This window comes from Condylostylus longicornis, unplaced genomic scaffold (assembly GCF_029603195.1).
Source record: "Condylostylus longicornis isolate FDR11 unplaced genomic scaffold, ASM2960319v2 ptg000135l, whole genome shotgun sequence".
Classification (NCBI taxonomy): Eukaryota; Metazoa; Arthropoda; class Insecta; order Diptera; family Dolichopodidae; genus Condylostylus; species Condylostylus longicornis.
In genome coordinates this window covers 3,541,760-3,613,848 of record NW_026578103.1, presented here as the reverse complement: position 1 = coordinate 3,613,848, position 72,089 = coordinate 3,541,760, and the positions used below count along the sequence as shown (strand labels likewise).

Here is a 72,089-nt window from a genome sequence, read left to right as displayed (position 1 = left end):
TTCATACATATATTTGAGAAAATATCAAAGTATTTAGGTACTTCTTCAGGCACTAAAGATATCCACAACTGCTTGCGTTGCAAGCTCACACGATTAGCTTTATAATAAATTCGCAAACCAAAATATTCAGCAATTTATAGAAAAATTTTTCAGAAATGAAATTGCAATTTTCATTTCTTTGGTCTAACTCTTATATTATACACAAGTTTATTTTCCTTTGAATTTTGCATTTATCAAACTTAAATTACAAATTTTTAATGGACTTCCTTAACAAAAATTGCATAATAAGATAAAATAATTTTCGTAAAATTTAAAAGAAAAATCAGTTTTTGTTCTTCATATTTGAATTTAGATTGAGAAAATTTTCGGTCCAGGTGCACTTAAAACTATAAACCCATATAATAAATTATATACATACATACATTTTAACGTAATATATGCATATCTAAGAGTAATATCTTTTAACAACTTTATTAAAAACTTATTTAGTTAAACTTAAGGCGTTTAAAGCAATTTATTACCGGACACTATATACGATTTATCACTAAGAACAAGAATAAGTAAGAACAAAAAAAAACGTAAAACAAGACTAACGCTATTGTTTTAAAGGATAAAAGAAAAATTATTCCTTTTTATGGTCTGCTAAATTTTAACTACTTTTAAAATTTTTAATTTTTGTGCTTTTCTTTACAAAGTTATCTTAAAAATTTGGATATTCATACATACATTCATACATATCTGTAACATATTTTTATATCTTTTTTATAACGTCCATATGTACAAAGATATGTTTAGAAGATGTGTTTTAAAACGAATTTTAAAGTGTTAATAAATTTGATTTTTACTTTTTTATTGTTTAAAAGTTGTACAAAATATTTCACTTCGTCCTTTAACTTGTTCTGTTCCCAGAATAGAAAAGCAAATTGGCGTCAATGAGACAAAAACTTAATGTTTATTAATTTTGTAAATTGTTGTGTGTAAACCCATACATATATGTATGTAGACATACATGTTTTTCCAAGTTTTACGTATTTGTTCGATTATCCTCACGTCGTTTTTGAAAAACTATGAAAAATTTCTAGAAAATTTAAATTTTTAGAGTGGCATTTTTGAATAAACTTTTAAGGTTTAGAAAACGGTGTTATGATTTTTTTAAATTTATTGTAACAACTAAATTAAAAAAAGCTTTCTATAGTCTTATTTCAGATAGTATAACTTTTGACATCAATTTGTTATTATGATGTTATTATGAAAATATGATTTGTAGCAAAACATTTTTTACCATATTGGAATAAACTTTCAAATATATCATCACAATGTATCAAGTTGGTCAAACTGAGAAGAAACTGAATACCATCAAACATATTGACCTACACTTATACCTAAGAATACTAGGATTTCAAAAAAGTAGTTGAGAAAATTAAAAAAAGCTATTGATAGATTGTCTAAAAAACTTAAGCAACGGAATTATTATAAAAAACAATATTAATCTAAATTAGACATAAATAAAATATTTAGTTTGTTCTACAAACGCCGTTCCATGGTTACAATCCTTTATTTTTTTTATCAAAAATCACTTTAAATGATTCAATTTTATTTAGTTAAAAATACTGTAATTGTACTTTAGAAGAATTATTTCTATTGTCTGCAGTTAAAAGTATATGAGTCATAATTTTTGCAATGATCTAATTAGGGTAGTTGAACAAAGAAAATAAATGTTGAAATTGAGTAAACATAAGTCGTGATCGTGATCTATTAACCTATATACATACATGTGTATACGTATAAAAAAAAATATTTGTATGCAGGCAATGAAAAGTAATATTATTGTATTCTTACAATTTTCTGAAAAACTTAAAAAGGACGCATAGAATTTGAGAATTAATGTGTTCCTAAGATTTTTTCCTCTTTTCTATTGAGGATCTTATCTTTTCTGTGAGTATTAATTTTTAAGTCAATTCAATTTGCAAAATTTTGTATTTGTATAATACCAGTTTTCAGTAAACTCACAAGAAACTGTAATTTAATATAAACTGTGTTGGTGTTTGTGTTCATGCAATTTCCTATAATTAATGAAGCAATTTTATTGAAAATTAATTCACTCTAATGCTATTAAAAAATTAAATATAAAAGCACTATAAAAATAGTTATTAAATAAAATTTAATGCAATAGAGATGGAAATTATAAAATTTTAATGATTTCATGGTGACTTTTACAATTTTATGGTTTCAAAAAAAATTTTTCTAATCAATTTTATTTCACAGAAAATTAAAGTAAGAAAAAAAAATTAATGAGAATTATATTTAAGTTGAGCTTGTAAATTGCTATAAATATTTTTTTTTTTTAAATTATAGCTTAATTTTATTTCAAAGTCAAAAGCGAAAGGTAAACCAAATTGAACCACATTTCTTTGGTTGGCATAAGTATTAAAATTAATGGTAATATAAAAATATAAGAAAAATAAAAATCATAATGAAGAAAAAAAATAAAATTAAGGCACGTACATAACCTCCCTAAATCAGAGCAGAAATTTTTTTTGTATCTTTTATAACTATTTTATTGGTATTTTGTGTTTTGTTTAGCTCTTTGTTCCAAGATGTATGGTTACTACAAATTATTATTTCTTGTACTTTTTATTACATTTTTTTTTTAACAAAATGAATATCAAAAAATTAAATGGATATCAAGAGAAAAAACTTTGTGTAATAATAGTAGCAGCAACCAAAAGTGGAGTTGAAACAAGACACAACCATCTAAACTATAATTGCAGAAATTTTCTATTGAATATTTAGTTTCATTGCGGTTAAAATCTATGGTTTGTTGTACTTCAAATTCAATATTCGCAAAATTTTAATAGTTAAAAATAAAAAAAATAAGATATACGTACTTTTATTTATTTGTACTTTTGTAAAAAAATTTATATTAAATCAAATATTAGGAGTGCTACCCATTTATAAATATGTGTATGCAAATGTATAAAGCACATGCCTATAAATGTTTATTTTAATGCTGGCTGTGCAGATAAGTTCATGTAAAAATTATATAGGTGGATAAACTTTTTTATGTACGATTTGTTATGTAAATATGTATTTACATATGTATTTATTTAGTTCGTACAAATTTAGACATACATACGTCATACACACACACATTTTTTTTTATTTTGTGCTTAATGTAAAAACTCTAATGTACAAAAACATGAGAGTAAATTTTAATCGTTTTGATTGCAATAATTTTTATTTAATAATTTGATTTTATAAGGAAGTTAGATTGTGCGTTTATAAGACAGAACAAAAGTCAATAATGCTTTCTAATACCGTCAGAAAATGTGCAGTAAGTGTTTTGATTGAACATATGGCATTTCGTGGAACATGAAATTCTTATTATTTATTTTAGCAATTCCTTCCTATTTTTTCAAAAATTATTGTTTTTTTTTTACTTTTATTCGAGAAAATATAATTTGCCGTTACTCAAAGTGAAATGTTGCCAGAGCAATTTTTCCGAAAGGAATGCTCATATGATTAGCCTGTATATGAAACACAACAAAGTTTTATTTTTAAATACATACTAATTTTATGTTTAATTTAATAAGGTTCGAAATTTGATGATTTCTTCTGGTTTAAAAAAAAATTGTGCATATTTTTAAGATCAATTAAGAAAAGAAAATGTCTCTATAGATATTTTTCAATGTAGACCAATGAATTTATAATTCAAAGTTCTGTGGCTAAGAGTGAAATAAATAGAGAGTTAATATAAAAATATGATAAAAATTATAAAAAACGAGAAAAAATAGAATTAATTGACCGTGTCAAATCATTTGTCAAAATTTGGTGAACTTAGATCAATTAGTTTTTGAGTTATCGTTGGGACGAACGGACAGACAAAGCTAAATCAACTCAGAATTCGACGCTGATCAAAAACATACACTTGAGTCTATATCTCAGACCATTATTCCTTAGCGTTATAAACGGTAAGGCAAATTTAGTATACCCTTCGAACATACGTTCGTACGGGTATAATAATGTAATATTTGCATATTTACGTAATAACGCCATTGTAATTTTTACTTTTATTTCATAGCAAAAAGTTTATAATTTTACCACTTTTTTCATTCTTTTTAATGTAAGATTTACCAATAGCATTTATGGCGCATTTTTATAGTGAACAATTTATGAAGTTTTTCACAATGAATTTTTGCTAGCATTACCATACGTTTATAATATTTTTAATTGTAATGTACATAAATTATTTGCAAAATTGTCTCCTTTCAAAGCAATTAAATGAAACCTTTGAAAACATTTAAAAAGCGTTTCTGTTTTATAATTTAAAAATGAAACAGTGTCATTAACAAAGAATTTAAATATAAAAGCTTATTATTTTATTATTTAAAAAAAAAAAATTTTTTTTATATTTTAATAAAATATTTCGTCAGTTGATCGCCTTTTTTTTTAATAAAAATTTATTGACGTTGAAATATGATAAATATTATATACGAATAAATTAAATATTTTAGTATTACAATTAAATTAATTTATTAATTTATTCATTAAGCTTAAATTCAAATTATTACTAATTTGACAATTATTTTAAAAATGTTAATTAAATTTGTGGTAGTTTTTTTTTGTCGTTTCAATTTTTATGCCTCCCTTTTGATGTTTGCACATATTAATCAAAACTCTTTTATTTTAGAACAACACTATTATATTACTATATATTTATTTAATTGCTTTTAATAAATTATTTATAAATAAATATGTAAAACAATTAATTAAAATGACGATTTATAATTATTATTATTGTAAAATGTTGGTGATAAAATCAAAACAGCTATAATAAATGCATAAAAAAAATTTTTTTGAATAAATTAATTCATTTTTTAATTATGAAAGAGGAATAAAAAGAAACTAAAATGAATTTATAAATAAATAAAAACTCGGTCAAAATTTTTAATAAAATATTTTGAATAATTAAAGTGGTGAGAAAAATATATTTTAGTGACTAAAAAAGAAAATTTATTAATGTGCTTAGTGTCTTTAGTTCATAGTTGTTATTGCTATGTTCGTTATCTGTAGTTTTGTATTGTACAGTAAAAAGATTAAATGTTTGAATTTATTTTCATAGTTTCTACTCAAACAAAAAAACTTTTCTATGCAATCCCCTTTAGCAATAATAATTTTTGTGACACTTATAAAGGGCTAAAAAACAATTCTCGACTCAAAAGCTAAAACAATGTTTTATAAAAATTATTGCTTAATATTCAAGTTTTCTTGCATATACTTCGGAGGATAAAGCAAGTTTCTTAAATAATTTTTTTGGAATCAACAACAATATTAACAATATTAACATTAGCACATGGTATTTTTAATCAATATTCGCTTAAACTGTATTTTTTAATATTTTTTTGTATTATACAAAATTTAAACTAAATATTGAAAACATTGCATTGTACATTTGTAAATCCGGGGGAACAGTGCACCGCGACCACGCATAAATATTCACTGTGCTAACTGCCCCCCCCCCCCCACCCCAGTGCAAGGGTCTGTCGCTAGAGTACTGGTTCGAGATCCACCGCTCTGATGTATTCGAGCAACTTCCGAGGCACGAAGGACCGCAACTCCGCCGTTGTGAGAGCAAAGTCCCCCCGTATTTCCCTTCTCCGGCGAGTGAGAACAAGCACATTCTTTCAGAAGGTGTGCAAGATTCTCCCCTCCTCCCTCACACTGTGTGTTCTTCCACCATCTACAAGTGTCTTCCCTTTCCAAGTCCAGCCTACTTAGGTGACCCGTTGTCTGCAGCAACCCAACAAGAATCTATAGAGGTGTGATTGCCCCTCTCTTCGTCAGCGCATCAACTGCCTTATTATCTGCACGCCCACATGACCTGGCACCCAGCACAAAGTGAACCGGTTGCACAACAATTACTTAAAATATCACTACATAAATTCATAAAATACATAAATGTGCAATGAAAACATAAAATGTTTTATTTAAGTATTTTGTTTGGTTATTTTTACACCAACACATGCCTATATTTTTAAAAATCCTTATGTATATTCCCACTCTCTTTCCATTTTCTGCCACATTTTAAAGAGGCAACAAATAACAAAAAAGAGGAAAAAAATTATCGTGCCCTCAAACTTTTTTTCTTACATAGAATGTATATATATACATAATTTTATTATATTCAAAATAAAAGTATACCTTTACCGGTGTACATCATAAGAGTATACAAAATACCACGGCATTCCTAATAATAATAACGATAGAATTCAGCAGCCTTGATAAATAGACATTTAGACAATAAGTTCATAAAAATAAAGATAAGTAGCTTTATTTTTTTTTACTTCTTATTTCTTTCTCTTTTTTCAGAAGAAAGTATAACTTTATATGCATAGGTATGTGTTACTTAAACTCCTTTATCTTACTTATTTATGAAAGTGTATATATGATTCCTTACAGCTACTTACTTATTTTTCGAAAAAAAAAAGTTTAGGTTTTATAATAGGACACAAAAAAAAACAACAAAAATAAAAACATAACAAGAATTAAAACTAAGAATTTAAAAAAAAAATATCCTGTTGTTTATTCATTGTTATATTATAATATACGCATTTATATACATATTTATACAATTATGTTATGTAGTTACGTTATATTACGTATACAAAAATATTTAAAAAAATAAAATAAACAAAGAATACAAAAAAGAAAAACAACTCCTCGAAAAAAATAATCTGCTTTTACTTAATTTCTAAGAGACGTCGGCTACCTGGTGTGAAAAGGTATTTTATTAAGGTTTGGCTGGTAAAAGAAAGAAGTACAAGAATATGAATGAAAAAAAAATATAATACAAATACTTATAGAAAGATCTTAGATAATTGTTGAACTTTTTAAATGACAACCCACCTCCCACATTTAAATAAAAATTTTTTAAATAAATAGATTTATTTTTTTGTATGTAAGTAATAGAAAATAATAAAGTAATAGAGAAATATTAACCGCATATTAAATAATTTTAATCACTGTTGATTTTAAATTGCAAACCAACGAAATAAATTTTGAGCTACATATAAGCGCCGTAAGTTTACGGCTTATTGTGTTAAATTAAATTGAGTATTTGAGTTGATTTCCTTAAAACATAAATGATGAATTTTCCTAAATTTAGTTTCAAGACTCTCAAAAAAATTATCAAACCGCTTATCACCTTAAACTTATCTTAAAATAAGAGATTAGTTTAATATGAACATTTTTATAATAAAGTAATAATTTTAAATTGTACGTTATTCTTCAATAAATGGGAATAAATTTCTTTCAAAAATTATATATATCAGTCATATCATAAAAACTACATATGCATATATATATATATATAAATATCTTATACTTAGTCATTTCCAAATCTCAATTTGATCAATTCTCATTTACTGGAAATGAAGGAATTAAAACTACACACAACATAAAAAATTATTTTTGTAATAAAAATATTTATATAGAATGATAGTCGATAGTCGATATTTCAACAATTAGATTTACATACAACAACTATCTTTGTTGAAATTTCAAAATGTCAGTATATCTTTCACATTCTGCTTTGTTTACATTATTAGAGTTATACGAGTAATTAAATACCTTAGTGAAACTGAAAAACGGACAAAAGCAAGAATAGAGTGAAGTTAATTAATATTTTTTTTTCAAATATTTTTGGATATGTGAAACACAATAAATTAAATTAAAAATACAATACTCAAACAATTAATTAATTCTAAGTAAAAATAATAACATACTAAATGTTGAATACCTAATACGGAGGAACATATTTTTCCACAAAATCTTTCATAAAAGCTGACTTCAACAGATTATAGAAGAAATTATCTTAAACGACGTAAAACTTCAGTATTCTAATAAAAGGACATTATTCTTAGGACTTTAAGAATAAATTTGGCGTTTAATGGGTTAAAATATTATGCCTTCTATCCTCTGTGTTAAAAACCACTTTTTCGTGTAAAGTCTCTTTCACACTTAAATTTTTTCATCATAATAAAAGAATTTCAATACATCTAAAAAGAACTATACATAAGTTTGATATAAAAATTCCGTATTATCCTGAGTAACTACATTATGTATGCTCTCATATTTTCATGTGTCGCTTAAAAGTATTTAAATAATTTTTTTTTTGGCTTTTTCTCCACTTAGAATATTTTTACCTTATCATGGAAGAGTTTAACATGAAATTAAGAACATAATAGCATTGTTGTTATTTTTACAATCATGTTTTTGTCGCTGATTCTTATTATCAATCTATAAAGATAACTCACGTATGTATGCATGTATATATTGTGTACTAGATGTTAAGAGCTATAAGTATTCATCATAACCTTATGTATAGGAAAATTAAAAATATTTTAATTTATTTACATTTTCATTTAAATTATTATGATAATAACCTCTAAATAGACAATTAAATTTATTTTGTTTTTTGGTTTTTTTGTTGTTCTGAAGATTGTAAACAATATGTACTCGTACTATGTATTATATAATCATATTTTTAATTACACAAGTACATGTCTGTAGGCATACTTCTCATTTTATGTAATATTTAAATATACTTGTATAGTATATGTGGTAAATTTAATAGGCTCTTAAAATATTATGAAAAAATATACATGTGTATATCTATAGATATAGATTAATAAACAAAGAAAAATTTGCACAGAATTTTAAATTCATAATTCACATAATTTCGCCCGGAAAAAATATATCTATTCAAGTTTACTGTTATAATATTAAATTTACTATTATATAATTTGCACAGGTATATATGACTATGTACATAAGTCAAAGTGGTATGACTATAATCTTATCCATAAATAAAGCCTAATATACCTACATAGATACATACAATAATAAGGGTATATTAAGTGAATATTTTATATGTACTATAACATATAAGATCTTTTCAAAATTTCTAAATGTAGTATGTATAAACACATTATATACAACAAGATAAATCCTTAAGATAATTATTATTAAAATTAATTATTAAGATTTCTAGGTTTAATTAAACTTATTAAATCAGCAATTAATGAACATTTATACAACCAAGTATTTAAATGAATTTCATGTTAATGAAATTAATTGTTAATTTGATTATGGTAGGTTATAATGTCAATACAAAAAATAGACACATACATATATAGTATGTATATATAACAATAATTAATTTATTTTATTATGGATTAAGAAGATTATTTGTAATCGGATAAGTAGTTAATGTAAAACACTTCCATTTTTAATAAAGATAATATTTTGCTACTAAAAAGTTTGTCTAGGCAGAGTTCAATGAACTGAAGAAAAATTGTTTTTATAATAAATTTCATAGTGAATATTGCAGTGAATTAAAGTAAAATACATTAAAAACTGCAAATTTAATAAAAAAGTTTAAACTCTGCTAAGGAAATTTCCTATGCTCAATTTTTCTCTTGTGTTTATCAGTCACGTTAACAATATTAATAACATGCTATAGCAACACCAATATCGAACACCATTACTATTTAAATTTAAATTTCTCACATTCATATTTTAATTCAAATAAAATAATATTTAATATTAATATAAATATATAGATTTTAATTGCATTTTTCTATTCAGAAATTTCTATTCAGAACAAATATTTATAAATTTATGCATTTATTTTGGAAAAATTGTTCCATTGAAATATTTTTCAATTAAAATTATTGTGGTTATAACATAAAATATATTATTATTATATATTATTTTAATATTGCTCAGAGAGTCTGCAATAATTTAAATAATTTTAACACAAAATAACTTATTTTTAACTAACTTTATTTATTACCTTAACCAATAAACTCATAAATTACAAAAATTTTATTATTGAAATAATATGAGTGTTATTTTGCTTTTTTTTTTATAAAATATTGGTTATATGTATGTTGAATTTTTGCACGTATCTTGATACTTATCTCTGTACAAATACTCAATTTGTTACAAATATTTTGGAACAATTTCAAAATTATATAAAAGAGTATATATAAATATGTAAGAATATACACGAGTATGAGGTTGAAAGTACAATAGTTTTCTCCTTGTTATGTGTATCTATAGTCATCAATGCGCTAGAATTGTAATAATTATTATAAATACGTGTTCTGAAGGTAACAGAAATGGTACATTATTGTAAGTACGTAAGTTATGTCCAAAATCATATGCAAACTTCTGAACTTTAACACACTAATATTATTAAAGCAATAAGTAATTTGTGCTAGAAACTAGGAATTTTATAAGTAAATTTACCCCAAGTTTGCAAAGTAAAAAAATAAACTAATCGCATATACAAAACGTGGAGATAATTAATGCAATATTATTATTTTCCGTTATGATAATTTCATTAAATAAATCTAGGTATACAATCAAAGTAAGTGTTGAGTATATATTTATATACGTATACACATAGCTATAAGTAAAAAATTTAATTATACCACAGAGATTTTGCAAACCAAGCAGCATAGAATCTATTGTTATTAGTTTTATCTAATTTTCAAGAAAAATAATTTTTTATATTTCAATATTAACTCTGAAAAACCGCAAGATTTACGGCAAGAGAGAAATGATTATTCAATCTATATATACATTTTAAATATTAAAATTTAAAACACAAGAGTGACTTTTATTTTAGTTTGTGTTATATGCTACTGCCTCAAATGGACAATATATAAAAAACAAAGATTAATTCTGATGCGCATGATCTTAATCTCTATGTTAATGGAAATTTGACAGTGAAGAACGCATGATTTAAACTAATAAAGGGAACGTAGAAATTTTTTGAATCAAATTGAATTTTTTACATAGTAAATGAAATATTGATATTAAGATGCTATTAATAATCATATATAAATATTTTTATGTAATTTGGACAACACGAAGCTGAATTTATATTTCTTCCTGTATAAACATAAATATTTTAATCACGTAATATGTATATATATACTCAATTCATCAGATTTAAAAACTTTCACAATGTGTACAAAATGTGCCAACAAATTCCCGTTAATGAAAGGAAATTAGTTTTTTTTTTAACTATTTACTTTTCTTATTTCGTATTTCAGTTATTGTTAAGATTTTCCGTTTTCCTCTTTTATTCCTTAGCTCAGCATTTTTCATTTAGTTTTTCTTCGGTTATGCTATATCTACGTTGCATGAATTTTTTTCTAGTTCTAAATTTCTATTAATTTTTTGGTCTAAAAGGTCTCTAAACTCTTAGTCTGAAAATAATAGTTATAAGTCCCTTTGTTGCTATTAATTTTTCCTTTCTATTTTGTTGAAATAACTACAAATGAATGGTGTTATAATGAAAAATGTTATCTTAAAACCATATACTTAAATGTATTCAAAAAAAAATATCTAATTATACAAAAATGTGTGTATATATATGTATAATGTATGTATAACGTTATTTGGTAAAAATAATGTTGAAAACTATGAGTATCAAAAAATTACCGTAAAGGAAATTACCTTAACATGTAAACCTATTTTTCCAACTTAATTATAGAAGATTCATCATTTTATAGATTCGGAGAAAGTGGATATAGAAAACATATAAAATTGCCTTAAAAATTAGGCACCTAATAATATTTAAATAGTTTTAAAACAAAAAGCTTTCAAAGAGTTCCGCTCCGTTTACTTCTTTTTATTTGAAAAAGATCAAAAAATTATCAAATTTTAAATAATTTAGGTGAAACGTAGTTTTGTGTTACAACAAACAGACAAAGCTGAAAAATATTCACATTTTAGGTAAAGTGAATTCAATAACAGGACTAATTATAACAGGACATTTTTACTTAATAATGCTGTAAATATAGGAGCATTGGTCACAATTAATTGTAAGTATTAATTTTTCCCCGTAGAATTTTAAAAAAATTTAATTGAATTATTTTAATAACTCTTACATATAATAATCCTTAAATAATGTTAAGGATACTTTTAATTTTTCTTTGTATTATGTGTTACATTTATAATACTTTTAGATATACGTATAATAATATATATTTTCATATATACATAGTAAATTTGTTTATTAATTTTAATCCTTTTATATTAAAATATTTTATGAATGAAAAGTATTTATCTTCTTCTTTTCATTTCCTGAAATTCATCAAAAAATATCTACATATTATATAACATGGTTTATATATATAATATATATTTGAAAATTGTTTAGAGAGGGCTATGAAAATATTTTAACACTAAAAAAACTGAACTGTATTATGTTAGTAAAAAATTTTATTGAATATTTTATACTTAGGGATCTCATAAATAAAGGACATTTGAATAGAATCAAAAACTTAAATAAATTATTAAAATTTCATATAATACTACATGCACATTTATAGAAACATTTCATTTATTTATATATACTTAGGGAATAGTTGCTGTACTAAATAAATCCGTAAAGAAAAATGTGCATATTGAGTTAAGCAAAAAATTTTTCAAATACTACAGATACAGAAGAATAAAACTAATAGATAAAATGAGAAAAAAAAAAGTTTTCATATTTAAATTCAAAAAGATTATAATGAAAATGGAATATTATTTTGTTATTTCAATCACAGAAAAAAATGAATTAGATTTTTCAACTAATCGTAATTAGCTGGTTTCAAATTAGGTGTTTTATATAAACAATTAGAAGTATTGACAACTTCTTTAGCTGTTTTAAAATTCACTATTAGCTGGCTCAACTATTTGGAATTAGTTGAATGCAATATTTAAAAGATTAGGTGATTTGTCTACTCTTTTAGATGTATTATCTAAAATAAATAGTTGAAAAAGTTCAACTAATTTAATTAGATATTTCATCTAAACATTTAGTTATTTTAGAAAAGAAAACAAAAAAATAAGTTTACAGTTTTTATGTAAAATCCTAATCAATGACTACATTTTTAAATATTTTGACTACAACTTTAGTTGATTCAGCTATTTCATTTTATTGCCAAAAATTGACTAAAACATTAGTTGAACTACTGAAAACATTGGTTGAGTTATCAAAAGATCAAATGTTTTACTTAGAAATAAATACCGTTACTTTTTTCTTCAATGACTACTTTTCTAGATATTTTAACTATTACCTTAGTTAATTCAGCCACTTTATTTTACTCAAAAAAGAATTAACTAAAACACTAGTTGAAATATCGAAAAAATTAGCTAAATTTAGAAAAAAACACTTGTTTTATCAAGAAAAAATTCAAAATACCGCTACTTTTTTGTATTCTAATTTTTGAAGTTTTTGAACAGAAATTAGTACATGTTGAATATTGGCGTAGTAAATAAGCATAGTTTTATTATTGTAAAATAAATTTTTCGTGATTGAAATTAACTTAAAAATAATTATTATTATTTAAAAAAAAAATTAAAAATAATATTCAAAAAATGTACATATTGGACTAAATAAAAAAAGTGATAATCGTGTTAATAGTAATAAAAACAGCTTCTTACTTTCGAAGATATAGTTCTAGTATGATGTAGAAGTTTTGAAAAGTCAATCTTTACATTTGCAGCCTGAAGGTAATTTTAATTTTATATAAATTTTATAATAATTATTATAACTTTAATATTAATTTCAAGTTTTAATTCCCAGTTTAAGAAAAAGGAGACTGAAACTTAAAGCAATGTAATTTGGCTCAAAAATAATATTAATCCTGAATAAATCGTAATTATATAATTAAAATATAAATTTTAGAAACCACAAAGCATAAAGTCTTACGTGTGACGAAAAAAACAATGGAAACCTTCAAATTTAGATGTTTTGCATTACACCTTACGGTATTACAATACTTTGAATTTTTTTTTACTCTATTTTTTTATTAACGATATTAAAACTTATAAAATATTTTAAGCACACATCGTTCATCAAATTACAACTCAATGTTATAAAGGAGGAATATTAACTTGTCAATAATTTTAAAAATACAAAACCCATCATCATTGTTGTTGAGTATTGCTTAGAAAAACTTTTGTGTTTTTACATTTAACATAATGTGACATTAACTGAAAAAATATTGGATAAAATAAAATTAAACGAAACAAAACTTAATTTTTAATTTATAGTACCTTTTTATTTTCAGGATTAAACCTAAATAAATTTAGAAACGATCCTAATTTATTTAGATACTTTTTCTAATATAATAGGTAAAAACCCTATTATAATTAACTAAAAAATAGTTATATTTTCTATTTTCTAACTAAATAATTAGGTATATTATCTATTGTTGAGAATATTTTTTAACTATTTATTTAGGTGAAATTCCTATTTCTATAGTTAAATTTCAAAAAGGTTTTAAAATAAATCAACTAAATGATTAGGTAAACCGACTATTTGCTTAGTTCTAATCCACCTAAATTTTTAGGTATTTTAGCTAGTATTGTAGATAAATCAGCAAATTTATTTGGTTAATTTTCCTAATTATTAAAAAGTAAATTCAGCTAATTTAAATTAGGCAATGTAGCTAAATAGTTTAGGAGGCTGAAAATCAAGCATTTCATTAGGTGATTTATACTATTGTTTTAGCTAAATGTTCTACTCTTTTTTTTCTGTGATGTTGTAACATTTTTTTTTATTTATATGAAAATTTTTTGAACTAAACTTATTTTTTTAAGAAACTTTGTAAAAAAATTTATTTGCACAAATTGAATTAAAAAATTATAAAGGTACTTTAAATACATAATATATTTCGGTATCCTTTTTTACACATACCAATTAAACACCCCGTATATTTGCAACAAAAAGTTTAGTTAAAGTTTAGTAAATAAATTTCGCTTTTAAAAAATGTGAATTCAATTATTTATACTTTTAAATCCAAGATTTTTTAATCGTTTGTTTTAAATGACAAATTTAAACAGAGTAAACGTATCCTAAATACTTTTAACTTAACAATAAAATATCAGAAATATTGGGATTTAGAACAGGAATTCAATATGTCATCATTCGTATTAGACAACATAAAATTTTACAAATACATTTATAACAAATTTATTAGATATCAATCGTTATTAGCAGAAATTACAATGTGTAAAACGCAGCAATTTAATTTGGCTTTTTACAAAACATACAACACATTCAAATAAAATGAAAATTCATTAAATATTTTATTCTTTATAAAAAATAATGTTAATCTTTGAAGTGAACGACTTTCAATCTTTTCCTGATTTCGATTCCTATTTTTTTAGACATCACGTACATGTAACACATTTAATAATTAAAATCTTTGAACAAAATGGAGCAACTCAAAAACACAGTAATGCGAGGCGGTGAAAAAGTATATTTTTGTAAAAATTAAGAATGCGTGTGTACATGTACGTGCAGTAGTAAAAAAATTGTACCCGTTTTTATTTGTCTTTTCCATACAATGCATGCTTATCTGTAGCATAGTCTAATTTCAAAATATGCTATCTACGATAGACAAATTTCTACCTTTTTTCCATAATTGTACATATTATTGGTCAAATGCATTAACCAAATGAAGTAAATGTATTTAGATTCAAATTTTACTTTTTATACAAATTCTATATAATTTCTTTTACATACTTTCTATTAAAAAAATAGTATTTATATTGGATTAAAAAAGGGAAAATTTATGTGCCGATTTTTAATCATTGTACAATAAATAGTAGCATATGCACTTATTTTGTTTTTGAAGTTTTCATTGAAAAAATAAATATAGTTAGAAATTTATTTAATATTGTAATAGAACTTATATAGACCGTGACTTCAATAATGCTGTAAAAAAGAGATAAGTACGCCGTACGGTATTAATACGGTTCTAGTACCGTCTCACAGCTTTAAATACCTTTACATTGTAAAACTACTAAAGCTTTTCGTACCTTTTGGAATTTTTGAAAAGTTCAATTTAAAATTCTGTGCAAATATGCTAATTTTTAACAAACATTACTAAGTCATTAAAAACATTACATGTTTATGCTGCCTTTTTGGGAAAAAACTTAAAAACTAGCACGTTATTGCTGAAAATAAATGCTAATTTATTTAATTGATTATTTATGGCAACATTTATATGACAAGGTATAAGAAATGCGTGCTCGATTTTTTCGATACCCGATTTACTTTTATTTTACGTCTCCACTACATATAAAACTCATTAAGGAAAAGTTTAAAACTCATTAAGGAAAGTATTACAATGTCAAGAGCTTTTACTAAACTTTTTGGAATTTGATACTTTGTAAAATTTACGTCGAAAGCGTAAAGTTATGATTAAATTTCAATTATAAAGCATGAAATTAGGAAAAAATTTTTTTTTGATAAACAGTGTATTAATATTCTTAACAGTGTATTAATCACTTCTTAAAAGAATTTGCAAAAACATAAAGCAAAAACAGATATTGTATTTTTATTAATTTTTGGATTCCTTTGAAAATATTTCCTTTAATAGTTTTCAATTCCAAGAACTCTATTTGCCAAGTCGCACAATCTTATGTATATAAAACATATTTTAAAGATTCCAAAGCGCATTAACATCTGTTACACAAATACAACAACAAATTTGCTTTCAATTATAAGTATGAACTTAAATTTTACAATATTCTTCGAAAAAAATTTGAAATTGATATTCAATAGTGAAGATAAAAAGAGAAGAATAAAAATGCTTTTCAAAAATTTTATTAAACTTTTTCTACTTCTCACTAGCGCTACTCAGTTTATTAATTTTCTTTTTTTTCCAAATTATATTAAAATAATCATAATTTCGCTTTCTTGTTTTAATTTAACAATAAAAAAAAGTAAAAAATGAAAATTTCTCTTATCATAATGATGAAGGAAAAAAGACATTTTTCCCTTTACCACTGCTTTTTTCAACCTCTACTAACTAAAACTTATACACAGATACTTTCAAAAAAAAAAACTGTAATACTCAAAGTAACTAACGGAATAAAATACTATCACAAACATATTAAAAAGGATCTTAGCAACACAAAAAAAAAAAATTATTTGTGAAAAAAGTTTCGCATTACGCTATGAATTTACAAAATTCTTATAAACTGAGATCAAAACTAAAGCATAATGAAAAAAACGACACATTTTTTAATTCTCTTACGATGTGGAAGCATCAAGAATCAGCAAGAACTACTGCCATTGCTTAATAAACTTTTGTAAATGAATAAAGAAATTTTGTTTTCTTTTTCTTTTTTGAAACATCATAAAATTAAAGCTCATGTAGAAAGAAAAAGGATATAAAAGTATAACTTATGCTTATATAAAATAGTTAGTATGTACGTATATATGTATATGTATTGAAAAAGCTAAAGAAAAAAAAAATAAATAAAAAAGTATTTTTGTTACAAGACATCATCAGCGCCTAAAAATGCGGAGCGCATAATAAATAGTAAAAACGACGTCAAATAAAATCTAATGAAAAACCAAAAAAAAAAAAACATTTTTTTTGCAAGTCCTAAGAAACAATGTCAACATTTTAACTTAATTAGTTGCTGAGCCCCATCATCATCATCATCTTGTTCATCGTAATCAGCAGTCTATTGCAACAGAAATTCTCCTTTAATGTCACTTTTTTTCTTTCCTACGCAATTTTAAAAAGTGGATTTAAAAAAAAAGGGAAAGACATAAGAATCCGAATAAGAAGAATAAAAAAAATAACCTACTTCAGACCCACTCACTTGTTTTCCCATGTGTTAAAATTAAGGAGATGAGATAAAATTTTTGTAAACATTTGGAGAAGGAAAATTGTTTTTTCTTTTCAGTAATAGAACGGAAAGATAGGTAACTGAGTTAAAATTAGTATACCTGCTTTTTATAGTTCATGGCTTTTATTTAAAAGCTTATATTCTATATTCTGTGTTTACCTTACTGTCTCGCTGTTCATTGCCTTCTTCTTTTCAAGCCTCCCTTTCCATACAACAAAATTTTCAATGTTACCGTTTTAATAAAATTGTATCATTTTACAAATTTGGTTTTTTTTATAATATTTCCATTATAAAATCACAAGGGAATATTTTTTAGCTGTTAACGTAGCAAATAATATTGCATTTTGAACGAATGCCGAACATATTTTTAATAATAATAACAATAATAACAAATGGAACGATGATTCTTAAAATATTAAAAACTGAAAAAATGTGGTACTTGATAAATGTGGTAAATTCAGGAATCTATTTTATTAAAACCTACGCCTCAAGAGGATTTAGTACTTGGAATATTTTTGTTATTTTATGAATAATAATAATTAATGTATAGCTAATTAAAATTACAAATACAAATTATGATTCTTACATTTTTTTCTCCGAAAAATACAATTAATGTCTCTCAATTTATTGCATACGTTTAAGGCGCCAGCATTTTTTCATTTTCAGATTTTTGTTTCTTGTAGGGTTTAATTTAATTTTCTTTTGCATTTTTTAAAAAAAATTATTTGTAAATGTGAAGACCTTAAGAAAATTGATTTTACATTCTAGTTAACCACATAATATTTACGTACACATGTGTTTTTGCACTCATTAGGATGGATTTACAGACGGAATAAGAGGTGAAAAAAACAAAAAATCTTGAGTGTTTTTGAAATGTTTTTATGACTGACGCTCGCGAATAGCAATATTTAAATATATAAAAATAATTTAAGTTTTGTTTCAATGGAGCGTTTTAAACTCATTAACCTTGGCAAAAAAAAATATATTTTATATTTTATACATTTCCATTATTTACTTATGTAGATCATAAAGAAACTTATTACAATATTTTATGACTTATTTTCTACACACCTTTTTATGATTTTTCAATATTTGCAGTAGCACTTTCAATAAATCATACAAGTACTTAAATAGTGAGCGCATACATATGAAAACTAAAATTATAATTTTAGGTCAACAAGGTTTTTACACAAATAAGTATACAATGATATCTCAACAATGTTATTAAATATCAAAAGTATTTTTCATGTAAAATATGTAACTTAGGCAAAATTATACTCGTATATATATATATATGTAAATACTAGTTGCGTTTGTTGTTGCCATATACCGGTGATTTCTGAAGTAAATGCATACTTATAAAAACGAATGAATGAAAATATATTTTTAAACTCTGAAGAATTAAGGGTAAAATATATTAAATTAGTTTATATCAAATATTAAGTACATATTATTATGTATATGTGTGAATATAATATCCGGAAGGGTTTAATAAAATCTTTATTAAGAAACAAATTTATTAAGTAAAAATTGCTTATTGATATTATTATATATAGTATTTACACACATTCATTTTTATAGATGAAAAGGGGTTAAAGCTGAACAGATGAACTATCCAATAAGTGATTTTTTGAGTCTTACAGAATTTTAAGAATATTGACATAACGTGGTTCATAAAGCTTAGAAAACTTAAACGTTTGTTATACTTTTTTTTTATAATGAAATTTTTTAATATTTTTTTTAAATTTTTTTTTTATTTTTCATAGCTAACATTGAACTATTTTCTTAATAAGAACAAATGAAATGTTTTTCCATATAGGAAAGTGTATACGTGCGGAAGAAGTAGCACACTGCATAATGAAAATTCAATTTCTTCTTTATTCATGTACACACATTTTTCTTGCTTAAGGTTAGTAAAAGCAGTTTAATATGCATCTTATACACATATAAAATGTAAGTGGTTAACTTTTATTTTAGATGGAAAATGAAAGTTTATTCTTCATCTTAAAAGGCAATCTTACTAAATTTAATTATTAAACATTCATGCACGTCATAGTAAGTATAATGCAATACAGAAAATGTAGATGATTTTGTTATTTTATATGCAATTCACTTTTAACATTTTGAATATTTGTTTAATTCTTAGCTTCTTCTATAAAACGACGAGTTTCATATTATACATAAATGTTATGTTCAATGTCATTCATAAATGTATATGTATATTGCTGTAGCAAAAGACAAATTGTTTTGTACAGAGTTTTCATTGCGATCCTATTTCCTTGTGGTATTACACTATTATCATACAACAAAATTTATTTTTAAACGCAAACTGCATGAGGAGAATTTAAAAACAAATTAAATTAGCGCAATATTGGGGCAATAGTTATTAATAATAGTTAAAAGTCATTATTGTTATCAAAGTTCAAATAAAAATTTTGATTAATGATTAATTTTAATACTATATACGAGTATGTACATATATTTGATCATTTAATTACGAATAATGAACTTTAGTTGGAAATGGTTGAATAAGTTTGGAACTGAAATCTTAAAACAACTATTTGAAGATTCGGCTTTAAATCCTTGAATTTTTAAATTACTCCCGGTCAATTCTTTTGTTCATATATAAAATCACTAAAGCAGTATGAAATTTTTAAAATTTTTGTAAAGTAAAATAGAAAGAAATCAATAAGTTAGATTAACAATAGAAAAGATGCAAATGAGAGTTTTCGTAATAAAAGAAATCTTGTACGTGAATAAACCTTTTATTCGAGCAAACAAATTTCAAAGACATCATATGGAGTTTTTTAATCAAACTTTTCAATTTACAACTCTTATAAAATGAAAAAGAAAATAGAAAAAATTTATATTTTTCTGAACCTAGATTACAAAAAAAACTAATTATTATGTATACGAGTAATAAACAAAGATTTAATATGTTACTCCCTGATTTAAAATATTTTATTAAAATGTTATTGCATCTCAGTGGTATTTCATACAACACATTCGAGCTAAATTTGAATTCAGGCCTTAGTAAGAGTATTATTCTTATAAACTCAAGGGTAAAGAGAACAATAACAATTCGCTGATGTAACACTATTTTCGGACGATAAGGCAGACGTTATTGGACTTTTTGTTCGCGAAAAATATCATGAATTCATGAACGTCGTGTATGCGATAAAATTGCGCTAGAAAGATATTAGATAGAGCATTTTAATAGCGTAAAAATTATAAAAGATAAAAAAGGAGAATATGCATTTTAAAATAACCGCTTTCATAGCGTATCAACGATCCTGGAAGAAAGGATTAAATAAAATATTATTCAAAACAAATGGAACATCTCATTAATATTACTTATATAAGATATAAATATCTGTATATAATAAAAGGACATTGTAATTTCGAAGACGATTTGCATGTATATATATATATATATATATATATTCAGCAAAGAATTGTTCCAAATTATAACAGATTAAAGGCGATAATGAATATTACAATTGCAATAGTTTTTAATTAAGAAAAATCAAATTATTTTAAGAGAGAAACATTTTTCTTTGCATTGTCATTTTCAAATCATGGGCCTAAAAAATTTATATTCTGGTATGATTCTTTGAATAGAATAATTTTTGAAAGTAGTACTGCTGTCGGTTATTGAAATGGGAACAATGCAAGTTATTGTGTGCACATGTTTTTATTTGTCATAGTCCTGAATGACGAATGTCAAGATAGAAAAAAATAATACAAAGCAAATATTTTAGAATTGATGTACACGTGTGTGGATTTATACACACACATACTTACATATAATGTACAAATAAACATCACATTCAATCAATTTTTTAAATATTTTTTTTGAATTGGAAAAAATGTCAATAAACGCAAAATATATTTGTCTATTGAGAAAGTGAAAATTAAAAAACCATTTTACAAAATAAAGAAGTTTTTCTCTTTATTTTTCTTTGTTTATTTTTGTTCTTGTTTTTCTCTTTTTTAATGTTAAATTAAAAACGCTCAGGAAACATAGGAGGTGGTGAAGGTTGAAGTTTCCATGTTTTTTTTTTTATTATTTGTTTATTTTTTTTGCTTTCTCTTCCTTCTTTAAATACAAACAGTCACAATGAAAATACGCATCGTCATCATCAACTTTAATTTTTATGTTAACGTTTAAGCTGAATTTAAAAAATAATATTAAAGGAAAACAATTTCTTTTCGAAATGTTGAAATTCAATCGTTATTTTTGTTCTTCAAAAAAAGAGAAAAAGAATGTCTTTATTTGACGTGTTTTTATTTTCGCAATTTTCGTTTTCTATTGTTTTTGTACCGTATTTCAAGCGCTTTTTATTCTAAAATTTACCTTTATAAACAAAAATCGAAAATAAAGGTGCAGAACAATAAGAAATATACTAGGAGCAATTTTATATCAAGGATTTAGAAGGAATTGTAAAGAGTTTATTAACATTGTTCAATTTTGCTTTATCTTGAAATTGAAAATATTTTCTAATGAAAAAAAAAAATTGTTTTAACGGGCAATAGAACAAAATATATTTTTTTTTCAAAAACTATTTGGGTATGTTGAGCTATTGAAGAAAAGTGAGTCTGAACTGAACTAATTTTTTTCTAAATACTTATTTTAAAATAAGTCTCAGAACTTGTACTTTTTTGAAAAAAAAAAGCTATTCTCAAAACTGAAGTTCCGGTAACTAAATCTTAAATTCTCGCAATTGCATTAACAATTTTCTTAAACACAAAGACACAGTAAATTGCATTTTTCAAATTTTGAGCTGGTTTTCAAACCAGCTCATTCTTACTTTCTTTCATTTTTAATTTTGTCACTTTAAGTGCTTATTATTTCCAAAAATAATGCCTATTGGACTATGGTCACATTATAGCTAAACCGTTAGAATAAGGTGGTTCTGGTAGAAAGAGCAGGATACATAACGTGAAAAACATTTTGTCTATCTGTAATTTCCATTAAGTATATAAGTGATAAATTAATATGCGCTCTTTTCATTCCTAAAAAATCCATTAATTGACACTAACATTTAGTAATCATTAGAAACAAAATGTAAATTAGTGCAAGGTAGTTGAAGCTTCTACTTTTTTAATCTTTGGTAGTAGCAGCTTCTACTATTAAGTTCAATATTAAACAGCCATTTTTTAATTAAATAATTAATATAGTAGTAGAATATTGAATAGATTGTTTTCAAATGAATATTCGGTCAAAATTGTTAGTTTTTAAAGCAAGAATTGGACACTATACCATTTCGTCTCGGTCAATAATAATTTGACTTTTTTAATAGAAAAGAAAAATAGCGAATTTGAAACTTTGGAAGCACATTAACAATAATTTCTGATATATATCAGCAGGTTATTTGATCATTAGTTTTAATTGGTTATAATTTTTATTTCAGGAACATAATTTAACATTAAAAATAAATTTAGATGCGTCTGTTAAAATATAAATGTTACATTAAGAACATAATTATAAATAGTACTGGTAATAATTGATTTAGAATTGAGAACAGCAATAGACTTTTAAGAAATATGAATAACGACGAAACTATTGAAATAATTATTTTTATCAATAAACTTTCTAAAATTATCTCATTGACCCATGAAATTTTCATATAAATATTATCTAACAAATACCAACACAATTTACAATTTCTCTTTTAAAAATTTTCTATAACAATTTATAGATAAGCACATTTATGAGGGTTAATCAATTTTACTAATTTAACGATTTTATATATGAAAAAACTTTGGGTTAAATGTTACAAGTAAAAACATTAAATTAATTTTCTTGTTTTTGAAATTTTCAAGATGAACCTTTCTTAACTTAAAGAAAAAAAAACATTATAAACCATACTGACCTAAAATACTATGTACCCAATAAATTAAATTTAATATTAATGACAATCTATTGTAAAAATAATTATATCATAAATTTTTTATGAAATTTGGTAGAAAATTTATTTTATTAATTCTTTCAAAAAAATACTTCATTTTCAAAAAACAAAGAAAGAGAAAAACAACAAATTCGAATATAGAAAAAAAAAACTTGGCACCATTGAAGAAGTGAATTATGTTCGTAAATTAACACAAAAATTACTTCCATTGAACTGAACTTAAAATCATTCGGTGTTATATAAAAGGGCAAAACAACTATTCTTATTTTAAAGGGCCTATCCTACACACAAGTATTGAAAAGTACTATTAACAAAAAAAAGTGAACACAAAAACAGAAACCAAACAATATCAGAGAAAAAATAAACTACAGTTTACCAATAGCAGATATTTAGGCACGCGACATCAAATAAATTCTGTTGCTTTTACAAAAATAAAAGAAGGATAAAAGTAAAAAAATACAAAAAAAAGTAGAAAATATAAAAAAAAAAAAATTTTTGGTTTTCTCAAGAAAAATCCTCTTTAGCACACAGGACAATTTTTGCTTTATTTTTTTTTTTTGCTAAAATTTATTTGGCGTAAAACATTTTAAAAACGTAAAAGAAAAAAAAAATGCTTTTTGTTTGCGTTAAAAATAAATTTTTTTTTTCTTTTTTTTCTTTCTGTGTTGGTTTTCTCAAACGATAAAATATCGATCGAAATTTAAGTGCTCTGCAAGTTTACATCAGGAGAAAAAGGATATAAAAGCGCCTACCAATCTAAATTTAAGTTTTTGCTTTCTTCTTTGCGTTCTATTTTTTTCTCTTTTTTTTCTTTTTGATATTTTGCAGCAGCATTTTCGTCTTTTCCTTTTGTTGTTTTTTGCAATTTTACTTTTCTATTTATTTTCTTTATTTACATTAGACTAAATATAGTCATAAGGTAAGTACCATAGACCAATACCATACAGGTTAATGTGTTAGTAGTTTGTACATTTCACATAAAATTAATAAAAGGGCATATAAGTAATGTCAAATTTAAAATTTATCTCCTTCTTTTTTACACAACGTATTGCATATAATAGCTCCCTTATTAGGCGTACAATAACATATATTCTTCTTCTTTACACAACGTATTTGGTGTGTGTGTGTGCTTAGTTATCTGAATTTCGACTTCGGGCGGTTTTGATAAAAATTTATATCTGACTTTACTTGGATTGAACTTGGATGCATTGGTCAACGTTTGGAATATTTTTGCAAGTCTGGGGAACTGGACTTTAAATACGGGCCGAATTTAAATTTTTGCGCATATACAAAAAAATTTGCAACCAATTCTCTTGAAATTTAATATTTAAAGTAAAGATTTACAATAATAACTTAGTAATATTTTTTTGGTGATATCAGGACTCGGAAATTAAGCTGTAACTAGAGGTCGATATTCAATAATTTACCATACCATTAGCTAATTGACGAAGTTTCTTGAAATTTAATATTTGATTTCTATTTGTTACTAAAACTAACTGACGACATTATTATGCCGAAATACGATTCGGCATAATAACAACCTTAATGGCTACTAAGAATTCAATTTCCACTTTTATGGGATATGTCAACCCTTCTAGGCATGTTATAAAAGAAGTGTTTCGGGCGACATTTTTACTATATTTACAGCTTTACCGTTCGGTATTTGCAGATCACAAGTTTGTTCTTTTAGGTTTGCGGATCACAAGTTTTATTTTTATTCTTCGGCATTTTCTGTTTATTTTGTAAGTAAGGTAAATTTTGAAATTTTAAAATAAAAGGTATCTGACCATTGGTGCAATGGTTATGGCACCGGTCCTTTAACCGAAGGGTCTCGGGTTCAAACCCCGGTCAGGTCACTATAAAAATTATATTCAATATTATATAACTTAATATGCAATACTAATAAATGTTATACAAGTAATTTTCAAATTATCGTAATATTCGATATTAAAAAAAACTAAGAAAAATAAACAGTAAATATTAATAACCTCAAATAATTTATATAAATAAAACTACGGCAGGCTAGTCACCTACCTAGTTAAAACTCTATGACGCTATGAAACTATTGCATGAGAAATCATGCACTAGCCCTATGCTCCTTCTAGGAGTGAACAAAGGAAAAAAAAAAAATAAAAGGTAATCTAGGAAAATTTGCAGAATACTGAGAATTTATACTTCAATGCACCATTAACGTTACCCGTATTCTATAATAGTATTTTTAATACGTCGATAACGAAGAAAAACAAAGCTCTATTATTAAGAGATTTATGTAAACTAAAGTAATTCTACGAAATTTGAGCTGGATAGATACAACGTTGGCTTTATGTGGCCTTACGAATTTTTTTTTAGATCAACTTTTTTTTTGTTTTAATATTTAAAGTGAAAACTTCTATTTTCGCCAATTTTTTCCTTTTTATTTTGGCAACCATTTCTTTTACTACCTTTTTTAACCTTTCAGCAGTTCTTCATTTGGTTTTTTTTATGTCATTATTTAACTTTAACTACTTATATATGCGCATTGTAAATTTAAAATGGAAATGATGAAAAATGAAATTGAAATTATCATCAAGTATTGTAGAATTCATTTTGAATATAGAAATTTTATGTAATTATTTCCTATTCGAGCCAAATTAAGTTCCTAGTTTTTGTTACTTTTACTGAGTTTAAATATATATACATACATATATCTTTAACTATACATATATTACGGATAAATAAACCATTATTTTGTACTAATGATATTTATAGGATTCTATTTGAAACCTCTTTCTTAAACTAAAAAATATTCATATGAAAAAAAATTAAGAAAAAAACTGAAAGAAAAAATAAAATTATTTAGAAGAGTTGCCAAAACAATAAAGAAAAAAATAGATTTTGTTTTCAAAGGATATGATTAGTCTTGTCTAGATAGGATAATTTATCGAGTAAGACAAAAATCAAATCATTACCCTACTTTTGTGGGAAGAAGAATTTCAGAAAGTGTAAATTTTATAAATTTAAGAAATTTATAAAGTTGTTCTAGATAATTTTAAATATCCCCAAAAAAATAGTTATAAAAATATTTAGTTTTACTTTTACTGATTTTTTTTAACAATTAACGGGCTGTGAAACTGATACGCTTCCTGACGGTAGGCCGCTGATGACAATATAAGTATGAGATATTTTGTAGAGCAGAGAATTTGTGAAACGCAATATGACTTGGACAAACACCTAAATGAAGAAAGATTTATATGTCGGCTTTACAATTTATTTTATCAATTGCATTTCAATTGCATTACGAAAGATTTTTTATTTGATCATGAAACCTGCATAATATGTTAAAAACTTTAATTTCAAAGTTCAATAAAAAGATAGAACAGAGAAATGCAAACCAGATAATTTTAACAGGAAATCAGAAAAAGGAAGCTTATTTATTTATTCAAATATTTGTAGAAGATTTGTATTCGGCATTAGAGCGAGTTTGATTATATCTATACTTTGGGAATTAATTTAATTTCAATAATTATTACGTAGGTATAATAAGTAAAACATAAAAATGTAGAGGTTATACCAAGGTTACAATTATGACGATAACAATATTAGTGATTGACTCAATGATACTGTCAAAAATTTTTAATATAAAATTAATAAGTTTATGAATTGCTGCGGTACTATTCGGTACCTTTTGTTTAATTTCGATTTTTCGGAAGCTATGTATAGTATCATTAAGATAAGATAAAAGAATTTTGATTAATAAGAATTACTTTTTAAGAAATATCGACTTTTTTTTTTTAATTTAGATCGGAACAGGGATAAATAGATAATTTGATAATTTGTATTGTGCTATACAACATTAGGAAAAATTAGGTAAATTTTCATTGAGCGTTTTGTAGTCAAAAATATTTTTCTATGATTACGCATTTAAGTAGTAAAACATATATACATTAATACATTACATTATTCTATACATACATACATAGGTATGTTATTGTATTATGTAATAATAATGTGTTGTTTTTTTTTTTTTTTGGAAAAATGAATTGAATTTACAATACAATTGAATTGAATTAAGTATTTATTTGTACAAGTGTAATACAACTATTGTGTATAATTTTTTTCTAATAAAAATGATATTTTTTTACTTTCTATTGTTCACTTTGAAAGAATCAATTAACTCCTATGTATAAACATACATATAATGTTACACACAAATAATGTATGCTATGCAGAATTTACTGAAATGAATAACTATTCAATTTTACCGACGAAAAGAAACTATAAAAATAGAAAACCGCATAAGTAACAAAATTCACATTTTCTGTAATCACGTTATAGATTTAAAATGAGTTTTTTAAAAAAAAATCATCAAATATATCGACAGATTTGAATTTCTTATTCAACAATTTTCGTTAATACATCTTTTATAATTTGAACGTTTCGTCATTTGTTATATTAAGCCTACTTTTTATTTTTTAAACAAAAAACTTAATAAAAACTTAAACGTCAACAAGTTTATATAAAGGTCATTTGCATTTCCTAAAATTCACATAGGTCACTACCAGAAAAGGAAACTGACTTTAAATTTTTTCATGCTCAATCTATTAGCATGCAGCATTTTGTTATACATGACCTACAAAATAGTAGCTTTTGTATGCTAATTTGAAAATCACTAAAAAACAGCACTAAAATACTATATATATACGTATATTTACTTAATTGTGGCAAATCATTGCGCCAGCTATCTATAGGTCAGCTGTGAAAAAATTATTCTTTTGATTTGAATTGTGAGAAAAAAAAGTCTAGGAGAGAGTTCGCTTTATAATATACACACGTATGTAGGAAATTGAAAACATTTCCATAATTTCTACCAAAAAGCTTTCACTATTAATTTAATACATCTGTTTTATTCGTAACTCATTTTTCTTAATTAGTAAGAATACATAAGTATTTGAAATTTTATTTCAAATACTTATGGTTTGTTAAATCCTCAAGGTCATATTATGTTCCAATTATTTTTTATAATGCCATCAGCTTATCTTAAATTCAATATAGCAAATTATTTACTTGATAAAATCAACGTCATCACTTCAAATTTGATATTGCAATGATAAAAATTTAATATAGTGAATCAAGAAATTTTAGAACTCATATGTGTGTATCATCTATAGATTTAATAAATCAAATAATTTGATTAAAGTTATATTTAATCTATTACATTATGTATTTATTGAATTATGTGGCTTTAACAATGATATCTAAGATATTAAAATTTAATATATTTAGAAAAAAAAAAAAAAGAGTTTCCGTGCGATAATAAAACAAAAGCGAATTAAGCTTTGCAAAGTTTACTAATAACTCGTTTTTCTCTTATCTCAACTTAATCGGTTACCTGTTTATACCTCATATAATAATTTAAAATTATCGTTATGAACAATACAACAAGCAACTTTAACTTTTAAATATATTGTAATTAAAGTTTATGGCTATGCTATGAGATTTTTATGTTCAATTTATCTCAACAATTTATTTAATGGCTGTACAAAGCAATGTTTTTTTTTAAAATGATATTATTCAGTCAGAAAAAAACTTCATTATTACAACATGTTTTTTAATTTAATTAAATATAACTAACAATTTTTTTAAATTAATTTTAGCATTCATCGTGATATTATCAAAAAGAATTTTTTAAGTGTTATAAACCTAAAATAAATTTTTGGATTGTTTTAAGAAAAAATACACAAATTATGGTCGGTTGATTACTATGTTTATCAACCTAAATTTATTTTAGGTTGAAAATAATTTGATGAACTTATTTTAAATTTTATTTTTGAAACGAAATATTGAAAAAAGAAAACAGTTGACAATTTTGCCGCGGACTTTAGTTTGAAATGGTTCGTCCTCACTATTTTAATATTTTCAATTCAATATTTATAAAATAAGATCTAATTGTTACTTCATTGCAATTAAATAAAATTATATTTTAATATTAGGAGGAAAAGCCTATCGGATGGACATTTTGGATAACTACTGTTGGTATATTAACTACAATTGGTTCGGCCGTTCCAGTTGGATATAATATTGGTGTAACAAATAGTTTATCAAGTGTGAGTTCATATAATAATATATGTAAATATAACCGAAAAATAAATTTTAAATTTCAAATGTAAATTAAATTAATTCAGAGTTAAAGAGTGCAATAAAATTTATATTTTGTAAAATAATTTTTGTTCTAAGAAAAGTGCGCGTAAAAAATGTAAGTTATTACGTGTTGTTTTGGAATATTTTGGAAAATTACGAGAAAAAAATTGTTTTTGTGATTTTAGATAAAAAAAAAATATCAATTATTCCACAACTACTTTAAAATTTTCCATGATAACATAAAATTATTATTATTTTGTTTTTTGAATTCTATTTGAGATTTTCATGTTATTTATTTAGTACATAAAAGATTGGTGTCAAGAAACATTTCTTGAAAGATTTGATATCAGTTTAACTGAAGAATCATTGGATATTATTTTTGCTGTGATAGTTTCAATATTTCTTATTGGTGGCGCTATTGGAAGTTTAGGTGGAGCATGGGTCGCAGATCGTTTTGGAAGGTAAAAAATATGTTAACATTTATTATAATTGCTATGAATAATTGGAAAATTTAAATAAGAAGAAATATTATGTATGTTAATATTATAGTGAAGTGCATGTGATATTAAAAATTAAAAAAGTTAAATTCAAGTTATTTGCTCACGTCGAATTTACTAAAATCAAACTTGCATACAAGAGGCTTGGTTGTTACATTAAAGTTATTAATAATTTTTTCAATTCATAAATTTAATTTGATTTTTGCACAAGCCAAGTTTAATTCATGGCTATCGTTATGCTGTGATATTCTTGTCACTTCGTATTTTGTATTAACTTTGTAGCTTTTCGTACGAATAATTTGTATAATTTAATATCGTAATAATATTGTTTAATAAGCTCCCTTTCATATAATGTAATTACAATTCATATATACATTATGTGTGTAATATTAAACTTTTACGTTTAAAATTTTGCAGAAAGGGCTCCTACTTCATAAGTGGGATATTATTAATGATTGGTTCTCTTCTGTTTTATTTTTGTCGACCATTAAAATCTATTGAAATGCTTTTGTTAGGAAGATTAATAGTTGGTTTGGCTGCAGGTCTGTGTACCGCTTCCTTGCCTATGTATTTGACGGAAATTGCTCCATTAGCCTTACGTGGGGCTTTAGGTATATTTACAAAATTTTTAAAATAATACTTAAGTAAAAATTAATAAATTCTTTTTTCTAAATATTTTTTATATAGGAACATTTTGCCCAATTGGTCTCACAGCTGGTATTGTGATTGGACAAATATTTAGCTTAAGATATACTTTTGGCACAGAATTACATTGGCATTGGGCTTTGAGTGCTTACATACATTTAGTAGTTATAGGTTTATTTTTCGTTTATTATTTTCCTGAAAGTCCAAAGTACTTGTATCTTGTAAAAGATCAGCCGGATGAAGCAAAAATGGAATTATGTCGACTTTTTAATAATAATATGAAAATTGTGAACGTTGAATTAGATGAAATGAAAAATTATAAATTAAAGAATACAAAAAAAAGTTCCGCAATCAGTGTTTTAAAAAATCCAGAACTATTTTTACCGTTAGTAATTGTCTGTGTAAGTTTACAAATATAACTTCATATTACAGTTCAAATTTTATATGTTTCAAATATTTAAAGGCTTTTACGGGAGGTTTACAATTATCAGGAATTAATGCTGTAAATATATTTTCTTATATTTAAAGTAGTACGTCGAAACAGAGCTTTTTTTTAGATATTTTATTATTCGGTACCAATCTTTATAAAAGCTGGTTTAAGTCAAACCGATGCGGAATGGACTAATTTTGCAGCTGGCTGTTTAAACTTGATCATGTCTTTTTTTGGACCTTTTCTCATGAAGAATTTTAATCGCAGAACTTTGATGATGTTTTCCACTAGTATTGATGCTGTGATGCTTTTCACTGTGGTAATTACTCTACATTTTATTGTAAGTTACCGAGTTCCTCTTTTTATCACTTAGTACTTAGTTTACAGATATAAAAATTTTAATATTCCATAAGTTAAATTATGTTTCAAATTTTATTTTAGAGTGAAAATTCTTGGATTCCTTATGTGTGTATTGCAGCTATATTTGCTTACATATTATTTTTTCAATTTGGATTGGGACCTATCCCGTACTTTATTGGATCAGGTAATTTATTTCATTTATGATTTTCAAAGAAAAGTTTAACAACATAAAGGTTTCGTACATATTAATTGCTTATTTAAAAAAAAAAATTATAACACATTTTATTCTTTAATTTTAATTAATAATAGGTAATCAATAATTCTAATATTGGTTTGGCACCAGCTTGCTAAATTAAAAAAATAAGAACATCCATTTCAAATAATTTATCATTTCTTTTACAGAGTTGTTTGAAACTGAATCTCGCCCTGTAGCAATGGCAATGGGTAGCCTTTCTTCATGGTAAATTAATATACAATTGCATTCACTTTCAAAAATATGCTACAATTTCAGGTTATGCAATTTTATTGTTGGTATAACATTTCCAACTTTACAATCAATTTGGGGTGCTTTTGTTTTTATGCCTTTCTCATTAACATGTGTCTTACTCTTCTTCCTAACTAGATATTATCTACCAGAAACAAGAGGTCGTGATGTGTCTGATGTAGCTAGATCAGTATCAAAAGGTTTTAGATCGAAACAAATCTAAATTTTTGAGAAAATATTTTTATTATATAAGAATATAATAGTACCTAGTTATAAGATTTTAAAGTATTAAAGATAAGTATTTGTTTTATATGTTGTTTCTCATGACAAAAATTTTATCGATTTTTAATTTAATGACCATCTTCATTAAGTATTAATTTATGATTCGTCCAAAATGTAAAAATAATATTTTTTGCTGTTTGACTAGTGATTTATTTGAAGCTCATGGATTTTTATTTATTGTAAGTATGCACATACATCTATTGTATTTCATAATGCTCCTTTATCTATTTATCAAAAAATTTCTAAAGCATCGAATGAAATTGGATGATTGACATTTATTTTGAAAATTGGCTGTAGTATACATGCATGCATACATAGTTATTGTGTGTTTATTTTGATTTCAATTATTTTTAGCACTTTTAAAAAAAAATTTTTGAAAAAAAGTGCTTATTAGTTTCACTCTGTCCGTCCGTCGGTCTGTTTACAAAACTTCTACACCCTTGAAGATAGAAAGCTGAAATTTTGTACGTACATAGATCTTTCCCAGAAACTTATTTCCGAAGAACAAAATTTTTATCTATCTCCCCCCCTCTAGAAGTTATACCCCCTCAAAACCTTAAAAATGGCCTTTTTTAACTATTTGTTGCAATGAAACCATAAGCATTTTTTAAATTTTGCAAATTCAGAAAGGCAGCGGTTTGCTTTCCCTAGTGCGGTATATTATAGTTAAACTTTAGAAAAACAAAATGGCCGTTCAAATTAACCGTTATCTAAAGTCTTTTTTTTCCAAATTTTTTATTTCGATTTTCTTCTAGACCCCAGTCTGTAGAAGCTTGAAATTTTAGGGGTTTATAGACATTAACAAATAGTTCATTTCGTTAGAAGAAAATTTTTTTCCATCTCAATCCCCTCTCAAGTTATTGCCCCTTGAAATTTGTAAAATTTGAATTTTTGGCGCCTAATATTTCCGAAACCGCAAACGTTTTAAAATTTCTATAAACATAAAAAGCTAGCGGTAAATTCCATGACATTAAAAAATGTAATTATTTTTTAACTCACACAATTAACCCTTAAAATCGAGCATTAGGTTAACCCCTCTTTATATTAATTTTTGCTTTATTTCAAAGACTGCATAAATCGTTCATCCTAAATATATGCAATCCTAGAAATAGTTAAATATGAATGAAAATAATTTTAATAGTGTGATATGTATACATAGACTGTATTTAAAAGCAGAATTTTCACTTTTGAAGGGAAAAGTGCTACAATACAAAGTGCTACCATTGGTTTGACCCAACTTTATTTATTATAAAAGGTAATTTATTTGAATTTTCTTCTTTTTGCGTATAAGTGAATTGACAGTACTGTTCAAGAAATTGTATAAAGAACACCGTTCAGAGTAATATTTGTACCAAACCTTGCAATCAGACATAATAGAAATTTTAAACTTTAATATTAATTTATAGAAAATTATGTGAGAAACAAATAATTTAAAGGATATTCTATAAGAATCTAGAAAATTTTTTTAAACGTACGCATTTGAATTTTTATGAAGGAAAGCGATAAATTTTTTTGACATACTTGATTTGATACTACAAATCAAACTACACAATATTCATAATAAAATAATTAAATATTCATTGTGCCACTAAAATTAATCATTTACAAATTATGATTAGTTATATAATTAATTAATATTGACACATTCATTTCATGTTTAATTAAGTTTAATAAGTAAATAATTTGACTGAAGTTTTTCATCATTTTCTTCTTTTTTCCTCATTTTATCAAAATCAGTAATAATATATAATGGGGATGTATATATGTATTTATTTAGATCGAGACTGATTGTTACAACAAAAAAGGAAAAGATAATGAGGTTATTATAATAAAATTTATTCAATGTATTAGAACATACGTATACGTAACGTATATATGTGTGTATGTATGTAGAATACATTTTTTGTACTTATACTTAACATTTGAGAGAATTTAAAATAAAATGATGAAAAAATAAACTTTGTGGCTTAGGTAATTTTATTATCAAAATTAATATTTTGTACATAATTTACCTATATATAAGTATGTGTATATAATATTATATTATGTAAATGTGATTACTTTGTATATATATTTATTATGACATGAGGCAAGTAAATTTATTAAAATGCCTCAAGGAATAATTGTGACAATTCCTCATATAGACATTGAAATATAAAATTTAAATATAAAAACCAGTAAAGGAAAAAAACAGGAAAATTATAAATTACTTTACTATCTAATACCAACTATGCATTGCCAGTACAATAGTACCAATAAAGTTATTTTAATTTGAAAAAAAAAAATTGACTCTGACAAATGTAATTGCCTGAAGATTTTATACAAATTTTTTTTGTAAATTAAACCTTTTTAATAATTTAAAGATGAGCTTCACTAATCCTCGCATTTTAGAAAGAAAAAGGAGTTAGTCCAGCGATTACAGGTATAACTCAGTCACTTTGTTTGGAAAGATCAGATAATTAATAGTTTTATTAATAAAAAATATTTTCGAAGTGAGAAATCCTTTTGAAAATATGAGAAATAGGACCAGCAAAATTGGAAATTTTCATTTCAAAAGTCCTTAAAAATTATTAAAGAGCGTAAAACTCGAGTTTTATGGTCACCATTTTGAAAATATTGAATATTTTCTATCCGATGTTTACAAATTAATTATTTATTACAGATAGCGTGTAGAAACAATTCGGACATGTTTTTTTTTTTGTTGCTTCTTAATAACAATTTTTTATTTTTGCCGACGCTTTGAAAAATCTGAAATATTTTGTTTCCAAATTCTATTTCGTTTTAATTTATGATTTACAGTCAATATTTTGACTTAAAATACTTCAATAACAGTGTCTGGCAGCTCTCAATTCATTGATAATATCACACCATATAATAGGTAAGTGTTGCAATATAAAAAATGTTTAAATTTCGTTTTCATTATTTTTTTTTATCTAAAAAGGTAAAATACTTTTTCTTTACTCTTACTTCAAGTTTCTTTTTTTTCTTTTATAACTATATAAGTATAGTATTCTTTCACATTACCAATCTGACTTGAAATATGTACATTATGCCCACTTTTTAAAAAAGAAATTTTAAAAGTCCACAGATTTAACGTTTTAGATAAATTTGTTAGGTATTTTGGCATTTTTGCACGTACCACTTGGGGCTTTAATAGAGATTCAGTTAAATTATTTGTTTTTTTATTTTATTATTTTATATGTATATCTGATATTATTTACTCTTATACATTATAAAATATATCTACATTAATATAGAAAATATACAAATATAAATTTAGGTCCATCAGATTAAATATACAAATATTGTAATAAATTTATTTTATGTACATGTGTTTGTTCGTTTAAATATATTTATTTTTGTTCAGATTTATAAATTTATTTGTGTAAAAGGAGAAGTTCTTACATGTCCCACCATATCGAGTGTCTTTTCTTTCGTGTATATACATTGAAAGACATTAGAATTTTGCACATGCTTATGCACAAACCTGTTAAGTTCGTATGTATTTTCATGAAATTGTGTTTATATCTCGATTATTTGTTTGTTTGCTTTAATGCTTTTGTTTTTGGATTTTTTTAAGTTAAAGTTTTTATTTATATTTTCTCATTTATTTAAATATTTTTGTAAGTCAATTGCAAATTTTAAGAATCCTGTTTTTTCATACCATTTCTTTTAGAAATTAATGTTTTAGTTCAATCTATTCTAAACTCTTTATTCTATTTAGTAACCATTTTTTAATTTTCTAATCCGCTAAAATCAGAGTTAACTTGTAATTTTGTTAATAACAGAGTAATTTATGTTAAAATCGCAGATTTTATGAGGGATACCATGTGAAGAGATTTCGTAAGTCTCTGATTGCTACTACCTGTCCGAAAACATAAAATCGATTCCAAACACGATATATATACATAAATTGATTTTTTAAATTTTAACCACATTTAAACTCTTTTTAGTCTCTGAAATCTGAAATGACGGGAACAAGAATGTCTATTGAAAATTGATTTTGAAAAATATCAACATTGACCATTAAGAAAATTATATAAAATAAACTTGTTAGAATTTTACAAAAAAAATATTAATTTATGATTTTTCTTTTGTACATTTCAATAGAAATTATTGTGTTAAAAATGACGTATAACAGAAAAGAAAAATTTTTTATAATTTACAGACTACAAAGGAACAGCAATAAAAAGAAGTCAATAAAAAAGTGCTCATATTTACTTATTTTATTGCAAAATTATTTAAACAATCCAAAAAAATATATTTTGAATAAATTAATGAAAAACAGTGAATCACGAATAACAAAATTTCTTATAAAATTTTTGATTCAGTAAAATTATTCCCTAACATGAGTAGTTACAATAAATTAAAACACAAAATTATTCAATATTTATTAAGTTGTCCTTAATATTTGATTGTTGGTGTAGGTTTGCTTTATTTAGCCTCTATTTCGAGTACTCATGCAGTTGTCTTGAATTTCACGAATTTTTCTGTAGCAAATAGAATTCACCTAAAATTCATTACTTATTTGTTTTTTCTTTGATTTCATTTTAAAAATTTTTGGACTTATATAACACTATTAAAAAAAAGTAAAAAAAAAATTAGTCTTCTCTTTTTTCCATAAGAATACTGTTAAAATCTAAAATGCTAGACATGATTTGAAAATAACTTTTTTTTGTATTTTGATTTGTTTTTTTCTTCCTTTTGCAAATGGAAAAGGAGGTGCCTACAATTTAGTATAAGTGTAGGTGTGGGATGGATGCTAAACATGGCTTCTGATTTTAAATATTTTTTATAAAAGCATTTCTCTTCCTTTAATTTTTCCTTCATTTCGTTCAATTCTGCTAGACTTTTTTTTCTTTGTAAACTCTAATATAGGGTAAAAGAGATGTTAAAAAATGACAAAATAAATTACTGTAAAATTAATTTATGCCAAAATAGAGAAAAATAGAAAAAAAAAAACTTTTTTACATAGCAAAATAAATGTGGGAATGTAGAAAAGCAAAGAAAACCATTTAAGCCAAATGGCCTATAATTAAATGATCATTATACTTTATGAGTTCTAGATGAAAATCAGTTCTTATTTTGATTCATTTTACAATGCTCACGCTTACTGGGCATTCATTTATTTTATTTTTCTTCTTTTTTTTTCAATTTCATATTAAAAGAAATTAAAATTATTTAAGTAGATTATAGGCAGAAAAAAAGGTGCAAGATAAAGAACTTTCTTAATTAGGTGAAATTAAATTATTTAGAAGAGATTAATAATTAATAATTCAGAAAGGAAAAGAAGCAAAGAAAATAAAAATTAAAAAGGACAAAAAAACAAAGGACTTGGGGTGAAATACCGTTTATTTATTTGCGAGTATTTTTTTTTTATTTTGAAAAAAAAGTTATGAAACTAATTTAATTTTGCTGTGTTTAAAATTATTTTAGTATCTTTTAAATTCATTATTTTTTTATAATACGTAACTCATATTATTATTATTATAACATAAAAACAGAAAGGAATAAAGTTAAATAAAGTACATAAAAGAAATTATATAATAGTAAAAAATAGTTGTACATATAGAAAATGTTTCAAATAAGTAAAGTTGATGTGAGCACAACTGTATAATTTTTGTGGTTACTACTTTTGCTGCCAAACTGAAAAATTTTGGCACTGTAATGGAAAATTTATGAAATTTTTAAAATGTAAAAATCATTTTATGAGTTAAATATTTTTCTGTTCAAATTTTCATTTATTAGAAAATTTATAAAGGAGGACAGAATTTCAATTTTTTAATAAAAATTTAATTTTTTTGATCTGATTATTTAAGTCATAACAATTATGAGAATACGTATTTTTATTTAAAATATAAAAAATTCTGGATAATTTAAAAAAAAAAATTCAAAACCAGATTAGTATGGCGGATGAATGAAGTTCAAGTATTTAAAGATGTTCTAAATTTTGAAATTTTCCTTCAACAACGAATTCCGAAGCGAAAATCACTCATTCTCTTAGCTTTTAATTAAAACTTTATTCTTGTACTATAAATAAATTTATAAAAAAAATTTTACTTCAAAAATAAACTCTCAATTTTGTAACAGAATGTTGAAAATTTAATAATAAAGTGAATTTTTTTTTTAAATACATATATAAAATCAATTCAAAAACTGAATCGCTTTTGCATCTTAAATTTTTTTAAGAACAAAAGCCTTTATGTACCTATGCAAGAAATTATTAACTAAATGCAAAATTTTCAAAGACTTAAAATTATTCTGCTTCTACATGTACATTAATCATAAATATTTTCATTTTTAAAAACAATTATCCCAATAAAACAGCACAACTAAAATATTAAACAATTTCATCTCAAATCCTTTTTATTGTAATATTTTTGCAATGTGCTTAACGATCCATAAATAAAGTGTACAAATGAAATCTAAGCTGTAGTATAAAATTTATAATTTATTTGGTTAGTATAAAAAGTTTACACTCATTTATAACTCTGAACTAACAAATAAACAATTGTATAGTAAATTTATGTTGGTTAATTCATAAAAAAGGAAAAAAAGAAATACGATAGAGTAAAATAACATTTTTCAAAAAAAAAAAATTTAACTATTTACGTTTGTCCTATATAGTAGCTTGATTTAAAACACTACACTGTGTTTTTGGAATTAAGCCATATTTATTTCATATCCAAATGGAAATAAATATTTATGTAATTGTTTTCGAGAAACTGAATGAATAAAAGAAGAAAAATGAAAATGGTCAAGACGGAATTACTATTTTCTTTTTTTTTTTTAAATTATAATTTTCTCTTTTATTATTTTCCACTACTTTAAAAACAACAACAATTCTTCTGTTTTTAGAGTTTTAAAATAAGTAGTATTGGATATAAGCCAAACTTAAATTTTTATCATAAATTTGCTTTTTAAATCAACTTATATAACATAAAATATATTTTCTATACTAATTCATGTAATTTTTATAATGAAAATCACATCGACTTTTAATACTCACTAATATAATTGTTAGTCAATTTACATTATACCAATAAATTAGAAAGCAGCTTTGAAGTATTTACCTGTAAAGAGAAAATAAGAGAAAAATTACATTAATATAATTTTAATTTTATTGCTAAAGTAAAAATTATAATTTATTAATGGATTTTTTTATGAAATTAATTTCCATTTATTTTTTCTAATAAACTTATTATTGAATGATTTAAAAATTTAATGACACATATAGATGCTACATAAGTACATACACATTAAATATGTATGCATTTTATATATTATATACATTTTGTAATTTATATATATTTCAAATTATATAATTACTGCGAAATGTCGAATTAGTCGAAAAATAAAATGAGTCTGTAACAGTAAAAACTTAACATATACAAATAAGTAGAAGGTGACTCAAAGTAACACAAACAATAATTTTGAAAGCAAAATGTCAAAGCGCTTTAACAAAAGCTAATGTTGTAACTAAATGCGCTCAGTTTTTATTGAAAATAGATTTTTTTTTTCTATTAGGTGAAAAAATCTCGAAAGGCGAAGAAGGACGGCGCTATCTGCCTTTTTCCTCCGACAGTGGGGGAGCGTGACGCCTACCCTAAAAAATCACCTAAACTCTGAACGGATAAAACTGGTCCTACAACTCCGTACCAACTATTTCCTCCGTACAGGAATTAAATCCTCTTTTTCCGTACAGGAATTAAATACCTTCCATAAGGAAATTGGTATTTCGTGTTAAATCGAAAAGTCTTCTTCGAAGTCTTTCTGTTATAAAATCATTGAAAATAGATAAAGAAAAAAACGATTAAAAATTTCTTTTTGGAATGAACCCAAATTTTACCTTTGGGAATTTTTAATTTGAATAAACAAGATATTTTCTTCTTAGGCATTGAGAGATGCATATTTTTGTTACACTTTCTTGGTTAAAACTATAAGGCTCTAAGTAGGGAGTGTTAGGTAGGTAACATGCAACTTTATAATTAGAATTTGTAATTGCCCTCTTAAATCGGTTAATATTTTGTGAAAACATTATAAATTAGGAGCAATATCTACGATGAAGGAACGAAACGGATTCAAAAAAATGTATAAAATCAATAGAGTAAATGACAAAATTTGACAAAATGTTAGCCAATACTTTGATTCACAATTTTTATAATTTTTACTTTAATTGAATAAACTTTTAAAAAATTAGTTTGCTTGGCAAACAAATCGTGAAGAGATTAAGTCAAAGTTTTACTCTTTTAAACAAAATATATTAATCTTTTTTTTTTAATACATACTCGTTCACGTAACACAAAAGGACTTAGTAATCGAATAACGAAAATAGATAAAAAAATTAAATTCGTAAAATTAAAATCAATTGAAAATCCTTTAAGATATAATTTTTTCGAAAAGGAAATTTTAGATAAATAAAATTTAAGCTAAAGGACACAATTAACTCAATATCATTTTTGGCAATTCTGATAAGCCAACTTTCTATTTCCTTTTCAACTTAACTCAATAATTTATTATACATGGATTTTCATCTGAAATCCTCTGTTTTCCTTTTTAATAACAGATTCAATAATATTTTCTTTTCATTCACAAATGTACTGAACTGAAGGAAAAAATAACAAAAACGAAAAAAAAATGGAAATTAAATTTTTCTTTTTTGTATTTTTTTTTTTATTTAAAATAACAAAAAACAATATAAAAAAATAGAAAAGGCCAGAAGCTTTAAAGAATTTTTTTTTATTTTTTTTTTTAAAGAAAAACGTTTTCTTTTATAGCGATGACACATAAATTATATTTTCTTTCTCTTTTTACATTTTATTTTTCTTTCATTTTTATTCGTGTTTTTCCATTTTTTTTCTTCTGTTTTTTATTATTATGAATTCAATTCCAAATAAATTAAATTTCAAATCAAATTGATGATTCTTTTTCAGAATATTAACCATAATATAAAAGGTAACCATTGCTTTTCAATATGGTATTTTTTTTATAGGTAACAAAATAAAATAACCAGAAAAGAATATGTACTGAAATTCACAATAACAACAATAAGGATCAAATCCCATAGAAATACAAAAATATTACATACGCAAAAGTAACTTGTGTAAATGTGTAAGTATAATTTTGATAACAAATATTTTACGCCTTAAGAAAATATTTTCATTATTTTTGATTATGCTTCATCAGGTGTTCACCAATATTTTCGTTTTCTAATTTTTAAAAAATAAATGTATCGCACTTACATTATACTTACACACACAGAAATATTTACTCAATTGTAAATGTACATTACCGTGTTAAAATTTACCGTATAAACTTATTTTGTTTTTCGTGCTAAGAATATTTTAGAATCGATCGGTAATCGCATTTTTCTTACAAAATTTACATTTAATGCAAATTCTTGATATTTAAATATAATATTTACTTTCATTTTTAAAGGTTTGTATACGCACAGTTAAATGGAAAAAATTAATTGTGTAGAAAGGTATGGGAAATTGCAATTATATTGAAAAAAAATGGGAATTTTGTAAACATATTTTTCATCACTGTTACGATAACTACTATTATTGCTTATTATTGATTTTAAAATAATTGTGTATATTACTCAGTGCCGTTTCACGCATCTTCCAATTTGGAAGAGAGGTTTAGACATTATATAGTGAATTTAGATTATGTAATTAAATTTCTAAGTGAAATTTATAAATCATAATAATACATACTATGCCGTACTCCGAAGCTCAAGAATATTTGTCACCCTCTATAAAAATACATTATAATATTTATGTACACAAAAAAAGTCTAAAGTAAATTTTTAATAATGCTAAGGCAGTTGGTCCAACATTATTTAAATAGGTAAACAAATCGTTGTGTTCAGTAGGTCTTGAATTATGAATAAATAATATTTCCAGAACTTTTAATTTGTTATTAATTTTTCAATCGCACTCACGCAATGCATATAATGCAACGTTTTCAGGGACTTCATTTAAAAAAGAAGTTATTATTCGAAATCATATTTAATGCAATCAATATTTTTAAATTAATTAATAATTTTTTTCCGAATTCTATAGTTACGTGGAATTTCAGAACACTTGTTTAAATGATAAAAAATAAAAAATAAATATTTTTTTTTAATTAATGCACAATATGTTTATCTCTATACACGTGTCAAAAATTGAACACTTCGACATTTAGACAACATTTTAAAAAAAATAATATTATGTGGTTCTAATCAATAGAGATCTTCTTTGACATTAAGTATTTAAATATAATTTTATACCATATTAAGCATTCACATACATACTGACACAATAAGAATTTTCTTCACAAAAATAAATTTTCAAAGATCTTGCTGTTTAAAGTGAATTTTCATCAAACAAGCAATATTTTACTCATAATACAAATTATTTATTAATGATTGATAAATCTTTTTTTTTGGAAAAATGAAAATTCAAAGGAATCAAAAAGAAAACATCAGAAATTTCTTCTATCAAATTTTTTCTTTTTATTATTTTTATTTCTTACAGTCTAATAATTTTAAGATGTGATCAAGTACATTACGATTACTATACTTGTATATTCACTTTGAACTGGTCGTCGTCATCGTATCTCTAATTTACTTTATTCATCTCTCACCAATTTAGATTTTTTTTTTTCAATAAATTCATTAGAGCATTTTATGCTTTTTAGCATTCAATTCAAATAAAATAAAAAAAAAAATGCCTATTAGTTTTTAACTCTCATCAACAGCTTAAAAACAATGAGCAATCTTTAGTGGAAACATTTGAAATATTAAACTTGGGCACACACACTGCGCAGTTGTAGCATTAAAATTGGCCTAAATAATCGGCTATGACATCTCACATTATTCATAAGTTGAAAATCCATTTCCGCGAAAAACTGCAGAAAAGTTTATTTAAACCAACTTCAATTGAATTTCTGATAACCTCCTACGTATGTGCAAGGCAGTTTTTAAAAAAGCAATTTTTTTTATCAAAAGTACTATCTTTTTAATTTAATTTGCGTAAGTGAAATGTGCTACGTCTCAAACCATTCTTTTAGTACGAGTTGTGTACTTAAGAAAAAAATGTAATTCTACGCAGGATTACAAAATTTCAAGTAAAATAAATTTAAATTTGAGGAATAATATAAAATTCTTAAAATAAAATACTTTTCCTATAAAGAAAAAAAAAAACATTATAAGTACATATACGTTTTTTTTTATCTTCATAAAATTTTAAGAATTTTTTATTTATTTTTATTTCACTATAATTTTTGGCTGATTTTAGACATGTAATATTTTTTTTATTTCAAGTGCTAAAGGTGTCTAAGTATATTCTTAATATAATTTTTATTTATTCCGAATTCATACACTTTAATAATGTTGAAAATGTTTTTTGACTATAAACAAAGTGTATACTTCAATAAAAATTGTAATGTAAATCATTTTGAAGTTTCATAATGTGAATTTTTTTTTTAAGAAATTTTAGACTCTTGAAGAAAATATTAAGGCATTGAAACATATATTTTTTTTTAATATTCATGCGGTAAATATTTTATTTTTAGTCTAATGTCCAAAAAGTAATGAAGAAAAATTTCTAAACTTTTCAGTGAAAGACAATTTTACAAAAAGGAGCAAAAATGCTAAGAAAAATCTATTATAAATTTTACACTGAACTATTTTTTTGGAATGTACTATAACTGTAATTTTTATAAGTTTTACTTTATACCCATATAATATCGTATATTTAGTTTTTTTTTCGGGAAAAAGAATAATTTTACATGTTATATGCAAGATTAATGTGTGCACTCGTATGTATTTTAAGTTTTTATTTCATTTTTGTTGTAATTTTATACGTTACATTTTTTTACTATAAAAAATAAACAACCATTTCTATAACTATAAATATATTCACATACACACATATGTGTCGTCATATGCCCATCAACGTGTTTAAGTATACGTATATAATTATACAATATGAAAATTAAAAATCTCTATTAAAAAAGAGGAGTTCAGTCTATGATAGTAAATTTCGCAAGTTCTTTTATTTTTGTTATCACATTTTATGATTTAAGTCTCGTACTTGTATAAGCGTTTCAAAATTATTATGCAAATCGTATGAGAAATTATGTCTTCTTGTATTCCTTTTTAGCACTTTTCAACAGTTTCACTGTGTTTGTCCGTCTATTCCTCAAACCAGGTTTGTTTATGAAACTTCTATGCAATTTAATGTGGAAAGCTATATGCAAATAGATCTATGTTGAAACTTATTCTGTTTTTTTGAGAGAACTTTAAAATTTTCAATTACTTCAACTTTAAAAGCTATTCAAAATTCTAAAGTTGCCATATTTGGACAATTTATTGTATTGAAACTGCAAACGTTTTTTAATTTTGCACAAGCAGTAAAGTGACGACCCTCTTTTCGACTGCCAAGTAGTGTCATCAAACATTATAATGATAAAATGACCGTCAAAATTAATTGTTATATCAAACCAGTTCTTTTCAAATTTCTTATTTCGTTTTGGTTATAAGATTGTTTTTAAAAAAAGTATTTCCACTTGTTAATGGTAAAAGTACTTGTTAACAAAACATTGATTTGGTGCGAATTTTTGGGTTAATTTTTAGTTTCCTTAAGGTTTTCTATGAGAAGACAAAAAGTAAATAATATTTAATAGGCGTGTTCATAATTCATATTCATTTTTACAATCATTGTCTTTGAAATTTGTTTTTTGTGCTTTATTGAATTAGTAAATATTCATGCATTTGCATACTTCCATTTGCATAAATATATCTGTTCAAATCATATATGTATAATATTATTATGTTAGCAAAATTTATAATTTTAAAGACAAATATTCTTGGCCAGTGTAAACATTACAATTGTCTCAGTAATTTTTTATTTAAAATTAAATCTTAAGTTTTCAATATAAAAGCAAGCAAGTAGGGAAAACTCCAAAATTTTATTTAGGCTGTAAAATTGTGGGAAAGAATGGTTTTTCTGATTTTTTTGCAAGAATAATATTTTCCAGTTTAGTTTATATACAAAATTGCGCTTAGTAAAATTTCCTGTTTTAGGCTTTATTTCAATTTTTAAAACCTCATTGATTATTAGAATTTAAAAGGTAATATTTACTTAATAAGAGGAAGCGTGCATTCGAACAACTATATATTTATATAGTATATTTTGAGCAAATTTATTAAACACTTTAAAAAAGTTAAATCATACTGTTGAACGTGAGAACAGAATAAATAAAGATGCGTCAAACCAATGGTTCGTAAAGTAACACCTTTCTTAACAACAAGTCAAAATACTGCTTTTAAAAACAATCTATTGCATTATTATAATTACTTTTATTCATATACGAGCATTCCAGAAATTGCATGCATTTAGGATGAAACAAAACAAAAAAATTTAAAGAATTGGAAATTCACGAATTTAAGGGTTTTTTGCGTGAGTTATGAATAATAATTATATATAAGATGGCATTGTCATTTACCATTAACTTTTTGCATTTTTAGAAATTTAGAAAAGCTTCCATAGTTTCAGATATATATGAAGTTTCGAAAATTACTTAAAATTTTAGAAATTTTGAGGTGCGATAATTTAAGATTGGGTGGAGTTTTGGGAAAAAATTTTCTTCTATTGAAATAATCAATCTAAGAACTGTTAATTTCAGACTCGTACAACCTGTTGTCTAAAAGAAATACACATATCAAAAATTTTTGAGTTTTTCTAAAAATTAGTATTAAGTAACGGTTAGTTTTAGCACCTATTTGATCCCTTTAATATTTAATTATGCTATGCCATGGTAAAAGAAACCGGCCACTACGTTCTGTGCTTCCAAAATTTGAAAAATGTTTACGGTTTTTTTAAAATAAATAGCCACAAAATCTAGGAACTATAACTTTTAGAGTGGAAAGATTGGTAAAAATTAAGGAAAATAAGTTTCTAGTAAAGATCTATGAACATATGTAATTTCAGCTTTCTAACGTCAAGCGTGTCGAAGACGCGATATGTGAACGAGTCCACGGACGGTGGGAATTTTTATTAAAAATGCTAAAAGAAGTATGTTTTAAACATGAAATCATAAATTGTTAAGCAAGTTTGTTTTATTTAAATATTTCAACTTTAATATTTATTATATATAATGTGAAAGTATCTATAATCTACGGATACTTAATTATAATTTTCGGTAACAATTTATGATTATACACCAAATTCTTAAAGATGTATTAGATACTTTTAGCCAACTCTTTAAGTTTATAAAGTTTTAAGATACTGACAGTTTTAAGTTAAATTTATTAAAATTCTTAAGTTTTTTCGAATATTTTTTTCGAATAAATAAAACTATAAGAGAGAGGCCAACAACATATAATATTATATTCTAACATGTTTCTTGTCTGTTAGGATTTAAAAAAAACCAAGGACCATAGAATATTAAAGAAACGTTTTTTTTTCTATTTTCTTATTTTACTTAGTTTTTCTATACAAAACACAAGCATTTTTAACTTTCATATATAAAATAGAATAATAGATAAGCTTAGCCGCCTCATACAACAAAAAAAGAAATAATATTAAATAATATGAATTAAAATAAAAATTTACATAGATATGCATATACAGAGATATATTATATTTTAGGACATAAAAAATAAATAAATAAATAAATATGCGAATATAAAAATAATAGGAAGATGAAAAAAAAATACGAGCATAAATAAAATCTACATAGAAAATAATAAAAAAACGCTGATGAATACCATTGAATTTTTATTTATTACGTATGCAAACATATGTACATATAATGTATAAATATACTCACATGACTAGTATTTTATAAGATGGATATCACCATAGAAGTAAAGTCCTGAAGATTGGTTTTTAAGCAAATAAGAATATCCGACGGAAAGCAAAGCATAGGTAATTGAAATTTTTGTTTCAAAACGAAAATCGTCCATATACGTATCTGTGGAAAGTTGCCTATAAGATGTCAGAATAAAACTAACTGTGAATTCTGTTATTTGTAACTTCCAAGGTACCCCTAGGTTTCAAGTATTGTAAATATATTTAATCATCATAGTTTCATATAAATACACACATTTTTTACGCTTATAAATGAACTGTTGGATTTTCTCAGTAAAATCTAGTTTTTCAATTATATTTTAAGCAAAATCTGAGAAATAAACCTATTAAACAATTGAAAACACAAAAAATATTCTGGCATATTTAAAATAAATTTAAATTGGCTTTTATTTTTTACCGAACTACGCGAAATCTTATTAATGTCTTACGTTACTTTACGGAATTTTGTATATATAGTCTACAATTATATCCAAAGTATTATCAATGACAAACTAGAAATGAGTCGAATTTCAACCTTAAATAAGTTGACAGATACGTGATATTATAGCACAAATCATATTTTACACATAACATTTCTTCATGCAAATAATGCTTACAAGGAGCAAATATGTAGAATATTTGTGTGTACCTCTGTGATGCTCATAAAAATACTAAATAAATAAAAATAAGTTATGGCATTAAATGGTAATCAGAAGAACCTCATCATCATCAGTATCAGTTCAGCAAAAAAAAAAAAAAAAATCGTATAAAAATTTAATACTGAAAGACTTTATCGCATATAAACAAATGAATATATGTATGTATATTCATTGCAAAAAAAAAAATAAAAAAAAAAATATATATATATATATATATATATACAAAGAAGGATATAAAAAAAGTTTATTGTGCAAATCATCCTTATACTTTTATTTTCATATATAAACGAACATTATTTAGGTAGTTATTCATATAAGGAACAAAAAGGTCCTTAAACAAAAGCATATATATAAGATAAATTTTTATTCAGTTAAGGATTTTAATTCATTATACAATTTAGATGCATCTCATGGATTTAATTTAAATATTGGGGGCAAAAATAATTCCCATTTTTCTCATGTAAATTTAATATTTAAATTTAAATCTATATTGCTTCTTATCCCGTCAGTGATGATAACTTCATTTTAAAGAAAAAGTAATGAAATATTATGTAAAATTAAAATACCTTATGTTAAGTGAAACAATCTTTACAGAAAATCTTTTTTTCGGTAATATCAGTGAAAACATAATGAGGTAGGAGTAGAGGATGCAAGATAATGTGAATAAACTGAAATTAATTTAGAGCATAAGAAGTACAAAATCAAAAAAAATTTTATTCAATTTTCTTAGCTTTACAAAGCTTGAATTCACAAAGAATTACACAATTTTCTTAACACTTTCAAAAAAATTAAGCTCTCAATTTTCATATAAAGTCGCCCAACTTTTAAAATTTCTATAACTTGTATATAATTCCATTTTAATAGAATCAAAATGGATTAGGAATTAAGAATTGTAAATATCTGTAAGTTATAAGAATACTGAACGATGCATTTATTGTCATTTTCTTATTTGGTTGAACTGATTTATCCCTTATACTTTAAAATGCTTATTTACATAAGTATATTCGCTTTTTTTCATTCAAAAGAACATTTAAAAAAATTCACTATAAAAAATTTACTATAAAAAAATTGTAAGAAAAATTGAAATATTTTCTATATACAGAATAGTAAATACCAATGTGGAGTATTATGAGAATTTATAAAATCTCATAGCATATACAAAAAAAATATTACTTTTATTGCTTTTATAGTTGATCTTATAGGGTTCAACTACCATCAATTCATTTGCAAATATTTCAGAAAGAGAAACCACTTGAATATGCATACATATTTTGAATTTTTTTTTCTATATTAAAGATAATAACAATACTCAATAGATTTTGAATGAATACTTGAAAATAATAATCATAATAATCTTTCAAAAGCCATAATATATCTAAGAAAAAATCTATAATTTTGTAGATCTAGGACAAAAGAATCAGCATAGTTAGTAAATCCGAATAAAGATTCACGATTTTATTTTTTTATGTTTGTTGTAAATAGAATCAAGTTTGAATTATATACGAACATAATAATTGTAAGACTTTTATTGAATGGAAGCAGCAATCTATTGAAAGGATGAACTTCATATGATAAGCAATAGGCATGCATTATATTGTTATTAGAAAGAAAGGATTATATATAACTAAGAAATGCACTTGTTTGATTTTTATTGTAGAATTTGTGATGATTTGAACCTTATTTAACTTTATAAATACCATCGATGCTTTTCTTAATACTCTATTTAATGCATATGCATGATGGATATGATGTAGATACATATTGAATAGCATAGGACGCAGCTTTACTTTGCTTATGAAAGAAATATTGTGTTGTTTGCATTTGTATGGGTATTTGAAAAACAATGAACGATTATGTTTAATTACACAATTCAATGTACTTAATAGTAATTAAATACATAAGATAAAGTAATTGAAAATGTCATTTCATAAAGAATTTCATTCCAATTTAAAATTAGAATGCAAGAGAAAAATTTTCAAATGCCTTTTTAAATTTACCTATAATTTAAATGCTAAGAAAATTTTAAAAGAAAATCCATAAGAAAAGGAAAACAGTTAATTCTTGAAATTATGAATTTTACTAATACAACATCATAGTTGCGGAATTAATAAGAATGTGCTTATTACACTACTAATTTATCTTAATGGAAATTTCTTCATGCAACTGCAGAACAGATGGATGACGTTATCAAAGGAACGAGTTAAAGGCAGAAAAATTCATTATAAAAATTTTTCTCCTCGAACTGGACTCGAACCAGTGACCTACCGCTTTCCAGGCGGACGCTGTACCAACTGAGCTACAGAGGCATGAAGAAATTGCCGACGAAATGTTCTCTACATTGCTTATACTGTAATTCACATGATTACTAAGTATTTGTTTTGTTTACATTGATTGCTACATACAATCTACTATTGAAACACACAATAACAAGAACATATATATATAGGATTGTGCCTATTGCACTAATTAAATTATGAATTTTACTAATACAACATCATAGTTGCGGAATTAATAAGAATGTGGTTATTACACTACTAATTTATCTTAATGGAAATTTCTTCATGCAACTGCAGAACAGATGGATGAAATTCTTGAAAGTTTTCCTTACTTTTTTCGTAAGGGAAATATAAAAATTGGCAAAACTTCTCTCAAAATTTATAAACTCTTTATGGTTACGGCGCTATTGTCAAACATTTACCTTCTGCGAAACTTGAATGAAGGTAAGATTGATGTTGTAAAGATACAATTTTCTAATCAATATAATTTTGCTTGTAAAGTTTTGTGTTTGCAAAATATTGCCAACTGTAATCGGAGACAAAAATGAATGCAATAAACGGATAAGCCGGTTTGACGAAGACAACGAAATTTGTAAGCACATTAATTCAAATATTTTTGGGAACTGTTTTGAATAACATTATTCTAAAACAGATGAATTAATTAAGTATTTCAAAATGTTCTTGATCTTTATCTTTTTTTTATTATAGTAATTTAAAATACTCAAAAATCGTGAAAGGTCATAATGACCCACTAAAAAAAAACTATTCTTTAGTATAAAAATAAATTAAAAAAAATCATTTCTTATTTAAAATCAAGAAATAAACAATATACGTTATCACTTCAAGGACAATTGTGAATAATAGAAGCTTTATATATACAATAACAGAAAATTTCTTTCTTTTTCAAAGGGAAGCGTTTCCAATTTGCACACACTCAACTCAGTTGTTCCAATAACACATTCAACGAGTTGAGTTGTAATTTTATGCCAATAGCTTTCCTTACCATTCTTGTCTTTTATTGAGCCCTAACCCCCATTAACAAATTTGATATTGTTTTTCTAAGAATTTTTCTCTATATATTATTTACATTTTTGAGAAAACAAATGATGGTCAAATATCATTGATATTATCAAGAAAGAGAGTACCTTTGGGGAAAAGAAAATTTAAAATTTTTTGAATTAGCTATACATAAATACGTATATAAGTATATGTGTATGTATATTATAAGTATAAACGAATATATTTGTGGATGCAAAAAATTATATTGAAAAAAAAAAATTGTTGAAACCAAAGAATAACAAAAGAAAATTATATAACAAGTTTTTAAAGTAAATAAACAGTATTCATTGTTTACTTATATTTTAAGGATAATTTACCTTCAAGCTTCTTAAAATTGAATTTTTATTTTCTGATATTTTTTTTCTACTTATTTTATTTTTCCTCTCATAAATAATTGACGTTTCGAAATGTAACATGTACACTTTTTTGAATTGAATATTTTTGCGAGGTGAAATAAAGGCTTTCTTTTAAAAAAATGAATAAGGGTACAAGAAGTTCAATAAGGACATGTAAAATGCGTTTGTAAAAAATTTTGTATATTCATATTTACATGAACGTAGATGTTAAAGCAAAGGTGTGGGAAATTTATTGAATGAAGAACAAAAAAACAAGAAACAATATTTTTGTAATAAAATTTTATTATAATAACAAAAGACTTTCCTTTATGCTTTTCCTTAAAACAAATTTTTTTTTCTCAAATATGTTTATAAAATACCTAGAGGATACATTTTTGTTATTTATAAAAAAATATAATTTAAAATCTGTTCAATATTTATATTTTTCCTATATAATTATGATATTATTATATAAATATATTAACATGTAATATGCGAAATATAATCAATTGGTTAAAGCCCTGAGTTATTAGAAGGACGAGACGAAAAACATGACAAACTTTAATTGGTATCTGTATTATGTTATTTAACATATTATAAACATTGTAGGTATACCAATTATGACACTAAATTTAGTTTGGTAAATCACTTTGACTATGAGAAATTGCGATCTGTTTACAATAAAATGAGTTAAGGAAAAATTATATGTGACTGTTTCAGAAAACATGATGAAATACTAAAACGGATTTAGGCAATGCGGTTACCTGACTATTTAAATTAATATCTTAATGGATTTTACAATATTGTAAAATGATTATTATTTTTCATAATTTTAATAAATATTAAAAAAAAATTAAATTAATTGGGTACGTAGGGCTAGGCAAGTAGGGCCAAGTTAGCCGTTGCCTTAATAAGTACCCAAGTTGCCTCAACAGTAGCAAATCGCCCATGATGTAGTGCATATGTTGGAGTTTATTTTTCATTTGAAAAAAATTTTTTGGGTGGTTACAATACTAACAGTCATTAAACTTTTTTTAAAGTTTTCGGAATATTTGAATTTGTCTTCCTTCGTATTTATGTAAATTTAACTATTCTATATAATTGATTTCAATACAGTTTGAGAAAAACTGGATTTATGCTTTAACAGGTTTCATCCCCTCATCCCTTTGTTTAAGTCTCTATTATATTCCAATTTTAATTGGATGATACATTAAGCATGGGCCAAAATGCCATGTTATATAAATACATAATAAAACACACATTTTTCAATTATTGAACTATACACCTTCAAATAATATTTGTTCAGACATTTTCTATTAAATATTTGCTTAGCAACGCACAACGCATCAAAATGTTAAAAGTGTGAAGTAATATACATGTGTTACAAACATATGCATTTAATTATGTACATCTATTTATGTTACATACGTATATTCCTTATAAAAAATTAAGGTACTCTTATGTAACTTGTTATGTACAGATCAAACGCTTCGAGTCATAATTTAACATAACTATCTTTTAAATCTTTAAGAAGCCGGTAATGATAGGATTTTTAATGATGAAAGCGCATAAAATAAATAAAAGTAAAAAAAAAACATTTACACTTTTCTTTCTCGTTTTTATATTCAGGATACGCATATTGTATAAGTACATATAAAGGTACACATATGTTTATATGGGTGGAATATTAGAGCACACAATGTATTATATGTATATACAAGCTTATCTTATCCCACTAGAATTTTCCTTTAAAATTTTTATTTTAAAAATCAAGCGCCTATAAATATTCTCTATACATACAATGCGATATACATGTTTGTTTACATGTACGGCAAATTTTGTCTACTTATTTTCTTAACAGGCATTACATCGTATTAAAAGTCTTTAATTTTTTGAATGCCGTAATACTTTAAAGTAATGACATATAAGTAGAATTTTCATCATGCATTCTAAACGTCGGTGGTATGCGGAAAACACTTTTTAAACATTTTCAGTTAAATATTTTTTTACTATGGTAAATTTAATAGAATTTATAGAAGATTAGATTTAAAGTTCTTACCTATATTTGTAAAGTCTCTCTTTTAAAATTACAAAATAGGAACTTTAACATCATAGAGACATGAGTACTAAGACATGTTGGCAATATTATGTCTCTATGTCTAAGTATTATTCAAGAAAGCTCACATTGACCGGCCCTAAAAGCTGATGTAAATGTCTGTTTGTTGATACATCAGACGTATTACAAATATATAATTAGTAAGATTTTGATATTGGCTTATTTTAATATTCTTTTAACTAGAAATAGCGAATTTCCTTACCAATATTCAAAATGATCGTAATAATTGAAATATGAGTCTCCCTTTTGAGTCTTCCTTCACTTTTGATTAAAACCATTCTTATATTATCGAAGTGCAAAAATATTACAATTGAATTTTCAAAAAATTCATTTTGGCTATAGGGCTTGACAGCGATATACATATATAACGTGTTAACAGCAATAATAAAATTATTGTTCTAAGTCAACAAAAATGATTATTTCTTTCCACCACAGAACTTATAAAACATGTTGACATACATAAAACGTATGTTATAATTACATATTATACGCACATTTTGATACAAAAAAATATATTACATACATACATGTAGTACATATGATATGCATTTACATAGAATGTTAAAAATGACAACAATATTGAAGAACTCATGCTGCCTCCTCAACTAGATACTTTTATATATGGCTTCTAGGTATTCCCCACATAAAATTCTATAGGCACATGAAAAATCATTTTTATCTGATCATCGATAAAACTCACAGTTTTTAATTTTTTTTAGAAATATTTTTTTCTTGTGTTAGCTTCTTTCTGAATTAATGAGGGTACTTTTTGCATTAAGCTCAGTGAATTTTCAAAAAACGAAAAAAGCGCAAGTAGCATTCGTATGTATAACATGTAAATGTGAACATTAAGTATGTTGTAGAGAAACTGAATGTAATTATGAAGGAATGGCATATACTCTACGACTCCATTTAATTAGACCCCTTATGTTCCACTTTCTTTCTCGTGTTTTCTTTTTTGATGAAGAGATTTATATTCACATGTAATTTATATAATGAGATAGAAAATTTTTTAATCGTTTCATTAGTGTAATATTGTTTTTTTTTTAGCATTTTTATTCGAATTTTGTTTTTTTTTTTTTTTAAATATTTTATGAAAACTTTTTCCTTTCAGTCTCTTCAATGTTTTGGGGGTTATGGAAAATAAATATGTAAGATTTAAAGGATGACAAGTTCTTATAAAAAAGCTTTTTATCATTTTAATTCTGATTAAAGAAAAGCGATTAGAAGTTTTTAATAGAATTATAACGCAGCGTGGAATTTTTAAAAAGAATTTAGAAATTTTTATTTTTTATTAAAATAAATTTATAGATAAAGTTGGGATTATTTACGAATTTTCGTGTATATAAAAATATTTTTAATCTTGTGAAGAAAATATTTGACATTTAAGTAAATAACGTGGATTACATTATGATGTAAATTGTAATACATATAATCATCAATTAAATTTAAATATATATAATTAGATGTAATAGAAAAATTAGCAATTTTATTCTAACGTAGTCTTAATATTAGCTGAATGAGATCAACTTTATTGATTATTTTTCAGATTCCATAAAACTTACATTTGCGGCCCGTACTTTTAATATATTTAACTCACAATATTTAAATTTTATATCGCGTAGAGAAAATTATTTTTTCACTAAAATTCATTCTATTAAATTGTTATTTAATACATTCTTCCTAAAAAGAACACCTGACAAGTTTTTACTATTGCATCAAAATACAAATATAAAATGTTTAAAAAAAGAAGAGATTATGTAAAAAAATAAAACTACACCCATAATCTAATCTTTCAAAAAATTGTCTAGCTGAGATAGATTTTTTATGAACGATTCAAGCATAATCTCTTATATAGCCTATAGTTAAAATTTGATTAATTGAGCACTTTTCCAAAAAATTTTTGAAAAAAAGTGCTTATTAGTTTCGCTCTGCCAGACGGGCAGTCCGTGGACGTGTTTACAAAACTTCTGCACTCTTGAAGATAAAAAGCTGAAATATGTGTATAGATTTTTGCTAGAAACTTATTTCCGTAGAAGAAAATTTTTACCTATCTCACCTACTTTAAAAGTTATGCCCCCTGAAAACCTAAAAATGCCATTTTTCAACAATTTATTACAGTGAACTATAAGCATTTTTCAAATGTTGCAAACGCAGAAATACAGTGGGTTGCCTTTTCTACCACGGCATACCATACTTGAACTTTAAAGAAGCAAAATTGGCTAAAATTTATCGTTCTTTACAGTCTGTTTTTCTAAATTTTTGATAGCGTTTCTCTTCTACACCGTACGTTGTAGAAGTCTGAAATTTTAACAACTTTTAGACACTAATAAATAGTTCGTTTTGTTTTTGAAAAAAGAAGAAATTTTTTCCCCCACCCCCTTTCAAGTTATTGCCTGTCGAATTCTGCAAATTTTGAATTTTTGGCACCTTATATTTCCGAAACCGCAAGCTTTTTCAAATTTCTATAAACGCAGAAAGATAACGGTAAACTCCATGTCACTGAAAAATATAACTATTTTTCTTAACTCACGCAATTGAAACTTAAAATCGAGCATTATGTTAACCTTAAATTTATTTTTGCTTTATTTCAAAGACTGAATAGATCGTTCATCCTAAATATATGCAATTCTTAGAAGAGTTTCGCATATGAATGAAAGTAGTTTTAATAATGTAGTACGTAGCTAGGCGGTATTTTCACTTGTTGAAGGGAAAATTGCTACAATACAAACCATTGGTTTGACCCGTCTTTATTTTTTAATTTTGTTATGCAGTTAAACCTTTCACATTAATTCTTTTAACAAAAGCTCAGTAAAGAATTGTAAATAATAAATTTAAGTGTTTTTTTTTAACAATTCTAATTTATTTAATAAATCTATTTTTAAATAAGCTTTTCCTTCTGTATAAAAAATTTCATTTTATTTTATTATACTCGTAATTGTGTTATTCAAAGACATCATAAAGTGATAAATAATTTTTTTTTCTAAATTTTTGACTTTAAAACATTTAAAAAATTATTCTAAAATTAAACCTATTACAATCATTAATTTAAATATAAAAAAGTTCAAAGTTAAAACTTAAAAGGGAGAAAAAATAAAGGAGGAAGAAAAACTTTTTTATAATCTTGTAAAAACTTTTGAATTGGTTCTTTTTTTTTGGTTGCCTAATTTCAATTTTAACATTTTTTTTTTTATTTAATAACTTAATGTACAGAGTGATTCAGTAAAGAGTAAATTCAGTAAAGTTATATATCATTGTTTTAGGCGTCTCAAATGGGCAAAATTTGGGTTTGGAACTAGTAGTCAAACGGTGTTCCAGATACAGGGATTTTAATTAATTTTCACGCAATGATGGCAAGTACAACCAAAACTTTTTAATTATAACTTCCCTTTCGAAAAAAACAGAAGCTTAAAAAAGAAATTTCTTAAAGGACTTGTAAGGGCTACCAATTTTCATAAAGTAAAGGGGTTGAAAGCAGCATATTGCTTGATTTTGTATTTTACGTGCTTTTAGATATCAACCAGAACAATTTTTGAAAAAATCAAATTTTCTCAATATTTTAATTTCTTTAACTTTAAAATGTTTTTTTTACAGAATTTTACCCACCTAGTTAAAATCCCTGTATCCCTGAAACGTACTTTTGATGCCTTAAACAATGATATATAATATTGTAATCCTTACTGAACACCCTGTATAAATAAACGTTGTTTAAAGGATCACCGTAATATAAAATTGTAAAAAAATAGTATTTTATATATGAAATGATAATGAAAAGGATCTCCAAATCACTCTATGTGTCCTCTTTTTGTCTCACACTTTTTCTGGTATTTTGTGTAGTTTCGGACAAATAAAAAATGTCATCTATCAAAAAACAAATAAAAATTATAAAAAAAAAAAAGTATAGAAAAATTGTTTCTTTTTTTTCTTATCCTGAAATTAAAAAGCACAACAATATGCTGACATGTGTAATAACTATTATCCTATTTCCTAGAATAATTTTCAGTTTATGTCTATGTTTTTTTTTTTTGAAACAAAAGAAGGAGAAAAAACAAAATGTCCTTTTTTTTTGAAGGCAATACCCGTATCATTTTTATTATCATTTTTTGTTGTAGCAGCTTTGTAATTTACATATAAAAATTAAAACAAAATAAAAAAAAAACGCAAAAATCCTTTAAAGTTTTTAATGCTTTTCTAAAATATCCTTAAGTAGTAGAATAAAACATTTATATTGTAATTTTTTTTTGTGAATAATATTATGTCGTTAGTATGATGATCTTCAAAATAAAATAAAAATCTCTTACATGGCAAAACTATTTTGAAAGATTAATAAATGTGGTCGACTCCACAATTTTTGTTAACAAAATTATTATTTATTTCATATATTGAATAATTTATCGTATTATTTTAAATGCACTCTATTAAAATCAGTACGCAATGCAATCCAAGACTGATTTCTTAAAAATATTTTAAACCATCTAATAGTAAAGTACACAACAACTTGAAACTATACTTATTTAATTAGAAATAATTTAAAAGTAAAATCTTCAATTGATTAATTGGTCATTATTAAAAGAAGTGTGGAATAATCTGATTATTTACTACGGAATGTAAATTATGTAAAAAATCGAAGATGTTAATTGGAAAATATAAAAAGTTTTGATAAAAATTAACTAAACAAGTTTGAATTTTCAAATATAAACTTTTTTTGTTCAAATTTCAGTTCACAATGCCTTGACTTTTAAATTAAATGTATCTCTTACGTATAATATGCTATATGAAATGGCCTTTCCACAAAATAAAAATTTCACATTATAATCAAATAGTCTTATCTCTTATAGCTACATAAAAAAAAATTAAACAGAACCATGTAAAATATTTTATTTAAATTAAAATTATCACTATAAAATAATAAAAAAAATTTCGAATTACATAAATTTTTATTATAAAAAAATTATAATAAAATTGCGATAAAATTATCATTATTAATGCATTAATAATCATTAAAATGCTATTTAATCGAGCATATAATAATGCATAATGAAAATATTATATTTTTTTTGTCTTTACACTCATGAATAAACCAATTTCCATGGTTGATCCTTAAAAAAAAATATTAATTTTTGTTATAACTCTCTTTTTCCTTTTATTCCGGTTTTTTTTTTTTTGGCGATATTTTATGAAAACCCTCCATATAAAATCTATACCATTTTTCAAAAATAATCTTGACGTGAAAGTGAAGAAGCCAATTAAATAAGAATCATTCAACTTAATTTCGAAATTTTTGGGTCATAAATTTAAATAAACTATAAGTATATGGAGGATCTTCCTCTTTTTTTCATTATTCTGTATTGTAATATACCCTCTTTAGAATTATAAAAATTCATTTGTGTCTTATTAAAAAAATATTTTTCTAATTTAAAATCCTTTTTCACACAGCAACAAACTCTAGACATTTTTATGTTATTTTTTTATTTTATGTTTTTTTATTTTACTTTTTTTTTTATTAGAAAATTCTAATAAAGTTTAATATAGTTGATACGAAAAAAAAAACACTTTTTTTAACATATAACTTTGCCTTTTCGTGTTTCCTTTTCATTAATCCTTCCTTTTGTTAACGAAGGTTCTTCTTTTTTTCTTCACACAAGAAGAAAAAACTCATATAAGACAAAAAAATTCATAACGAGAATAGAAAAGCTTGTTATTCTAATCCCTTTCATTGTAACAAATATTTTGGACACAAAAATATTTTACTACGGGCACATAACGTATATTTCTAATAGTTATAATGTTAGATACCTATATCACACTTTCTATATTAAAATAAACTCATACATAATGTGTGAGTATGTGCACAAAACTTTGTGTGACTATTATTCCGTTTAAATATTTATACATCGTCACATACAAATAAAAAGACAAAAATGTTTGTGTGGGTATTCAGGACGAAAAAAATCTTGGGCTTTTTTTTTTTTTTTTACAAAATAACTGTCATAAAAAACTATTCTCAGTTATCTATAGAAATTGTTAAAAGTATTTTGAACACATAGACTTATACTCAGTTATAAACAGCAAAACTCCTTTTAAATGTCAAAGTAAAAAATATTAGAACTATAAATTTATCTAATTATATTGCGTTTGATTATCGTGTTTTCCATGTTCCTCAAAATTATTGCGTTTTTTTCATATCCTCCCCGAAGTAAGCTTCTTTGTAAATTGTATATTCATTATGGGATTTTGTTTAATATGGGATTTAATATCAAAGGAAAATTTTAACATCAAACTTTCATAATAAAATCATAAAGAATATTTATTTGCAATAGCACAATAGCACTATTTTTTTAAGTTGCAAAAGATCGGCTTGTTGACAAATACCACATAGTTTTAAATTTGATTATGCCACTTCACTCATAATTACTCTTCTACAACAAAGGTTCAATTCTCTTACTCTTGTATTACAAAAATTTGAACATATTTTAAAAGTGCTTTAAATCCTCAATGAAAATATGAATTATCACTAAAAAATTTCCTAATATGCTGTTCGGAATAAAATTAAGGTGCATGTACATTTATTATTCAATTATTAATGAATCTTATAATACAGATAATTATATAATTTGAATGCACATATGAGAATATTGAAATACCTCTGTTTACACAAACTGACGCACGTTAAATTCTTTCGAAAATAAATTGAAAATCAATTAGAGTTGTACTTTCTTTAAGAAAATTTTTAACTAGTTCTTTCTTACTAGTTGCAAATCTTGCAATGGAAGACATTTTAGAGGGATTGTACTGTAAAATATACTTGAAAATATTCAAAAAAAAAAGAATCTTGTATACCCTTTTTATCATTATTTTATATACGCATAATAAAATGTTTTAGTCCTTAGTGACATATACTACTGCGTGATAGTCTCTCTTGGCTGTCGAAGGATAACACATAATCCCTCGTCTATTTGTGTTTTTTATACATTTTTATGTTTTTCTATTCAAGTATGCAACTTTCCGGTTATCTTTGTATAATTTTTTTTAAAGAAAAAAAAAATTTAAAAAATAAAAGACTCGTTTTTCTTAGTATACGTTTTTTTTATTTTTTTCCTTTCACTCGTTTTTTGGGAAAATTTTTTCTAATTTTATTGGGACTAGTTGGTTTTTAATATTATATATGAGGACATCATAAAGAAAATTCTTTTGTAATAATAATAAAAACTTAAAAGGACACCCCCTTATATACTAAATATAATTTAACCAAAAAATATGAGTTTCTATTATGACTATTTTTATTTAAAGAATCGATGTAAACGAAAGAAAATAAAGATCATTCAACAAATAATATTATATGGTGCAAAAGGGATAAAAATTAGTTTTTTGTTTAAGAGAATGTACGAAAATTCTATTGAAAATTGGATAGAAAAAATATAATATAAGTAAAGGGCTACTGGGTGATGGCAATTGAAATTTTCCCTATAAAATAGAGAATTTATTTACATTGAAAATATTGATAGAGAACTTTCATATAGATATATAGGAATATAAAGAATATAAAGGACGAAAAGTGTTACATCAAATAAATTGAAATTGAAATTTGGTAAAGATGTTTCTTATTCACTTTTATGTAACAAATAATATGTAGATCCTTATCTCAATATCTAGTATCAATAGGTAATTAAGTAAATGGAAATATACAATTTATCAATTCCAAATAAGAACATATTTGAAAAAATTTTATTTACTGTCCTTAGATCTTAAATTATTAGAATATACTGAATATATTGATTAAGAGTTTTTATGAAAAATTGAAATTTGTTTTGATGCACAATAAATTTTATTTGTAATATTGGAAGCAGGTGTTTCCTGAAAGTTACTTATATGAATTTTGGAATTTGACGAAAATGTTTATTTTGCGTATAAAATTAACTTACATGAATTAAAATTGTAAAACAATATTAGTGCGTTTTATGAATATCGAATTAAAGCTTAGCATTTTAAAATAAGTAAAATTAATTGCAGTATAAATAAAAATTATTATAAGAACATCGTAAATTATGCGAATCCTCGGAAGAAGAATTTCGATAATTCATCAAATTACACAAAAAACTTTTAATTTGTGACCAATTATTTCTTTGAAAGTGTAAACTCTACCAATATTTTTTAGAAGCAAATATCTAAATGACCTAATTAGCTCCTCTATTTCGTTTACGATAATTTTATTATATGCCTTCTTAGTAAAAGTATGCAACATTAGGAGACCTAACTTTTAGAAAATAATAAAATTAGTTTTTGATTAATTTAAGTGATTCAAGAAAATGTGCTGTTTTTCTTGCATTGGTTTGATTCTAATTTATTAAAAAGAATGCATTAGGAGTGAAATTAGTTTTGATCCGAATACGCATAACCGCACAGAACATAAAAGAAAAATATTTACTAAATCTAGTACACAAATGCTTTTTTGTTTCAGTTAAATCAAATCAGTCATTATATAAACTTACTAAAATAAATTGATTTTTAACGATTTGAGACCATTAGTAAATTATAATCCTATACACACATTTGCAACATGAAAATAAAGTACAATATACTAAAGATTATATAAGTATGGGCTCATCTTGTACTCCTCAACATATTTTGAACTTTTTAATTTCAAAATAGTTTTCTATTTATTTTTAAATATATGCATGTATTAGGATGCCTTATTCACTTATAGTAACTCTTTCTTTTATTTTTAAATAGATAAAATTTATAAAACTTTTTTCGTTCGTAGATTACAATGTACATAATACGTACATAAATTTCAATTTATTTTGTGTAATCAAACATTTCTTATAGTTTATCTTTTTATTCTCTTTAACTTAAATTCATATACACATATACATATGTGTATATTTATATATTTTTCATTTTTATGTTAAACTATTGCAAGAACATACCAAAAACAACACACATACATGATGCGTATAAAACTATAAAGGATTTTCTTAAACATTTCTTAGCATTGTGCAAAAATTTTTTTTTCTATAAAATATGTATATTTCTTTGAGAGCTAACACATACATGTAAGTAAATGAAAATCGTGTTATAAACTGGAAAAAAAAATAAATCAAAATAAAGAGGCATAAAGAGATTTAAATAAAGAAGAACGAAATATTTATAAAAAAAGAAATGAAAAAAAGTTAAGCACGCTATCAAGGATAAAACTACATTTACATTTGAATGGAAATCAGGAAAAAAATAAGGGAAACGGGAGTGAGGTGACCTCCAACACTTTCTATATTAGTCATATTCATAGATGTATACGTTTTTGCTTTTACATATATTACGGAAAACGGACCCAAAATAGGGTCCAAAGATAGCATAAGAAAGGAAAATAAGAAAACAACAGAAAATTATGATAAAGAGAATGAAAGTCGAGAGCAAAACCTAAAAAAAAATCTTCTATCCTTTCTCACTTATTATGATTTTTTTTTCTTCTTTTGAAAATGTTAAAATAAATCTTTTTCTTTTACTTTGGTTGTTATTATTTTCCTCCGTATTTCATTATTCTTGTTAAATTTTACATACATTTTGATGAAATATATCCTTATTTTACCAAATTATATTATAAGGATGACATAATATGTCAACTTTAGAGTAAGTTTTGACTTTTTCAAATGAAAAAAATATTCCGAAATTTTGTTTTTTTTTTCTTTTATTTTATTCAATTGTAATTTATTTTTTCTTTTTTTTTGGTGTTCTTGTATACTATCCTTGTGTTATCATAAAAAAAAAATTTTGTTAAATTTTAAATTGGTAATTTCCTATTTAGTTATTCAATTGTTCGGAATAACAGTAAATTATTTATATAGTAAAATGAGTTTTCAATCTGAATGTTATTTATTTGGTTCAATAGTTATACTTGGCTTCCTTTAAATGAAATCATCTGAACTTTACAATGTATTTTATGAAAAAAGTGATTACTATTAGAATCTATTTAGAATAATCTTGAATTTCAAAAAAACTTATTTGGCTAGGCAATCAATGGTTAGAGACATTATTTTAATGCAAAATTGTCATCCTTTAAAACAAAATTTCCTTGAGGTATGTTGACTTACATTTAACACTAGGAAGACTAAAATTTTGTATATATACCTATGTTGCCAAAAGGCAGCCAAAATTACTACATTGTGTCAGAATAATTAAACTTCATTTTTACCTAATAAATATTTAGAGCGCAAATGATATAAAATAAACAACTTGTTAGGACAAGTAGTTGGAGCACGTTCAAATCGACAATTTATCATGTACTTGCGTGCCATGATGTAACGGTCATCAAAATAAATGTTTTTTCAATATCGAAATATTCAAAGCCGAAATGGTCATATAAGAAATTTACTCAGTTCAATAATAAATCATTTGATTTTTTTAAATTCCATTAGCAATCAAAATGACTGCTTTTGGGCAATATAGGTATAATACATATATATACACCGGAAATGAGAGATGGAGGGGGAGTTAACTACAATTTATGTTGTACAAAAAGTCATAAAATTTTGTAAAATTATATCATTGCATACATAATTTTTTTTCTAATTGAATTTAAAAAGCAGTCAAATTTTAAATTTCTGAAAATTCCCATTCAAATTTAATGATTCAAATGAACAGTACTTGGCATTTATTTACCAAAAGATCAAAAAAAGTCAAAACGAATATGAATAAAATTATAGCTAATATTACTATTATTTGCCAGATAAACCATAAATCCTATAGTTTCTAATATTATCCTTATACCATAATTATTCATCACATACTTGTACAAAACTTAAACTATATTTTATGTAAAATATTGTAAATTGGTTAAAACCATTTTCACACTCTGGCATAGTTATTCAGAAATTTACATTATTCAAAATTGTAATAAAATATAAAATAAAATTAATAAAATTATTTAAAGTTTTCCTAATTTTAATAATTAACAACTTTTTTATACCAATTTATCTTATAACTTGTCAAAAATTTGTTATTTTAAGCATTCGAATTTAAGTGTTTTGTGTGCAATTGCAGTGAAAAATAGTATACACGTGCGACATAGACTTTCATATATTATTTTCCACATTTTTCACTCAGAATATTATACAATTATATGGATATATATATAAGTATTTGAATTTGCTCATTAATATAAATTCACACATATAGTTACATACTTATATCGAATGTTTTAAATATTTCAGAATTTAAATAGAAATACTTGCTCTATATGTGTTAAACTTCATTTCGAGTGAACTTAGCTCAAATTGCTGAAACTTTTATGAATAATATTAAAATGAATAATATGTTGCACATATTATTTATTTTAACATTATTCTATTATTTTATATATATTTGTATTACATGTATAATATATGAACATTTTTTAAATAGTTTTCTAACATTCATATACATATTTAATCATTTTGTAACTTAGCTATGTCCGATTAATAATTTATATTGTCTTATTTAAATAAAATAATATGCAAAATAATGGAAATTTGTGATGGTTAGTTTATTATACACACAACTGAGTTAAAAATTCATGAAAGATTTCATTTAGTAGAAAATTAAATAAAATTATTTTCTTTATTATAACCATGCAAAAGCACTTTAAAAATTCATGAAAATATTCTAATTGTACTAGAAATAAATTAAAAGTTTAATATAAAAAATTATGTATTAAATAGAAATCTGCATTCTTTTAGGTTCTCATGTGTTTGCACGGTTTCAAATTGTAGTAAAATTTTGGTAACATTATTGATATAAAAGCAAAGCTCTAAAGCTATTAACATAAAAATTGACTAACATTTTACAATTTATTTAATATAGGAACAAAATTTTAGTCCCATTTGATAAGTTAACCCAACTTCCGAGGAATTATTATATACGATTATCCATTCCAAACATGACATTTTATTGCGAGCAATGTTATTTATCGCGTGAAATACATCTATGAAGCTTGGTGACATCAATTAGGTATTACTAGACAGTATTTTGTACAAATGTTAGAACTGCAACAAAATGGTTTTTTTTTTTTTTTTAATAAAATTACTGGAAAATTATTATTGACATATATTAAATGATAATGAAATATCAAATAATATTTCAAAAATATTATAAAATGGATGTCGTTTCTATTCAGTTAACGTACAAAAAATGATAACTAAACCATGTATATATACATGTATAATATCAATTAATTCAAAATTATTGACACATTTTATCTAGTACTCAATATAATTATATCAATGAATAATGTATAATAAGTTCAGTGGAAAACTTATACATAACACATACAACTATTATACAACTGTTGTAATATGTAAATTGATAATTATTTGTGTTTTCTACAACATGTATTGATAGATTGACATGTAAGTATGTAAGTATGAAGCAAAAATAAAAATTATAATTGAAATACTTAAATAATATGATTAAAAATAAATTTTTAAGTAAACCATGCTTATTTGAATGAACTTAAAAGTAGAAAATAATTTTAGCAAGGCATTTTGACTTTAAAGTTTAGAATGCTAAAAAACTGGTGGCATAAAGTTAAAATTGTAACGAGTTAAAAAAGTCAAATATGCAAAACCTTGTAGGAAAATGCAAGTTCTTTTATTATTAAATTTAATTGCGAAACGCACCCCCTTCTTAAGATCAACTCTAATTTTGAGCGGATTTCCAATAAACTAACAATGTCCAATTGTGTCGTAGGTTAGTATGAGCACAACGGTGCAAAAGTTTTTGAAATCGGTCAAACATATGTTTGACGAGATGTGGGCGATATTTGATTTATAATAACCCATTCAGACAAACAAAGATTTGAAATTAAAATAAGCGCAGTAATAAAAAAATTACTTCAGAATTGTCTTAAATTAAATTTAGTTCAAAAACCAAACTTCAATATCTAGTTTGTAAACAAAAAAATGCTTCTTAATTTTTAAAAATGACAGGAAGCCCCCTTTGTATAATAAAACAAAGTGAATTTTAAGAATTTCGAAAAAGTTTGAGTTTACGCTCCTTGCTCTCGAAGCTGCAGTGAAAAAATTAGAAAACCAACATCAAGAGAAAAATATATCCAGCTTCACTTAAGAATTCTAATATTATTTTTAATGATGTGAAGATAAAGCACTTGAGATAAACCATTATAAAATAGTAAAAAAGCAATCTTATTCGGAAATAATAAATAACCACCTTTAGAAAATTTGAGTAATTATAGAATTATTTTTTTATTGCATTTTCCACAAAAAAATATCCTTGTTCCAAATTAAGAAAATTATTATTAATATGGAAGAATATAAACGACCATATTCTTTGAAATCACATTTTCTTTTGTACTTAAGGGTTTCTTAACATTTTTATGTGTAGAAAATGTTCAAGCTTACAAAATGTAATGGTTAAACTTTTGAATAATAAAATTAAGATTTCTTTATATTCTGCTGTTTCGGTAGGTGTCAGAGTACTAAAATAATTTCGCAAATAATTACAAAAGTTAAGAAAGGACTTTCGTATGTTTACGTTTTGCATTTTCATTTCTTTAGATGTAAATTAACCTTTTATAATGAATGATATGTGTTGATGGCAATGATTGTATTTCTATAGGTATGAATGTATGTGTTTTAATTCGAAGAGAGTTTAGTTTTAATTTAAATGCTTTCCTGTTTCTTTTTATTGTTTCTTCTTTTTGTTGTTGAAAAAAAAAGATCGCAATTAAATGATTTTCCTGCAATTGTTATAAAATTTAATTTTTATTGTTATTTTGCAATTTACTTTCAACAAAAAAAAAAATTAAAACAATAAAAAATAAAAGAAACATTTTTGTTTTTTTTTTTTTTATTTTTCAGCTCAATTTAGGTCGGAAACTCTTTAAAATGGAAAAGGGAGGTGAAAATCATCTCCTCCAAAATCATCATATCCTTGTTAACAAGAAAGAAAGTTAAAAACAGAAGAACGAACAAAAATTTAAAACCAAAAACAAAACGAAAAGCAAATAATGTATGAAAATATATGATTGCACTGCTTTTTATTTTCATTATTATTTTTTCCTAAAAGGACTTCCTTTCTGTTATACTTTTCATTTGGTTTTTTGGAGTATACTCTTTTATTGTTGTTTAAAAATGCTTTGGTGTAACAAAATCGTGATGTTCATGTGTTAAATTTCACTTTTTGTTCTCAACTTCAAGCTTTGTTAGGTTTCTTTTCCTTTCTTTATTATATTTTGCTAGAAAAATGCTTTTTCTTTAAATATTTTTTCCTTGTAAAAAAAAAACCCTTTTTTTCTAGATTATTTCCTTAAAAATTCAATTTTATTCTATTATAATTTTTGTTTTCTTTTGCTTTTATTTTTTATGTGTGCTGTTTTTCTTTTCACACAAGTACATAATTACAAGGATATTATTTTATATGAGTAGTTATGCTTAAGCAAAATTTTTCAGTAAAATACCATATTGTGGAACGTAGATTATTAATAGTAATAACCCATACAATAACAAATTTTTACAAGTAAAGCATTTTAACCGGACTTTACCATAAAGTTAATTCTTATTTCATTCATTATTGCACTGTAATTAATAATTGTGTAATTTTAATATTTTACTGTACTGGACTACTAATGAACTTATAATATACACGTATGTATGTATGTAAGGAAAATGTACCGACAATGAGTTTATTAATCGGAATATTTTAATAATTAACCATATGTGAAAAAACTCAATGAAAGAACTTGTAATATCGCCTAAATATTCATGATACCGAGAATTTTTTTAAATGAAAAGTGAATAAATGAAAAAAAATTGAAATATGTATATTTAATAATGAGGAGTAAATATCTTAATTAGAATTTATTAATCATGATAGAGACTACCATGGTTAAAATATTGCAAATTATTGTGGGCTGATAATAATATTTTAGGTCATCGTTTCTGACATCCAGCATTGTTAATGAATTTAATTTGAATTTTACAAGAAAATATTAGTATTTATATAATCTTTTGGCAGTGACGTTGGCTTAAAGTATATGAAACGTGAGACTTTACAATTTCAAATGTTGCTAATGTATGCTTAAAATTTCTATAAATCAATGTACAATTAAACTTTTAATTCTAATTTTAGCAGCTTTCTCAAAAACTCTTGCAGTGAAGTTATAATATAAAGAAAAATTATTAACTTTTTTGTTATGAAGAAATTTTATTGAAAACAGGGAAATAAATCGTTTTAGAAAACGGGATTTTTTAATTGGTTTATTTGTATACAAACAACTGTTATAGATTGATATTGAAATACCAATTTGATCTTCAGAATATTTCAAGTAATTCAAAAGAGACGCTGAAGTTTTTGATCATCCATTTTACATAGTTGACAAAAAAGTTGTCGGAACCGTAAAAAGAAAATGTTTTGAATTTTTGAATAAACAATTTCATTGATGTTGTTTTAATATTAATTTTATTCGGAACTTTAATAATGATCCTGCTGCCACAGTTCAGTGTCTTGCTTAACACTAGTTTTGCAGCACATTATTTTATTTGACTTCCTGAAAAACAAGAAAGCAAAACAACATTTGATAGAAAGCGGGAAATTTTCAATATTTGGTGTGTTTCATTCGATCATCATTCTTTCATTTTTATTCACCACAATTCATTCTGTTTTTCAATTTCTCACTTTATTTCTTTTCCACTATTTTGCAATTGTGTGTTGCTAACGTTTTTCTATGGTTAAAAATTTTATTTCTGTTTTCCTTAAAATATTTTAATAAATTTGTTTAAAATTATATTTTGACACATTTATCTTTGGTACATTATTTTTTTTTTCGTGTAGTTGTGGAAAGTGTATGATGTGCAAGTAAATATTGGTTCATTGTTAATGTCCAAATTAAAAGCAAATTCTTATTTTATCAACACGCCAATAAGATTAAAATCTAAAGAGATATTTTGAAAAGAAAATACAATTTTAGCTTTTGTCTTATACAGAAGTAGGTGACAATAACGGGAAAAACAATATTAAGCCATTTTCTTCAACGATTTAAGGAAATAATAGTAGGCCATTGCGATCTCTTTTGTGCTTTTTGCAATTTTTCTCAATGTATTTTCAATTCTTTAATTTTTCAATTATTTTATTTTATTCTATTCAGTTATTATTAAATCATTGAATAAGTAAATCAGTCAGAGAAACCAAAAGAAGAATTTAAAACAAACTCTCATATATGACTTTCGTATATTGTTACGTTTTCTTAATGTTTTTGTGATTCTTACTAATTTAATAAAATTAACACCCGGTTTTCATTAGCAATTTTTGTTATTATAGAACAAAAAAAAAGCTTAGTTTTAAAATATTGAGTAATGTTTAAATATAATTCTAGAACCAGTACCTTAAAAGATAAATTCAATTGTCCAGATTTTATTCACATTCCATATTCCATAAATTAAACAAAATGAATTAAGTTGATTACACAATTTAAAAAAGTTTTCAATTAACAAAATTAAAATGCTTAACCAAATATTTTTGCAATTTCCCTACCAATAGACTCATTTATTAACCATTTCATTATCCTTTTTAAAAGTTTAACTTTTTGATTTTTTATATTGTTAAAATATTATGGTACTATTACATTTTAAAATTTAATTAAACTGATTCATACAATTCTTACGTATAGCTCTTAAACATTAGAGTGTTGCATATAAGAAGATATTTCCATTTTTCACACTTTGTTTTTCCTCATAAAAATGTTCTTTACAAAATGTAATAAAAGAATATTAAAAATAACAAGAAAATTGAAACAAGATAACGTACATAGTTGATCAAACCACTTGCTTGCAAAATGTATAAATTTATTACAAGTTCAAATACCCTGGCTAAATAAAAAAAAAGCTATGACATTCTTTAAATTATTTCTTATTTAAATTTAAATATCAATAAGCGTACTTTTAGGGGGAATATTCGTTAAGTAATAATTTCAAAAATTTGTTTTAGCATAACAATTAAATTAAGCTCTTAAGAAGTGATAATCGTTCTGTGAGAGTCGTTTTAGTAAGTTAGATTGTAAGTTAGGTTTTTGCTTTTACAGAAATTCGATGAAGACTGAGCCAATTTATGTTGATAAAATGATAATAAATGTGGAAAGAGAAAGGAGACGTCTATTAATATTATTTCTTTAAATGTAAGTATGTGCCTATCACTTATAAAATGAAAAAGAAAAAAGAAGAAAAGAGCGAACATTTGGCTAAAAATATTTCCAAAGCTAAAATATTTAAAAACTAAAAGTACCTCGCCACAAAATATAAATTTTTAGGAATTTTTAGACGTGTGTATTTTCAATTCAGTTTTAATAAAAAGCTCCGCTATTCGGCTTCAAAATTAACAAAAATGAAAGAGACAAAACCCGAAGCAACTTTGTGCCAAATATTTTTTGGTGATTTCGATCACATAATATAAAACCATCGTTGTATCTATAGTGGCAGTAATGTTTGATCCATGAGTAAGCAGAATGGAATATGGCAATACTTCATAAGCACAAAAACAAAACAAAATATGAAATATGTAAGTCTGGAAAAACTATAACACAAAATATTCAAAAGACAGAAAAAAAAAACAAAATATGAAACATTGTGACTAAGATTCTGCTGTTTATACACATGCATACCTACAAAATATACCATAAGGACTTTGTCGTTTATTAAAATGTATTGCAGTGAGAAATTCACTTTACAAATGGGGTACAAGGATAATTTACATTAAAAAAAATTGAAAAAATTGTAACATTAAAAAAGAAGAAAATAAAAATTAGGGAAAAAATATGTAACAAGCTGAGAATACAAAAAATTTTTTTAGAATGAAGTGAAAAATGCATTTACATAAAAAAAAAATGGAGCAGAAAAACAAGGAAAATTTTAAGCAGAGAAAAAACACTTATGAAAACCTCAAACAATAATTTCTATCATCAACTAAATTGTATATAATAATATTTATACATACATAAATACAAAACGCTTATAACTAAAAATGGAATGATACTTGAAAATGGTGTACTGAGTGTGAAATTAAAGTCTTAACATTGAGAATAATTTGTTATGACGTTCTGTTTATTTCTTTCTCTCCCCTTTTTTTGAAAATTTCTCAGTTATTATTTCTTTTCATTCCTTTTATGCGCTCTCTAATCAAAAAGAAAAATTGAACAATTTAATTTTAAGGTCTTTTTTTCTATTAAGAAACTAGAATTTTTTTATACAGTAGTTTCTTTGGATACTTTATGTCTAATTAAAAGTTAAGTGAAATTGCAATTGTTAAAGCAAATGAAATCAAATTGCAAGTTAAAATACGCTTGAAACGGTAAGTAACAATGTCGAATTAGG

The 72,089-nt window shown here is 24.2% G+C and overlaps 1 protein-coding gene across 1 annotated transcript; it reads left to right on the top strand.

Annotated features, from left to right (window-relative positions):
- Positions 1–15,287: 15,287 nt before the first annotated feature.
- Positions 15,288–32,389, top strand: LOC129615130 (solute carrier family 2, facilitated glucose transporter member 3-like). The gene is made up of 10 exons (XM_055530207.1): positions 15,288–15,329; positions 29,603–29,716; positions 30,051–30,211; positions 30,665–30,858; positions 30,935–31,293; positions 31,356–31,394; positions 31,450–31,662; positions 31,764–31,866; positions 32,085–32,142; positions 32,194–32,389. Exons 1-10 carry the CDS (start codon positions 15,288–15,290, stop codon positions 32,387–32,389), a joined length of 1,479 nt encoding a protein of 492 aa, XP_055386182.1.
- Positions 32,390–72,089: the final 39,700 nt, after the last annotated feature.

Bases quoted from the DNA above. Each gene is read 5' to 3' on its own strand.
- LOC129615130 (XM_055530207.1), top strand. From the start codon at position 15,288: ATGGAGCAACTCAAAAACACAGTAATGCGAGGCGGTGAAAAA. The intron at 15,330-29,602 runs GTATATTTTTGT...TTTTAATATTAG, and splicing joins TAATGCGAGGCGGTGAAAAA to GAGGAAAAGCCTATCGGATG. The intron at 31,867-32,084 runs GTAATTTATTTC...TTTCTTTTACAG, and splicing joins CCCGTACTTTATTGGATCAG to AGTTGTTTGAAACTGAATCT.